General features: G+C 39.5%; 1 protein-coding gene across 2 annotated transcripts; it reads left to right on the top strand.

Moving 5' to 3' along the window:
- Nucleotides 1-10,689: 10,689 nt before the first annotated feature.
- On the top strand, nucleotides 10,690-43,203 carry Postn (periostin). 2 transcript variants are annotated; one of them, XM_052731838.1, is made up of 23 exons: nucleotides 10,690-10,857; nucleotides 12,223-12,321; nucleotides 15,643-15,707; nucleotides 17,305-17,462; nucleotides 19,809-19,973; nucleotides 20,803-20,949; nucleotides 21,446-21,587; nucleotides 22,856-23,068; nucleotides 23,630-23,764; nucleotides 24,621-24,769; nucleotides 25,975-26,111; nucleotides 27,238-27,368; nucleotides 28,009-28,139; nucleotides 28,230-28,332; nucleotides 28,436-28,503; nucleotides 28,834-28,879; nucleotides 31,511-31,591; nucleotides 34,536-34,625; nucleotides 35,405-35,494; nucleotides 36,160-36,237; nucleotides 36,582-36,665; nucleotides 40,528-40,569; nucleotides 42,453-43,203. In XM_052731838.1, exons 1-23 carry the CDS (start codon nucleotides 10,736-10,738, stop codon nucleotides 42,488-42,490), a joined length of 2,514 nt encoding a protein of 837 aa, XP_052587798.1. In that variant the 5' UTR covers nucleotides 10,690-10,735; the 3' UTR covers nucleotides 42,491-43,203. The 2 variants fall into 2 exon arrangements, with proteins under 2 accessions (XP_052587798.1, XP_052587799.1); XM_052731839.1 differs by lacking the exon at nucleotides 31,511-31,591.
- Nucleotides 43,204-72,089: the final 28,886 nt, after the last annotated feature.

The raw sequence follows: 72,089 nt of genomic DNA on the forward strand, positions 1-72,089 counted from the left end.
TTTTAAGTGGGGAGCACATACATAAGTCTCGTGTTAGCTAAACATACAACATTGAAAAATAAACAAATAAAAATAAACAATAAAATATCAATATCTAACACCTTGTAGAGAAAAATACTAGAAAGGTTTTAAAAATTGTATGATTAACTTTTTGTACGTGTGTGTGTGTGTGTGTGTGTGTGTGTGTGTGTGTGTGTGTGTGTGTATGCCCACAGAGACTAGAAAGGGTGTTGGATGCCCTGGAGGCAGTTGTGACCCACCTAATATGGGAGCTGGGAACCAAATTCAGATCCTCTGCAAGAGCAGTCAGTGCTATTAACCACTGAGCCATCTCTCCAGCCCCTAAAATTTTAATTTTCATGTATTTATAAATACACTAGGTACATTACTGCCTAGTATCTTGATACATTTGTGCACTATTCGCATCAGCATATAGGTCTTTTTCTCTTAAATAAGATGCAATAAAATAATCTAGCAGACAATCCTTTGAGCAAAATTATTTAGCAAGTATTTTGTCTCTTCTCCCATGCAACCTGCCTTTTCTCCTCTACAACTTTGAGTTTTCGGAACCATTCTAGGACAATGTTCTGGGATGTTTTTGGCAGTACCTCTCTATTTCTTTCCCTTCCATGCAGCTGCTCCAACCCAATAGTTCAACCATTATCTCTCTGTTTTCCAGTTTAAGACATGCATTTATACACATCTCACTCCATCTTTAACAAGAAATCACTTGAGATACTTCTATTGTTATTTTTGGTACTTTCAAGTGTTGGCTGCTTTGGGTCGACCACCATGCCTGACAAAGCTGAAAAACAGACATTATCCAGTCATCATTGGGGTTTCACCTGATGGGAGTTCATGGCTGACAGTTTTGAGAATGATGGCATCTTCTGTAAAACTCAACAGTACACAAGAATTATTTGGAAATTTACTTAAAACCTGTCTCCTGCTTTGGAAATAACTCAAAGAACCTCTAAGGAGTTGAAGGGGAAGATATTATTAGCTGATTATTTAGCTTAAGAAATTGAGGCAGAGGGATGAGTTATTGTCCTGATGAACACTCAGCTAATGGCTGGAAAATTTAGGGGTCAGCCCAGGTCACTGACTTCCAAAACCACAGCCTCTTTCAAGTATATAGTGCTGTCTTTTCAATGGCCTCAGGTTCTTGGTTTTAATTTGTTTGTTCGAAAGCTTTTAGCTTCTATTAGTATTCAGATACCTCCTTCAGTCTTAAATTAATGTGTATGCTTTTGAGAAAGAAAAAGAGGTAGAGAAAATGATCTTTGTTTGGGGAGACATGGTGCTAATCTTTTTGTGATAAGATTTACATAGGATTTACCCTGAGCTACACTAGCGGACTCTAAGCTCAAATAGAAAAGAACGCCTTGAAATTCTGCACAGTCCTGGATTTAATCTTCAGCACGTAAGGAAAAAGAAAAATCTAGCTGAAAAGATTCAACTGTTACCCATGGTATTCCAGAAAGGTGTGTGTGCTAAGCCAGTTCCCCATCCCTATAACAAAACCCTGAGATAAATGTCGGTTTGCTTTTGGCTCGATCTTAAGAGACTTCAGCCTGTGGTGAGACAAGCTCAATATTTAAGGATTCTCTGGCAGGTGTGCCAGATGGTAACAGTGCAAAACATGTGAGTTCACAGACAGCTCATCTGATGGCCGGGAGCCAAAGAGTGGAGGATGACCCCAGAGGCTAAATGCCTCCCATTAGGCTCCATTCTCAAAGATTCTACCATCTCTCACTAGCGTTACAGTAGGGTCAAGCCTTTCATCAGCTGGTAGGGGACATTCCATATTCAATTATAGAAGTGGACTTTTGGTGAAATTCTTTAAAAAGGCAACTTCTCTGTATAATAGAATTCCAGTCATCAAAAACGTTGATAACCAAAGTTTCCTCATGTGACCCTAGTAAGCAGAGACTGACAGTCCTTTCCACAGAATAGAATAAGCTCACAGTTTCAGAAGGCTCAAATCCAATGGGGTTATGAATAAGACAGTAATTTCAGTTGTTGTGAAAGGACATCCTGACCAAAGGCAACTTAGGGCAGGAGAGGGTTTCCTTGGCTTACAATCCCAGGTTACACTACATCATTTCAGGAAACTCAAGGTGGGAACTCAAAACAGCTTAGTCACATAAGATCCACCGTCAAGAGCAGAGAGAAACAGATGCACACGTGCTGCTTGCCTGCAAGGTTGCATAAACTTGGCTAGCTTTCTTTACTTATAGAGTCCAGGACTACCTGCCCAGGGAATGGTGCCTCCCACAGTGGATTTGGTCTTGCCCCATCAATCAACAGTCAAGACCATCCCACCCAGAAATGCTTACAGGCCAAGCAGATGTAGACAGTTCCTCAATTGAGATTCCCCTTCTAGTTGATCCTAAGCCATTAACAACTGACACTTTGGGGACATTCTGTTATCCTCCCTGTGTCGGGGAGCAAGGACTGTGGTTAGAGACCTTTCTGATAAAGAGCCTATTATTTAAGACTGAGCCATCTTTGAAGCCTGAAACACAGAATAACCACAAGCCAGAGAATATGTGTGACTTGCCACAACTTTGAAACCTGGACTGTAGCATGAATCTTAAAAGATCTTATTAATGAAAACAAACTTGGGAACCAGGTATTGGGGGAATGCTGGAAGATCAGAGAAGCAGAACAAGCCACAGTCACCTCACCTTGCCGATTCCTCAGCTGATCTTGTTTCCTCAGACTGGAAGCCTCTAAGTCCTCATCCAGAATGAATCTCAGCTGAACTGCTACTCAAAAACCTAAAAGCTTAACCAGGCTAGTTCCTGGCTTTCACGCCTTATATACTTTTCTGCTTTCTGCCATTACTTCCTGTGATTAAAGGCGTGAGTCTCCATGCCTGGCTGTTTCCAGTGTGGCTTTGATCTCACAGAGATCTGCATGGATCTCTGCCTCCAGAAGGCTAGGATTAAAGGTGTGAGTGCCACCGTTTTCTGGCCTCTATGTCTATCTAGTGGCTGTTCTGTTCTCTGACCCCAGATAAATTTATTAGGGTGCACAATATATTGGGGAACACAATATCACCACACTGGACTGCATGGAGTCAGTCAAGAAGGGGTGGCAGAAGAGACATGGGTACCCTGTGGTGTTCAGGTGGTGGGAGGCTTGATGGGGACAGTTACAAGTAGGTAGTTGGTTTCCTTATCTTCTATGACCCATAACTGAGCCTATCACGTAAGAATAACTGTGGTGTGGGCTAACCCAAGCCTGATCTCAATAGGAAGATCAACCCCTGGAGACATACTGACCTAAAGTTCCCTGCCAAAGGGACTGGGAACTCTGGCACTGCAGCAGAGACCGTGACTTCCTGTCTCTCCAGCGTGGTGTTTAATGCTGAGTGCGTTTTAAAACACAGAGACTGTTCCTCCTGTTTGGACTGTGTCTTTATTTAACTCTATCTTTTTCTACTCCTCCACCCCTTTCCTTTATTTAACTTACTATTTGCAATTTTATCCTAAATAATGTTAACTTCAGAGCATTCTCCATTTGCTTACCTCACTTACTACGACACCCTGGAGACTGCTTTTGGCTAGAACAGTTGCCTTACCAAGCTGTACAAAATGGAAAGTCTATAAGCAAGGAGCTGGAGGATCCAACTTTAGCCCATAGACTGAAGAGCTGAGTGTGGCCAGCAGAGGGTGCTGGCATGAAAGAAAAGAAAATTCCAGAACCACTGGTTCTGGAAGACCTCTGATGCTCCACTGTTCTGTTTTCAACAGCAACCTAAAAGATAAGAGAGACAAGAGATTCCAGCTTCAACTGAATGAACGTCCCTTCTCAATCTTAAAAATACTGAACATTGGACACCCAGCTTCACAAAGGAAATGATACTGGACATAAAGGGGCAAAAAGGTCAATGACAATAATTATATATGACTTTAGTATCCACTCTCATCAGTATAGAAATCACCCCAACAGAAACCAAGGAAGAAATTTCAGAGTCAAACTGGACCATAGACATCCAAAGTGTAACCCATCCAACACCCAAGGAACAGATGGTCTTCTCAGAAACCTACAGAACTTTCTCTAAAATACTTTATGCCATTAATAAGTCTTTAAAAATGCAAAATATTAAAACAATTTCTTAGAGCTAGTTTATCAGATCATAGTGGGATAAAAATTAGAAAATAGCCAAAGTAATGGCTAGAGATGCTGTATAAATGCAAGGATATTGAACAACATGCTCTTGAGGGTCACTGAAGGAATTAGGAGGGGAAAAAAAGGTTCTTGGAGTCAAATGAAAACATAAAGGGGACTTCTCAGAGCCCTTAGGATGCAGCAAAGGCAATGCTAAGATTGCTTGCACTATACCTATTAGTGCTTGTGTTAAAAAGTCTAAGAGTTGTCAAATGATTTCATTAATAATCCTCTTCAGTTCTTAGAAAGAAAAGAGCAAGCCAGCCTCGGACACAGCTGACAAAATCAAATTCTAAGGATCAAGGTAGAACTGGAGACTAACTAATTATGAACACAAGAGTAAATAAAACAAAGATAAGTCTGTGAAAGACAAAACAGGATGGGCAAGCCCTTAGTCTAACTAACCACAAAAAGAGAGATACTTAGAACAATAAATGCGGACTATCAAAATTAAATCATTAGGATCTGAGACCGCAGATAGATCTCTATCAAGATCTATATGCATCACAGTATTATTCAATACAATGAGACACTGGGAAAAAAGGAAGAAGTGGTAAAATTGCCCCTAAATCTAGGTGACATCACCTTGTATTTAAATAACTCTAAAGAGGTAGATCAACAAGTCACAGGACATGGGTGTATACACAGTGGGGTTTTATTTAGTCATAAAAAAGGTGAAATTACACAATTCATAGGAAAATCAATGTAACTGGAGGTTTTTCCATACAATACATATTGTCCCACACAATAATCTACACAACATGCATATTGTTCCACACAACTATCTACACAACATATATATTGTTCCCAATAATCTATACAATTTACGTATTGCTCCACACAATAATCTACACAACATACGTATTGTTCCCAATAATGTATATGATTTATACTATAATATTCCTATAATAATCCAAATTCAGGCAGCTTAAAATCATGTTTTCTTTCACATCTGGGAGGTATGGGTCACATATACATGATTGGCAGGTATCACAAGAACATGACTGGCATTAATTTTTGAACAGATGACTACAGAAGAAGTATGTGTACAGAGGTAGACGTGTGGGATGGGACTCTAGAACATTCCTGTGTGAGGGAGAAAGTTCCCAAGGAATGGGGAAAGATAACCCACACTATGGGTTTACCTTAATTCTGACCAAGATTTGAGTAGACCAAATGCGCCAAAACAGAGGTTGGTGTTCTAGTAAGTTCTTTTTATTGTAGCAAACATTCTTCCTTTATCTTAGAGTCTGGCTGAAGGAACACTGGAAGTCATTTGTGGAGTGGAGCAGATGATTAGGACGCTTAGTGTCATGTCTTTGAAGACAGAAGGTTTGATGTGGGCCCTGTCAAGAGTGCCAAAGAGGACCAGGGTTGTGAATGTGGGAGTCAAGCAATGTGTCAATCAAGTTTGTTTGATGAAAACCGAGTCATTCAGTGGATCAAGCACTTGCTGTGTAAGTGTGAGAACCTGAGTTTGAACTCCAAAATAACATCAGGGACCTGGCATGGCAATGCACATCTATAACCCTAGTGGGCAGTTCACAGAACCCACTGGCAGCCAGAATAGCTAACCAGTGTGCTCTGAGCTCAGGGAGAACTCTTATCCCCGAGAATAAGGTGGGTGAAACTAGAAATAGTTTTGCTGAACAAAGTAACCCAGAGCCAGAAAGACAAACATCGCAGGACCCTCTCTTGTGTGGGCCCCAGCTTTAACTCTTTGGATCTGTGTGTTTAACTGTAAATGCCTGCAGATGGCAGAAAACTAGAAAGGGGCCATGGTGGGGGAATTCTGGGAGGGAAATAGGAAATATTAAAAGGGAGGGAAGAGAATAATAAGCAGGTAGGTTCAAATGGGTGGGGGATTGAAGGATAATGTAGAGAAGGGACTGGGGAGGGATAAATAACACCAAGGATGTCTTAAAAAGCCATATAGAAACATGCTACTGTATAAGTATTTGTATCATGTGTGTACACAAACACACACACACACACACACACACACACATATATGTGTGTGTGTATATATATATATATATATATATACATATATACTATTGTGTAAGTGTCCTAAAAATTACATGTGTGTGTATGTGTATACTCACTCCTCTCTCTCTCTCTCTCTCTCTCTCTCTCTCTCTCTCTCTCTCTCTCTATCTCTCTCTCTTCAGAGAGACCCATTGACAGGTGTGGAATACATCCCTTTGAGTTGTTAGGTCAGGGGTCACCCCACCCCAAACAATACGGGCTTTTCCCTTTCCTCTTGTTCCAACCAGAACTTGATAGTAGGAGCCTATTGATGAAGACAACACATACTTCAGTCATGGGACATGAAGAAAACAAGCTGGTATCTGTGTAGAAGCATCCTCACTGCCTTCATAGTACAGGAAGGTGCTCTGCAGGCTGCTGGGGGAGAAAAGACACCAACAGGCTTATCCAACTATCAACCCTATGAGCTATAGTAATGATTGGCCTGGCAAGAAATGCCTATGGAAGCAATAGCTGTCCATGTTCCTATGGATAGATTCACACACATGCACAGTTAGGTAGCACTAATTTGGGACTCAGTGGTTTAAAATAAACAAACAAACAAACAAGTGGATGGATGAATGAATGGAAGGACATGAAGATGAGAAGGGGAATGGGAAAGTCTGGGAAGAGATAAGGGATAGTTGGGATATGATCAAAATGCATTGTATGTGTATGTGAATTCTCAAAGAATAAAATAAGGTGGAGAGTGCTAGAAGAAGACACTCATTGTCAACCCTTGGCTTCCACAGGCAGGCACACACATGTGTATCAGCATGTATGTGTGCACACATATAGATATGCTTTCTTTTTCACGTGTCAGTCGGTGTAGAAAAAACAACCCCAAAAGTGAAGCAATTTATTTTCAACCATTAACTACATTTCTGCTCTTCATCCAGACTTGATGTCACTTACTGGTCCCTTCTTGCATCAGCCTTAGCTTGCATCAGCCTTAAAAGATTTCTTGGAAGGAGTTATTAATTTCTCCTTGGTTGGCATTTTGGAATTAGGTTGTTTTCTATAAATTTCAATTTATCAGTTTAATCAAAACTGAATAGAAATTACCAGTGTTTCTAGACACATTTGTGTGGTGTACTTTCTCCACTAGATGTCTCCAGAGAAATACAAAGTAGATAGTGCTGATACAAACTACATTCAGTGTTAAATGCACAAATGCATCCAGCTCAGGAAGGGTGAAGCTGACATGGCTGACGACCTCATAGGGGAGTAGATCCACCATGTGAAGGGCTTTCAAGAGTCTACAGATGTGGGCAAGAAGACAGCACCCCATCTCCCATTATCCCCAAAGACTTCTGCCCCAAATAGTCAACAGTTAAGAACCCGTGGTTCTTTCTTTGGTGTGCAGTGAGTCCCAAGGCTGAATATTGTTCCATTGTCTTCCCTGTGTTACAACAGACTGTGTTTGGGCGCTTTGTGGAAATCTATGGAAATGCCACACTGCAAAGAAGACTTTAGAAGGCTTATTTCTTGTAGGTAGACTCTACAACATGTCAATGTGAATATCCAAGCCTAAAGCTAGTCTTCTTGACCTCTTTCGGCTGGCAGCTGATGCTCAATTTTATTTCATTTATATACATATTTTAAAGATGGGAAATCAATACAAGGGTCTAGCTTAATTTAAATTCTTTCAACCTAATGATTTCAAGAAAAATTTTTGGTCTTCCTCAAAGAAGCCAAAGACCACAGAGTCTTGCCAAGAATTTCCATTTGCAAGGCTATAGCCCAGGCACTAGATAAGGCTAGTAGTCCCCATAGCCTAGGTGCCTAAGTGCTCAGAAGAGCTTTCCCTGACAAGGTGCAGGTTAACTGCAAGGCTTGGCTGGGCTTTAAGAGTGGGTTGTGCTATGTAATATACATGCAAGACACTTGGGGCTCATGTTATGACAAGCCATGAGCCATATATTGAAGAGGAAGTGTTTAAAAATGCACATGATACAAGCAAGACCACTGCCATTCTGCTCTCGGTTTGAATACACAGGTTTGCTGAGTGCATAGTCCGTGAGGAGTCCCGGGGAGTGCAGGAGTTTGAGGTTGGTTACACACTGGTGAGTAAGCATGGCAGTGTGATGACCTCATGGTCTCCGGAGGCTAGATAACAGAGAACTGCCTATAAAGCTGCATCTCGTGCTAGAGACAAATGGCCCTGTCTCTCAGACACACTATCTCTCTTCAGTTACATAATAAACCATTCTTCCTCACTAATGACTTACATCTCTAGGTCAGACTTTGCATCCCTGGAAAGTCAGACATCATTTTTATGATTTCCGTCATTTTCCCAACTGCTAGGAAAATTGCAAGGTCCACTAGGGTCAGGGTCCTTTCATGAAGCAGAAGAGAAAGGGCCCTGTGTGGAGAGAGTTTGATGAGGACCCTGGAGGAGAATGTGCCCTTCCACGGAGATTTTCCCAGTCTTTTCCACAATGTCCCCGGACAACCATCCTTAAACTGTCAGCAGTGACTCAGTCCAGTCTTTAGCCTTGGACTTTCTCCCACTAGTTAAATACAGCATCACTTTTCTGGCCTGGCCTCAGTTTCGCTCTCCTTGTTCTCTGGATTTGCCGGTGGTTTGTGTCCTCTGGATCTCGTTTGCAAGACCCTTCCTGTGTCATTACTGATCCAAATTGTAAATATTTGTGGAGGGCTGGCATTTGTTGACTTTCATGGGAGTTTTGAAAGTTTCAAACATGATGCTCTGGGTGGAAAGATTTCAGATTCCTATTGTTGGAAACTATAAAACGGACTTTAGAAAGGCTTTTTGTTATATGAGAATATGCTTTGCCTTGTGTAAGACAGAAAATGTGTACTACTTATGTACAGCACAGTAATCTCTTAAATGTTAACAAAAACTTTCTAATAGCCAGTTGGTTTATATTAGGTATATCGTATACGTATGATATAGGTCTGTCTATTCATTGACATGAGTAGTTTTCAACAGCCCACTGCTTGTACAATCTAAGAGTAACAAAAAGCTATCTTAAAAGCAAACAAGAAAGAAAGCAGATAAAGTTAGAATCATTTCATTTAGATAAAGATAAATAAAAGATTAGTATTATTTATCGCACAAGTATCCTGGAAGGAACAAAGTTTAATTTTCATGATATCTTCTCTCCCAGCTCTCCAGGGATTGTTTGTACATTTTCAATCTCTTAATACCAAGATTCCAGAAGTGACAGAGGCTTCTGACTCATATTCAAACTGTGATGTTTGGTCATGCACTTACTTAATAAATCTGCTGCTTGTCACAGAATTATTTTAACACTCAAAGGCGATTCCCACAGAAAGCTTACACCTATCTCTCCAGATGAGGAATTCTCTCTGGCCTAATGTGCACTCACTCCCCTTAAACTGATCCAACCGTAAAACATAAAGAGTCCAGGCATGGTGTCTCTCTCTGCCTTGCCAGTGGGAAAACAATACCGATAGATATCTGTAACAGAGGGGGAATGTCACAGCCCAAAAAACACCGCCATCTTCTCTCGAGGTGGCTTTAAAATGCATGCATTCACAGAGACTAGCTGCAGGTATCCTTCCCAGTCTAATGTCCCTTCTGATCTTCACAGCTTCTCCATCAAAAGGATTCTCCACATCTGACAGGACCTGTGTGAAGAGGTAAAAAAGTGTACCTTCCCTCAGCTGGGGATGCTGAAGTCCCACACCAAGAGAGTGTAGCTGTTCTTTTAAAAATCAGGAAATTCTCGGCGGCAGCCCTGTTTCTTAATATGCATTTAATTACCACATTATTTCTGGATTAGTAATACTTGTTTCCAGGACTCATCAGGATATGCAGCCTGTGTGTAATGAAAAAGCAGCATTTTATTATGTGCATACATAAATACATACGTGGGGGGGTGGGGGATGGGTGTGGTTGGGTGTGGATGTGTATTTCAAAAGTTAGGGAAACTCTCCCAAAGCAGATCTTTGTTCATTAACCCTCTATGATCCTTAAGAACTGAAATGACATAGCTCAAGTTTCACAGGACTGCAAGGAATGTGTGCCTCTTCCATATTAGTAGTGGAAATCATACTTTATATGTATGTAAATCTATCCGGGATTTGTGTGAAATCCCCTTTGTGATTTCTTTTCTGGTGAAAAATAACCTCAGTGTTCTGCTGTGGACTGATTAAGTGTGATAAAATCACACCGGTAAAGTAACTGAGCTCAGAGACATAGGGTGGCAGAGGCAGATGGCAGAGTCCCCCCATCCCACCCACTCCGGCCCCCAAACTCAAATACAGCTGTTTTCATAAACAAAAACCTATACAAGCAAAAGTCAGGCGTTCTATGATTGAAAACAAGTAGGAGAAGTTCAGTCTGCTCAGAACCCAGTAGACTTTCACTGGCAGCCAGCCGGAGCTGTTGGTGCTTCTGGACAGCATCTGGAAGTCTCAGGTTGCTCCAGCGCCCCCTCCTACAGCCCTGCGCTCCCTCCCACCGCCCAGAGCTATATAAATTCAGCTCTTCAGAGCACAGGCCAGTTCTCTTCCTGGACGGAGCCCAGGGCTGAAGATGGTTCCTCTCCTGTCCTTACTGGCTCTGCTGCTGCTGCTGTGCGATCTTAACCCTGCAAACGCCAACAATTACTATGACAAGGTCCTGGCTCACAGCCGCATCAGGGGTCGGGATCAGGGGTGAGTCCTTGGCTGGTTTTGTTTTACTTTTTCCACTTAGCTTGTTCTAAAATATGTATGAAGTTCCTTATAAGTGCACCTCAGGGTAGTTGTTGGGTTTTTGTTGCTATTTTACTTATTGCAAGTTGACAGGAAAACAAAAAATAAGTCTTCTGTAAATATATATGTGTGCATATGTATATATCTATGGTTATATATCTATGGTTACTATGACATATATGTCTTAAATGCATAAGACTTAATATCAACATAAATTATTATTACTTTATGTGGATTATTAATTTTAATGTAATTAACAAAATACAATAGGGTAATCCTTTATAATTCAGTTAACTTGAGTTTTTAACTTCCTTCCAAACCTGCAGAATATGACTTTCAAAATCAAAGAATCCGCTGTTACATGGTATCATGTTACAGGCTTTGAAATGCCTCATGGGATCTCAGTGAAAATTTTATTTGATTTATATATGAAAATTAAACTCTGGTCTGAATAACTGGTCTTCTGAATTCTTTGAAGTATTTTTATCTTTTAGGATAAATGTAGGATTTTAAAAAGCTATTAGAAACAACTTAGTAATTTGAGCAAACTTCTGTACTTTTTACATGTGACTCTTGGCATCATTCCAAAGCGTTGGAGGGTCCTCTTCATTTTCAGAGCTCTCTTCCCCAGAGTGGAGCAGAATTCCCATCCCTTTAAGAGAAAGCAAACTTGAAATTGCAGTCGAGGACATGTTTATTTGTCCTCGTAAAAGAAACAAGTTTCCTTTATGTGAAGGCATTGTTTAAAAGCTACTTTTAACACTAATCTGCTTCCCCAAGTACCGAGGGAACCACAGAGCAGAGTGGGTAATAAGATGGGAGTCCTTTGCCGTTAGTCTCCCACTGTTCAGGGGAATCCTGAAGTCTCCCATCTAGTGAGTGCATGCTTAGTTTTAAAACAAGTGGAGGTGAGGGGCTCACTATTAACAGCAGTGTGTACATTAAATCCAAGCTGTGCTAAATCTAATTCTGTTCAAATGGTCCTATCAGGTTAACTTTTTGAAATACTGGGATTAGTCTCAAATATACAAAGTGTCTTCCCTCCTTTAACCCCTCCCTTCCCCTTCACCTTTTTTCCTTCTCCCCCCTCCTCTTCCCTCTCCCCCCTCCATTCCTCTTCTCCTCCCTCACTCCCTGTCTCCCTTAGTCTTCTGCTTTTCCAGGAACTCAGTGGGACTGAATCAGGAGTTAGATTTGCACAAAGTTAAAATCCCATCTTGGAATGTCAAATCTGCACCCTAACCTCTCTTTTCAGCCACCTGACCTGAAACAGCAGAGATGCTAGCCATATGGATTAACTCTTTTCGTCTTTCCTTTACTCTCCAGCCCAAACGTCTGTGCCCTCCAGCAGATTCTGGGCACCAAAAAGAAATACTTCAGCTCGTGTAAGAACTGGTACCAAGGTGCTATCTGTGGAAAGAAAACGTGAGTCACACCCTTTTCTTCATTGGCAGTCTCATAACCCACAGAGATGTCACTAGCCTCTTGGGTACATGGTCCAGTCTGAAAATACTGTCCAAACTCATGAGTTTTTAGAGAGAGGCTCCTCCGCACAGGCAGAGAAACCCCTCTTGTCTCCGCAGTCACAAGGGAGGATTTCTCTCTGAGTCTATCAGCTGGAGGGGCCAAAGCCAGCCGTGACAGTGTGATATGGTCTGAGTCAGTGTGAACAAACATGGTTTCTACTCCTTTTACATTCTTTGTTGTTTGGTCTTCCTTTGTCCTGAGAGAGTCAGTTAAACTCTGTGTTTCATTTGCCCTTCTTACATCTACACACACACACACACACACACACACACACAAGGATTAAGGACAACAAATTGATCTGAAATGTAAGGATTAAAAGCCCAAATTAATGTTTCTCCAGTCATTTAGAAGTTATGGGAAAGATTCCACGTCACCCCTGGGATTTCACTGAAGCATAAATTGCATTTTCCATTTCTTCTTAACCCTTGATGCATTTTACAAACTGCCTGATCCCCAGGAACCATGGAGGTGACAGCAGAAGCCCGTCACTCTGTCAAATATCCCAATGGCTAAAAGGACGATTTCTTCTAGCTTTGTGACACAACATGGCTTGGTTGTGTCTTTGACTGATCAACCTAAAGCTGCTAGACATTATTGCCTATGTGTTAGACAAGCTTATTGGCTTATTTTTCCATAACTACTGGTAGGAAAAAATAAAACCCTGGATCTATGAAGGGTAAGAATCACTTGTGCCAATTCATCATTTTACAAGAAGGAAGCTGTCTCAAAGGCAGGGTAGCTTAGGAAATAAAAAAAAAAGGGGTGGGTTCCATGCCTTTCCCGGTGATGAAGACAATGGGTAGGGCTCTTCACCGCCATCAATCTGAGCTGCATCCTCTAAGGGGTAGCCTTGATGACTAAAGGATCTGAAGATCTGCTTGTACACCATGATGAACTTCAGGTACCCTCCAAAGAGTGGAAATACTGGTTGAAAACTTATTTCAGCCAAGCATAGTGGCTCATGCCTATAATCTCATCACCCAGAAGGCTGAGGCAGGAAGATTACCCCAAATTCTAGGATAGTTTGAGCTCCAAAGTGAGACACTCTCAAAACCATAAATAAATAAATAAATAAATAAATAAATAAATAAATAAATAAATAAATAAATAAATAAATAGCTTATTTCTATCCTTGTGCTACTGGTACAAACACTCAACACAGAACTATTTAACCTGGGGAAGTCAGTGATCTTCCCAAGCTGAGTGTACAGGGGAAATTTTGTTAATGGTCTTCCTGGAAATTAAGGGAGTCTCATTTCCACTATGTAATTGTATTAGAGATGCCAAAGTTGTCACACAACAGAAGACTCTTGTTTTCTGTTAAACAAAAGTCCTCCTTGTAGCCAGACTTTTTACCAAAACTGTAACAATGTCCCCTTAGCAAATTTTCCTCCAACAGCTTCCGTTTCAAATCACATTTGCATCTCCTCACTGAAATAAATGCAAATGCTGAGCTCGAATAACGAAAGAAACCAGCACTACTGATAGGGAGGAAGCCTGGCCTGCCCTCCCCTCCCTTCTGCTCAAGTTGCCAGTGCCTTCTGGGTAATGTCAGTTTTCAACTTGGCTTCTGGTTCAACAGCTACTTTGGGAATTTACTGGAAGGAAACAGGCCAGGTCTAAAGAAAAGCACAAGTACCCCTGGGCCTTAAAGTTAAGGTATTGTCTTGAATAATGTAGAAGCCCTTTCACAAAGCATTCTGAGGCTCCCTGTATGATGCCAGTGATGTTTTCAGCTGGCTTCTGATGACATTTTTGTTACTACTCAGATAATGCAGATAAATTCTCCATGTTCCAAGCTGTGCAGAGCAAGGATTGTGCCTTCTTCTTGCTTTATTCAACTTCTTGGCCATATAGGAAAATGGATTTTTGTGTAGAATACATGCTCTCTGAGAACAAAACACTTCAGTTGTATTTGAAGCAACAACTCAGTTAAACACATTGTCCACTTATCAGTTGTGATCACAGATCACTGTTCTGTAAACTCACCCCTGCTGCTGCATGCCTTTTCCACTTTAGAGTTGAGCCTCAGATTATATTAGTGTGTGTGATAGACATTTGTCTCATAATGACAATGTCCTGTTCTCATTACTATTTATCTTCTAGCCTCTAGATTAACTATCACTAGACAGACCTCATTTTGCTGTTTATAATGTACATAAATCAAATTCATGAGGACATTTATTTAATTGCTATATTGTCTATTTATTTCTGTGGAGATCTGTGTAAGTAAAATTGTCATCAAGGGGAAAATTAAGATTTGCACTGGGGTCAAATGCAAGTTCCCTTGTTTCAGGTGCAGTCAACTCTTGAAACTGCAGAGAAAGTTAAACTGAAAAAGGAAAATTCAAGTTTGTATAGCACAGTTAAATTAATAATGATAACAATAAATGAATTAGTGAATAATAACTACTACTGACAATTTAAAACAAAAGTAACTGTGTCTTAGTTAGAAAGGCAGTTCACTTGATTGGCTGCTTGCCTTGAATGCACAAAGCCCTGAATTCGATCCCCAACACTACATAAAACTGCCGTGATGGGATGAACACAAGAGGATCAGTTTGGAGACATCCTCAACTTCAGAGGCAGTTCAAGGTCAACCTGGGTGCCTGAGATATTATCTCATGGGGGGGGGGTGAAATGATAAGACAAGAGAGGGTAAAAATGAGCAAAAATTGATCAAAGTATGTCATGTATGTGTATGAAAACATCAAAGAAATCTTTTATTGTGTATAATTAATTCATGCTAAGAATTGTATGGGAGATAGAATTTTATAAATTAAAAGAGGTCAATGTATTTCTATTGTTTCAAGGTAGCATATTTTAATGAGTATATTTTTTTGCTACTTTTTTTGCTACAAAATTATTCTAAAAAACACTCTTTTGAGATTTACAACTATTTGTATTTTGGTATTATCACTACTCTTTTCATGTTAAACTATTGAGCAGACTGAATTCTGACATATCAAGTGACTTATTTAAGGGCATCTGTCTACTGCACAGTGAACCTGCTTAAAAAAACTCTATTCTTCAGGATCAAGACCCAGGAACCTTTCCAAACTTACATAAATATCTGGATCTGAAGGGCAGAAATAATAGCTGGCTTCTACAATCTTAGCAAATCATGAGAATGAGTGATGCATTCCGTTAAGTTGATGTAGAGGTGCATCTTTTGCGGTTCTCTGTTTTAATACTGAGATTTTTTTTCCCTCTGTGCAGCACTGTGATATATGAATGCTGCCCTGGCTATATGAGAATGGAAGGGATGAAAGGCTGTCCAGCAGGTAAAATCTACATTTCCACACTAAATGGGGAGCACTTCCTTTGTGAGGAATGAGTTAGACAACCTGTGGGGAAGCCAACAGTGTGTGCGTGCATGCGTAGGTGTACAGGTGTGCGCGTGAGCATACTTAGCACAATCACAAGCAACTTCTCCACGTTTCTGTGTTAATCACATGCTTGCCCTAATTCTGAAATAGTCGGCCTCCCTTCTCATGCACTGGAAGCTGAATGAGAAGCCTAATCAGAAGTAGCTCAGCTCCCACTCTGCAAAAAAAAAAAAAAAAGTCCCCATCTTTGAACTTGGCTAGAAGCATGGTACCTACGTTAAGAAGGCAACATTTATAGCTGACCAGCTCTGAGTTTGTAATGACCCTTGCTTTGAAATGTGCTCACTTTGAAATGTGGTCGCCCATAATTCTGCCAGCAAAAAAAAAAAAAAAAAAAAAAAAAGTTGCTTTTCATTTCCTCTGGATATGCAATACCAATCATCACCTTTCCCCAGGCTCCCATTCCTCAATAAAACAGTCCCTTCCTGGGGCACAGGTCCTCCTGGCCTCCAATCAGGTGTAGACTCCAGAGCACTGACTCTCATGGTCACCAACCCATAGACAGTCCTTGGCGTAATACTGTGTTCAGAATGAGGTGCTAGGCTGGAGTCTCCAAAGCACCCAGTTCTGAGCAGCTGAGAGACTGTCAGGAACCTCACTTGCTGAGACTCTGGGTTTGGTTAATGCTGTTGGTGACAATGTCATGTGACTAACTCATGTCACATCTGTAAGCAATTATGTTACAGGTTTTCTCACATGGAAACTGTTGAGCTGGGTTTGGTGTAGGATGTGTTTTGCTCAATCTAGGCATGAAACCCTGTTAAATGGAACTCTTTTCACTTTTACCCAATTTTGTCATATTGAGAGTTCTTTTGCAGAATTTATGATTTAATTTAATATTTGTCTTGGGGAATTCACTAAAGTAGTCATTTATTTCATGACTATGTTCAAATGACACCAATTTTCAAGTCAACAGGGTCAGGAAAACAAGTGGTCTGCAGAAGGCTAGACATACCTTTTCAGGTTGCCATTCAGACCAAGAAAACCTTCTGAAAGTATTAGATATGTTTTCCTTAAATTAAAATGGAAAGAACTGAATCCATACATTGCTTTAGGGGCCACTAATCCCAAAAACTATAGATGTAAACATAATACAATGCTTAGGGACTCAGCCCAGCATTGTAGCACATGTTTCCTTGCTAGTCTCAATGAGCAGCAAGGAGCAGCCTGTCTTTAGATAAAATAATCAGATATATTTTTTGGAAATTCTGATTGAACTATTATTGATGCCACAGGATTTACTAAATGTTACTTCAGTAACATTTTAAAACTCACTTCCTTAACACCAAGAATATAAGAAATAATAGCTTGAGTGGTACTTTATTAATACTGCTCAAAATGCAACTTTTGTGTAAAGTAGGTGATTCATGAGATGTTATTGCTTAAATCAATTAGTGCGATATATTGGGGAATAGTGAAAAGTTGAAATGATTGTAGAAGAATATTCTGGAAATCAAGTACTAATCATTTGCTCATTTCTTGACTATTTCAGTGATGCCTATTGACCATGTTTATGGCACGCTGGGCATTGTGGGAGCCACTACCACTCAGCACTATTCCGATGTCTCAAAACTGAGAGAAGAGATTGAAGGAAAGGGGTCATACACCTACTTTGCACCGAGTAACGAGGCTTGGGAGAACCTGGATTCTGTAATTAATCCTTTCATTATCTGAAACATTTATTGTGGGATACTACCATTTTCATTTTAATTGGTCAACTTACGTATAACCCAAGAACATTTTATATCTTTCTATCATATACATGTGAGAATATGCAGAAAACATGCTATTGGGACTATGGTATATGTTCACACTTCCTAGTGGAACTCCCCAGGAGACAGTCCCTTTAAAGGGACACAGAAGAGGCTGAAAGAATGCTTATTATTATTACATTTTATTTCTCTCCTCTTACTTTCTTGGTTGTGGGAAAATACATGCGATTTCAGATAACATATCTATTAGAAAGGTAAGTTAAAATGCCTAGCTATATTTAAAAATCTATTATAAGCTATATTACATTACACAGCTATATTTTATTATAGTTTATAAATAGCAGAGCTATAGTTGAGTGAAAAGCTATATAAATAGTTTGCACTTGTTTATGTATGCATAACTACATGCTGTATAGATGGCTATTCCAAGACTATCAGGTTAGTAAATATGTATGGATATTTAAACCAAGTGTTATAAACAATATTCAATCTTGAAAACAGACTAAGTCATGACAGATTAATTCATAAAATATTCCTCAATTTTCAATTTTATACAACTAGTAGAGAACCATGTTCCTACTTCCCATTTCTGGGAAGGTGAATTGAAATTTATAGAGTAACTTCGTGCAGCTTCAGGCAGAGCATCTTGTGGCTCTGATATGTTAATGTTAGGTTATGGGCTCTTGTCTTTCCCTACGCCTCAGCCTCCTCCTGGCTCCTTCAGATCACACCTTGGCATCCTCTCCTAGGTAGAAAAAGTTGGAGATCTTCTCCGGGAACAGCATCTTAGTGACATTGCCTCTCACTCTAGTGTGTGCAGCCATGAAATCCGTGGGGTTTGTACCGATTTCCCTTGGAACCCCAGGGATTCTATCTCCACATTAATATTTCTTCTCCAAATATAATGTGTTTACATTAAAAGGATAGAGAAAATGTAAGTCATTTCTTATCTCCATAAATAATTGCTTTTCTCTAACCCTTTCCCCCATAATAGGCAGAATCAGTGTCCACATTCAGACTTAAAAACTGTAAGTGACCCTGGCTCCCCCATCTCAATTCCTTAAACATTAGCTAATCAGCATACTATCATGGTTAGCTGTGGTAATCCTCCCTGTGCTCTCGTTTCTGAATAATCTTACCCCTTGATTGGCTTTCCAGGAGCCAAGCCTGATCACGGCGTCCCGGCCCCTCACGCCCTTCAGTTTTATTGCTGGTTTATGTCACTCCTTACTCAGTTTTCACAGCATTGTGCCTTTCAGAACATGTTTTGAACACTATGCCATAATGGAGTGGTTGTGAGTTGCTTGCCCAACAGTTACTCTGCCGACATGCAGAATGCTGTCACACTGTCCCCACCCATGTCAGTCTTACCTGCTTCTGCACACATGCCTCCAAACCACTGTAATAAAACAGCTGCATCCATCATTGGACCCCTTAAAGCCTGTTGTCCTTCTGTCCTCTTCATATCTGTCCATTATCTACTGTGACATGACAAGTACCCGGAAGTTCTCCTTTTCATCATTGCACGGCAGCATTAGTACGAGATGTGAGGCACAGCACTGGGAAGGTACAGGATGATGGATGCTTAGACTGGTTTAGGAACAAGTATAAAATCCTAGCTAAATCTCAAGTGATAGCCAAGGGTGGTGGTACAGACCTGTAATTAACTCTAGCATTCAGGAAGCTCAGTCAGGAGCGTTGCCGTGAGTTTGAGGCTAAGCTGGGCGGGTGATGAGACACTGTCTCCAAAAGACAAGCATGAAGAACACAAAATCCCTCAAGTGTTGTATGCAAATGAAATAGCATGTTGAGTAGCTGACATCACAACCTACTTGTTGTATTGTAAGTGTCTGATGATATCACGTTCCTGGTTATTAACCTATACAAAGATTGTCTCTTCATCAATATGTTTTTAAAATTTTGTTCCCAAAAGTATATAACCCTCCACTGACTACTTTAAATTCCCAAATTCCTCAATCAGTTGGAGTAATATAATTCTGTTATGCATGTCAATTTTGTACGATGAATTGACAATTCAATAAGGCCACAAAAGAGAAGAAATGGGGCTTGAAAAATGACTCAACAGCTAAGAATGCTGCAGAAGACCCAAGTTTGGTTCCCAGCACCCACATCAGGCCAGTCACAACCACCTGTAACTCAAGTTCCAAACACATTCAGGCACTCTCACACACATGGAACACACAAATAATCATTTTTAAATGGGTGGGGGAGAGAACTTCAATAGCAAATCAAAACCAATGAACTTTTGTTGAATTCTTCGTAGGAGATTCGCAGAGGACTAGAGAACAATGTCAATGTTGAGTTACTGAATGCTTTACATAGCCACATGGTTAATAAGAGAATGTTAACTAAGGACCTGAAGCATGGCATGGTGATTCCTTCAATGTACAACAATCTGGGGCTTTTTATTAACCACTATCCCAATGGGGTAAGTTTCATTTATAAAATTTACATTTCTAAGTCATATTTTCCTGAATTTTGTTTCCTTGTTAGGATGTTCACAGAAATGATAAAATGTTTGTCAGTGTAATGCCAATGCTTGTATTATGATTTAAAACAAACTTGGCCTTGTAAAATTTCAATCCAATTGGTTCCTCCTAAGGAATGCATGATTGGCAGTTAGGAGTCACTGTGTATTAAAGGGTTTCTTACAAATAGTGAAATGCACACTAAAGAGTGTGGTGACTACCCTGTGGTCACTCTCTGGACACTATGCTGACTATGGTAAGCTGACAATAGGGTCTCAGGGTTTTTTCCAACATTCAAATTTCCAGAAGAGAAAAAACATTCCAATGATGAGGCAATACTATTTATTATTCAGTAGACTTCATGACAGGCAATGGTGATTTTTCATCCCTCTCTCAGAATTCATTTCAGAGCTAATCAGAATTCTTTACACAATTCTTTGACCAATATTAGAAACAGTTTATAGCTATTAATATTAAAGGATAAAAATAAAATCAGTAACTCAAATGAAGGAAATTCTTTGTCTTGAATCTCCAGAGATGCTCCTGATTGATTGGGGTTCTAAATGGTACTGCTTTCTCTTTGACAATACTCTGGTCTTAATCCACAGATAGCATCAGCACTCAGTGTGTAGGCCTGTAGGCTCTTTATGCTACACCTACTAGATCCCCAGCATCAGCACTCAGCATGTAGGCTCTTTCCATCATACCTACTAGTACAATGGGAATGTGGAAATTGCCTTACTGTCCTAGCAATTAATACTGGCTCTGATTTTTTTCTAATGATTGCAGGTTGTCACTGTAAACTGCGCTCGAGTCATCCATGGGAACCAGATTGCCACAAATGGTGTTGTCCATGTCATTGATCGAGTCCTGACGCAAATAGGTACCTCCATCCAAGACTTCCTCGAAGCAGAAGACGACCTGTCATCATTCAGAGTAAGAACCAGGGCAGATTCCCCTGAGTCGCTGAAAACTTTCCTTCCCTGGCCAGATCTGCAGAACGCGAAAGTGCTATTCAACAAATCTGGCAAACTGCTATAACACATTCCATAAAATAACCATTTCTACTTCACAAAGGAGATGCCACCCCGTATAAAGTAATAATACATATTTGGACATGGTGATAAAGGAAGGCTGGGTGTGTAATGACAGTGTGTTTGGTGTCTTTAGAACGTGTCAATTCAGTGGCTGTAAATGTTGCTGGTTTTGCTGTAGTCAGAAAAACACTGGCAGACTTTCCTGTCTAGCCAACAGTTTGAGAAAAACTGGGAAAGACTTCATTGGTTGGGACAAAAAGTAATAGTTTAACAGCCTAATGTGAGCCAATGTCTCTGGTGAAGCTGTCAACTCCCTCCTGATACCTAGGCCAAGTGTGTGACAAGTTTCCTTAGGCTTTGCGATGCAGATCCTCTGAAAGCCATTTGTGTTTCAGGCTGCTGCCATCACCTCCGACCTATTGGAGTCCCTTGGAAGAGACGGTCACTTCACACTCTTTGCTCCTACCAATGAAGCATTTGAGAAACTCCCACGGGGAGTCCTAGAAAGGATCATGGGAGACAAAGTGGCTTCTGAAGGTAGGAAAATGTCTTCCTCTCCCAGAGACCTAGGATGAAGGCAATGAAACAAGACCAGTTACTGCCAATAACGGTAGTTGTGAAAGAAAAGACCAGAAGTGTTGAATGTGAGGTGCTCTAGAAAACATTATTTAAAAGATTTAAAGAACTAGGTATTATTCTCAATAGAAACAGCTGTAAGGTTGTAGCCTTTGGTGTTGTTTCCAAGCAAATAAGCTCTAGAGGCTATGAAAGGTTAATAAGAGGCTGGAGAGATGGATCAGCAGTTAAGAGCACTGGCTACTCTTGAGGAGGACCTGCGGTCGACTCCCAGTACCCACACGAATCCAGAGGAAATGACTCCCTCTTCTGGCCTCTGTAGGCACCAGGCATGCATGTGGTGCATGAATATACATGCAGGAAGCACTCATACTAATACAACAAAATAAATAATCTTTTTTAAAATTAAAAAGAAAGATTAATCAAGTGTGGGAGAGTAATATTAGGTTTGATTTTAATATGCAATTCATATTATACAATACTTTTGACTCTAAATGTATGCTACAAGGTATAACTGAACAGAGAAAGTTATATGGTTTTCCTTGGCTACCACACATTGACTCACAAATGTATTTGGGTCTTTTCCAGCCTCCCTTTCTACAGCCAAATAGGTTTTGCATTATAATAACAAATTTTATATACTCAATATCTAAATATGTTTATCCAAATAAAACTGACAAACTTTGAGGATGTAAGTCTCGATATAACAGAGTCAAGGGGCAGATCCCTCTAGATGTATTTTTTAGATGTTGTCTTGAGGGAATAGTGGCTAAGTGTCTGTATTTTCTAGGTGTTGTCTTAAGGGAATGGCTTACCTTGCCCTTATGTTTTAGAACTAGTTTGCAAATCATAAATGGTCTTTTGGAAATGGCTAATGTAGCATTCTGTTTGAGTGTTTTAAAACAGACTTGGCTAACAAATAACTTCATAAAAGCAGCTAAAAGACTTGGTCTCTTTTTTCTTTTATTTTCCTGCTGCTGCATAAATAATTTTGGAAGCTCAAATTATCTCTCCTTCCTTTCTAATCATCTAATCTGTTTGTTTTGCAGCAATGATTTAAAACACCCACCTTCCTAGAACATGTATAGTTAAGATTTTAATATCTCAAGTCTTACATTTCTGTCATATTTCTTCGGTGAATTTAGTTCCATGATAAAATGCATAATTTAAGGGTCAAATGTTATTTCCCTTGACCAGAAGTTGACTCCCCTCCCCTCTTCTCTCCCCAGCTCTCTTGAAGTACCACATCCTAAATACCCTCCAGTGTTCTGAGGCTATTACAGGAGGAGCCGTGTTCGAGACCATGGAAGGAAACACAATTGAGATAGGATGCGAAGGGGACAGCATCTCCATTAATGGAATTAAGATGGTGAACAAGAAAGACATTGTGACTAAGAATGGTGTCATCCACCTGATTGACGAAGTCCTCATCCCTGATTCTGGTGAGCAGGGCCCCATTCCCACCACTTGACTTGCCAGTTGAGGTATTTGGAGAGTAAGTCCATGAAGACCTAATGAGCAATCTGAAAGAGCACAAACAGCAGACTGGCTGTGTGCTTGCCAAATGCTGACTCCAAGGCCTGTGCAGTCATGGGCAGCCCGTGCAGGACCTTGGCCCGGAATCTAGACTTTATACAAGGTTTCCTCACTGCTAGTGTGTTTCTTGGCAACAAAGAGAGAGAGAGTGATGGTAGACTCTGGGTAAAAGAAAGAGTATGTCACCCACAGTGCAGAAAGAGCTGAAAGGTGAGTAATAGAGGATTAAAGAAAACTACACTAGGAAGAGAGACAGAAAAATTCCTTCGAAAATTATTTGTGCTGGTCAAGCCCCTCCCATGGAAACTCGAACCTTCATACTAAGGCAGGGTAGGACGTTTGACTAGATTGACACTCAAGTAAATAGCTTACAAGAGTAGAAAAGAGCCAGGCACTGACTTACGAACGCTGGGATGAGGATCATAACAATGACGACATTGTTGAGATGGCAATGGTTTATTTTACAGCCAAACAAGTCATTGAGCTGGCTGGGAAACAGCAAACCACTTTCACGGACCTGGTGGCCCAGTTGGGCTTGGCGTCCTCTCTGAAGCCAGATGGGGAGTACACTTTGTTAGCACCTGTGAACAACGCGTTCTCTGGTATGTGCCGGGTTCTGATCCTGCTTCCTCCCCGGGGGACCGACTTTCTTCACAGTGTTTGTACTCAGTAAGAAAGAACAGATATTTTAGAAAATGTTGGTTAGATTTCACAGTCTGGAAGACACAGGTGTCAAATTATAAATGTATAAAAACCAGAGACGATTACTTCCGGATCATGATGGGAAGTGCGTTTTTCATGCAGTTATTGCTACCCACTGACAATATTTAGAACACATGCTGAGATCTGTTCTAAAGACTTATTTCACAGGGAAATATATAAGTTGTAAGAAAAAGTTTAATGAACAAAAATCAAACGTTAATGTTTTTTTAAAATACCAAGTTGGAATATATGAAATCATTAATTAGAGATATTAGAGTTTCTAGAAATAGTGAATCTCCCTTAGATTAATAATGTACCTATGCTCTGGCACTAAGCCACATTTTGGAGTCTGTGTGTTTTGATCCCTTGACCAGCAATAAGCATGAACTTATAAATGACTCATCAACAGTCACTCATGCGACTGATGGACACCTAATTGTCAGGAAAAAAGAAAGAAAAACAAACAAACAAACAAAAACTTTGGCCACTATAAAGATTTAGATTTTGCCGATGACCATCATGGAAGTAAATAGTCCCTATGTAGATGGGGCCATTGTTTGCCCAATAAAAACTTCATGGAGATCGTTTGGGGTGATAGATCAGTTTGTACTGGCAGACGGCCTTGCTAGCATTGGGTACACAGCTGTGAATGAGGGGTATGCATGAACAGCATTAGAGACTGCCCACTCTCCGGTTTCTCTTCCAGCCATGTTATCCATACACAATAAAGTTTCCTTCTAATGAATTAATTCACAGATGACACTCTGAGCATGGATCAGCGCCTCCTTAAGCTAATTCTACAAAATCACATATTGAAAGTTAAAGTCGGCCTTAGCGACCTCTACAATGGACAGATACTGGAGACCATTGGAGGCAAACAACTCCGAGTCTTTGTGTATCGCACGGTAAGTGGGTCGGGTCAGGATCGAACGTGTATCTACACTGGCCTGAATGTCACACGGCATGTACTGGTCAAAGAGCCATATGAATGTTCCTCAGACTTTTATAAATGTGATTATAAAATTTAATGTTCATATGATCAGAGATGAGGACAGCTCGGAGAAAGATGGTTAGGAGAGCGTACCTATGTGCTGTGTATGAGCTAATTAGTCTTTGTTTCAGTTAACAAGTACCTATGTTCTGAAATACTCATTTAAATTCTCAAAGATTCCTGACAAGGCATTTGCCTTGTAGAATACTTTGTAGTTTGTAAGACAGATTTCATGTTGAACCAAAGGTGTAGTGTATCCCCTATTGTGGTATCTCCATTTAATAATGGAATTTCATTTGAATGATTTTTCAAGATGAATTTGTAAAAGGACCATACAGATTTCTGGATCTTATTAAATGAACTGAAAGTACTATATCCTGCAGGGAATTTCCTGGAAACATTGACTGTCAGAATTATAGTGTAGCCAAAAAGCTTCATGGGTAGGCAAGCATTACCTAGAGACCGAAGTGGCCCGTGGTGGCCCTTCACTAAGGTTTCATGATGGCAAGGCACACATTTTCAATAACTCAGTAAATTAACTTCACTGTCAATTATACATGTACATATATTAAATTACACAGATACACACATTGAAGCATACATATGCATACAGCAAATTATACATATACACACATTAAATTATAGTTCTGCATACAGTAAATTATACATGCACATATATTAAATTAAGCACATACATTTATTAATTTTTTTTAGAAAACTGGAAATAAATTAAGGACTAGACAAATAACTGATTGGTCTGACTGTCAAGAAAATGTAGTAAATGTGAGGATTACAAGAAGCACTGAATTTTGAAATATTTATAGCTAATATGAACATAAAGAGTGTGCAGAGCAGCTAACCACGAAACAGGAAGACAGAAAGAAAACAGGAGTAGAATTGTGTGCAAAGTCTTCAGCCTGCTGACAGAGTGCACAGGCCTGATGCATAAGGTGGCTTGACTTGTGGTAGGACTGGATGAGAAGTACACAGTGAAGTCACAAGACATCACACACAAGAGAGAAGCTGTTTTCTCTGGCCTCATCATCCGCTGACCTCTTGGAAGGGCTAGCTCAGATCAAGCACACAAAAGGGCATCATGGGTCTTTCTTCCCCCACTAGGCCATCTGCATTGAGAACTCATGCATGGTGAGAGGAAGCAAGCAGGGGAGGAATGGCGCCATTCACATATTCCGAGAGATCATCCAACCAGCAGAGAAATCCCTGCATGAAAAACTGAGGCAGGATAAGCGCTTTAGGTAAGTCTACTGACTGCCCCTGTGCAAAAGAATGAGCCGTGTTGGTGCTATCCTGAGAAGCCTCCAGCTTATAGTATTGCTAACTCCAATGATACGTCGGCAAAACAACCCTGACAGCCAAGGCTGGGGGAAGATGATGGAAGAAGAAAGGATTGTAGGAACCAGAGGACCAGGATGTCTGCTGTGAGACAGTGCCTTCTGTGTATGACAGAGATGCTCACTCATAACAACAATGTGCTCACTTAAATAAGACCTTCACAATGACAGTCCCAGGTGACACATCAGCATGAAGGACAGAACTTTCACAAGGCTGCACCCCTAAGATTAGGAAGTACAGACAACTAATGGCTGGGGAGAGAGGGAGAATCAACCTTCTGTACTGAGGAGCCCCATAACAGGTTATCTAACCCCATTCCAGGCCTAAACACGTGCACATATCAGCCACACTAACCGGACTCACCGGGCTGTGTTTATATGTTTATATATACGTGTGTGTGTGTGTGTGTGTGTGTGTGTGTGTGTGTGTGTGTGTGTATAATTAAGGAACATGAGTTTGTAGAGCCAGTGGAGGCGGTAACACAGGAGGTGTTAGAGGGGGAGATGGACAGGTAAAAATGATGTAAATACAGTTCTCGGGATGAAATTCCAAAAGGAATCTAAAAAATTAAAGTGAAAAAATACATACAAATGTTTTAAAACCAATACATGTTTTCAGAGCTATTTGGTCTGTTCCTGGGGAATCATAGTACGATTTGGTGGTTGGAAAAAGTTTAATAGTCTGATTTAGTCCAGAGATTTTTCTTATAATTGTTTCTTTAAAAACGATGACATAAAAAAAAAACCTCTTCATTAAAATATCAAAAAACAAAAATTTTGTGTCACATAAAATGTGACTTCAATAATTTTGTAAGAAAAACAGAGATAGAGAAACTTATAAATTATTCCAATCATTTCCCCCGTTAGAAATTTTACTTTACAGGGAGATTACATTTAAACACATGAAAATGTGTGAGGTGGTCTCTCAGTTTCCACAACACGTGGATTCTACCCTACTCTGTACAGTGTGGTTGAGTGAACCTACATCTAACACACAGTAAATTCAATGCCCGTTGTTCTCTGTGCTCAGCATCTTCCTCAGCCTCCTGGAAGCTGCAGATTTGAAAGATCTCCTATCACAGCCCGGAGACTGGACACTGTTTGCACCAACCAATGAGGCCTTCAAGGGGATGACAAATGAAGAAAGGGAGATTCTTATTGGTGAGTAGTGGCAAGTGGCAGACATTGACACCTCAAATTAAGAACCTTGGCTTTTTCCAACTTTTCTACCCGTATTTAAGAAAAGAAAAGAAAGCCCCACCCCTACACCCCGGTTCACTTAACCAGCTTTGATTTCCTTTAACCTACTTGGGATATGAGGAGAGTCATTCATTAATGTTTATTCATAAACTGCTTACTGTCATAACATAATTTATTGAAAGACACACAATTGTATGGTATAAAATGGAACTGTCGCCGGGCGGTGGTGGCGCACGCCTTTAATCCCAGCACTCGGGAGGCAAAGCCAGGCGGATCTCTGTGAGTTCGAGGCCAGCCTGGGCTACCAAGTGAGTCCCAGGAAAGGCGCAAAGCTACACAGAGAAACCCTGTCTCGAAAAACCAAAAAAAAAAAAAAAAAAAAAATGGAACTGTCATAATTTCAAGACTAGTTGGTATAGTTTGAGTTGATTGAAATGACTGATGTTTTGATAAAGCATTGGCATCACCTGGAGAAAACTTTGACATCACGAGAAGACAGAGAACTGGAAAAACAGAAAACAAAATGTTTTATTCCTCAGTCTTGTATCGAAATGTCAGAAAAGCAACATATTATTAAATAAACATCTGTCTTTTCCTGCAGGAAATAAAAATGCTCTCCAAAACATCATTCTTTATCACCTGACGCCAGGGGTTTATATTGGAAAGGGCTTTGAACCTGGAGTCACTAACATCCTGAAGACCACACAGGGAAGCAAAATCTACGTGAAAGGAGTAAGTTACCATGAAGGGTTTATAAAGTGCTTATCGTTATTAAGTGGTTTCCATATAGTTTCTCCTTAACATCACCCCTTATTTTGAAAGGTAAATGAGACGCTTCTAGTGAATGAGTTGAAGTCCAAAGAATCTGACATCATGACAACAAACGGTGTCATTCACGTCGTGGACAAACTCCTCTATCCAGCAGGTCTGTACTGATTGAATGCGTTGATGGACGAGGGCTGCTCCACATAGACTTAGTTTTTATCACCCATTTTCTTACCACATCCATTGAATATTTATCTCCACAGACATTCCAGTTGGAAATGATCAGCTCTTGGAAATACTGAACAAACTGATAAAATACATCCAAATCAAGGTACAGAATGCTGTTGGGTTTTACTTCTAGTATGTTGAGCAGGTGTTGTAGGGTTAATATAAATAACTAGAAATTAGTACAGCAGAGTATTAGCATAGCTTTAGTATAATGTAAAAAAAACAGGAAAAATACAGCATAATACATATACTTAGCAGTGGATTAATTATTTTATAATCTTAAAATAATTAGTAACAAGCCTGATGGTTTTGTAGCACCTGACCAGACTTCATCTCTATTGAGTCACCGTAGCTGTTCTTACTTTAGCTAGAATTACAGTGTCTTTGGCGTGCAATACATTTTACGTTACTAAACACAAACATTTATTTTCAGTTTGTTCGTGGCAGCACCTTCAAAGAAATCCCCATGACTGTCTATAGTAAGTATACAAACAGTTTGGGCTACAAATGGGGCTGGTGAGCAAACAAAAAAGGAAAGTGTCTCTTTGTGGATACAAAGACTGCTGATAATCTGGTATTTAGAATTCCAAATCCTGTGAAACCCATTGTCCTTCAAACAGGGCTTGAGATCTGGACGAGGCCTCACAGGCTTGGTCACACCCTCCAATTCTGTAGAACCACTTCTCTTCTAATTGGAAACAGGAGTGTCGTGCACTACTGTTGAATGAGGAAAATAAATGAAAAGGGCATACGAAAGGACAGGTTGCTAGAAGACACTCCAGAGCTATCTGGGGATTTTAATGAGTGGGCACAAGGATAGCATTCGCAAAGGACTGTCAATCATCCTGCCCTGGGCCTAAGCTATGCATGGGAAGATGTGCAGACAAGTCCTCACTCTTATGAAATGCTGGTTCAAAAACAACCACATCCCAAACTGGACAAAGGAACCCCAAGCCTACTAAGTGATTGTTTTTAATCCCCTACACTACCAGATTATCAAGATCAAAGTTTAACTACTTAACAATGGCAAAAGGCATTTCGCGCTCATCATAAATGCTGCTGTCAATCATCAAATAACTTCTTCATTATGGTACCCCGCGGGCCCTCCCCAACCCCCCTCCCATCACCTCTGCCTTTCTTTCCCTGTAGCTTTTAAAGCTGAAGTTCTTTTCATTTTGTTTTGGCTCTTCCACCAAGCAGTCAAGTATGCTAAAACATTACTCATCGTTATTCTGACTAGAAATTTATTCTACTTTATATCATGGACATTCAGCTAATTATGAACACTTTCCTTACAATTAATGCTAGACATGAAAAAGGAAGAAAGTCAATACCTGGAGCAAAACAAAATGTCTGCTTTTCTCCCTGATGTTACTTCTGCAATCCCAGGGCCAGGCCCCAGAGATTGTCTCAGGGTTTCCATCCCACTGGAATCATGATGATTTATCATGCTCTAAATTCCAGCCACGGAAAAACATACCTTATAACAAAGAGAGGAGTCTCCATGGCCTCCATCCATTAGATATGTGACTCCCCATGCTATAAATCTTTATGAAAATATTGTTTTTCTTTCCCACTTTATCCATATCAGTTCCACTATTGGCAACAGTATTTTGCTTATAATGAACCAGAATACAGTTATAGTATTACGTGAATTATGTTTGCAAAATTATGTGAATCTAGTAACTTGCCAGCCCACTCAGCAGCCATAAGTAGCTCTGGGGTTTACATTCCTGTGTGGGCTGTTGCAATAGAGGTGCAGGCCAATTAGAGCAAAGATTCCACTATCAGGCTTATTTGTTGTCTTGTCTCTAATATTTCTTCAGTTTTCTTGGTGCTTATTTTTTTTGTTCCCCCAAGATACCACACATTTTAAATTTTTATCTGGGAGCACACTTTGTTGTAAGTTGTTAAACACAAAATATTTTATGTAGAGAAGAACAAAAATCAAGAAATCTTTAGACCAGTGGTCCAAGTGATTTAAGCCGTCGCAAAAGCAAAACTAGCAACCAACTCAAGATCCTAACATTCAAATTGCTCAGCACCGTACTACACTTTTAAAATTGATTAATTATTCCATGTGAACAATAGCAACAGAGATCTCTGTGTGCTCCAGGGGAAGAGTCCTGTGCCAACAGAACCACTTGTGGAATCAAGAATTGAAAACACAGATTTGATACATTTTAGAGTTTTATAATTTGAGTTTTCAAGAGATGACCTATGGTTGGAAAATAGTTCCCATAGAGGCCTAGCACACAATTCAAAGGGTCCCACACAGCTTAGCATGTGTGAGCAAGGGCTGAGACCAGCAGAAGCGCATGCTGTGCTGCTGACTTTTTGTTACACTTGTGTTGGCATTGAAGTTGACACTAGGGTTGAAATCTTCTACCAGGGTCATCTTTCATGGCTTCTACTTAGGAATGACAAGAGGCCTGTAGCTCTGATGACCTTCCTCATCCAGTAAAACTGCACAACTGAAGTCCATGGTAATCTCACTCAGGAGGTGATGTACATTCACCTTTACGTGGAACACTACCTTAAATTTATCATAATGAGGCTAGAAATTAAATGGCGACCACATCATATTTGTTGCAGAAAGCTCATGACTTCCTGGCTGAAATTTATTCTCTTCTAGACTTGTGAATTATTTTCCATATTTTCTTTTCTATACCCAATGCATGGGAGTATTCCAAGGGTCTTTTTCCTTCCATATCTGTCTTTTAACTGAGAAAGAATCCAACAATGCAATTTGAGAGATTGTGAATTGCATGGAATTAATCATGTTTATTTGTCTTCTGTTGCCACACAGCCAGTCTTTTCAAGAAGCACAAAGGGAAGTCAGAGCGTTAGTGATGCTGTTCAGAGTGGTAGAGTTCTAGGTAGGATGCGTCATTCAGTTAGTGCTTCCCCCCTCTGCAACATAGTCAAGTCACTGGCCTGCAGGATTCAGCATCTGGACACGAGAAGACATTAATGTGCTGTGAATATTTCCTGTGATTGCCTGAACCTAGCACCATAGCTGATAACACCATAGAAAGACCAAAAGGGACAACTTCATTTGAGTTGTTTCTATGTAAACTCCGTTCATGCTCCACTTTCTATATTTTCAGCCACTAAAATTATAACCAAACTCGTGGAACCAAAAATTAAAGTCATTCAAGGCAGTCTTCAGCCTATTACCAAAACTGAAGGTAAAAACCAATATTCTCCATGGTTCCTTCCACTCTGAAAAAAAAAAAAAGTACCATGTAATCAACTCATTTCTCTGAATATACCTACATTCTTTTTGAAACTAACATGCTAAATATTTCTTTACAATGGCATGCTTGTGTCCTTGCAGATTGTGGAGTGCAACATTTTTTTAAATCAAAGTAGATGGTGCATTCCTAATATTTTCAGTACATTTGCTTGTATTTATTTTCATTTAATTGAAGTTGTATCAACACTAGTACCCAGACAATCACATAACAAATTAATCTTAATCAGTTTTGCTATAGATTCCTTCAGGAAATATACTCTTTGTGTAGCTTTATTTCCAACTACCATCACACAATCTCTTTAATGCCATTAAAAAATTTTCAAAAATATACAGGCATTTTTTTCCAGTGAGCAACCTAAGAGGGTATAGAAAGTGTACATTAATGAAAACCTTAAAAATTACAAACAGACATGATATACATTAAAATTTAGATTGCCAAAACAGAAAAAGAAACAGTGTTGTTTAGTGAGCCAAACCCTGGACCTACATTTCAACTCGGAATATATTTTATATACATACATATTAAATAGATACCTCTCATATTTCCAATGTTACTTTTCTCTCTCTACTTCATATGTTAGCTGACGTCAACCCCTTGGATATTACCTTGACTTTACACGTTTTTATTATCACTTAGACCAAACTTAAGGACCAGTGTCCACATTTACGCATGTTGCGGCTGTAATTTGCCACAAAAAACACGCCTGTGTTGTCTTTCTTCCATGAGAAAGATGAAAACAGTCTTTCAAAAGAGGGGCAGTTTATGCCTTTCATTGAATCTTCGGAACACTGTTGTTCTGATTACTCTTGGGTTTGGGTTTGTTTTTCATTCTGTGGCATGAGATGGTAACTTCAATTACATGTGTTTCTTCCCTTTAAAGTAACCCTAACTTAAACTCATTGAAAACACAAGGTTAATTCTCAGCCTGGCTAGCTATGGATATCATTCATTCTTGAGCCTACAGTTGAGTCATCCTTAAAAAAAATCTGTGCTTAGCTTTTTTTAAAAAAAAAATTAATTTCAATCATTTCATTGTTTTCTACCCATTGATGAGGAGAAATTGGGGTTTTAAGTAGAAATTAAATTTAAAGTGTTTGGCTGATCATATATTGATCATGCCAGTGATCAACTGATTTTAGCCAAAGACATTTTAAAAAAAAAAATAGTCAATTAAAATGTTACTATAACTGATACACAGCTTCCCAAACTGAAGTCATTCACATGTGCCATGTTCCTGTTTTCGAGGACTCTTCTCCTTTCGTGCTTCTTCATTTAACTCATGCATCCTCCCAGCGTTTGTCAGCAGGGTTCTATACGTCATTCTGTCTTCAGTTGGGAGCAGCCTTGAGCACCAGTCTCCCTGGGTTCTTCCTCATTATGATCTGGGTGGAGCTGGGGGTCATCTCATCTGTAAATATTCTTCAATGTAAAATGGGACAGTGATACTCCAGTGTAGCACAACAGAAAAAACAAAAGCCCTCCCAGCAAACATCTGCAGTTCCCATTCACTACTTCATTCCCTTTTCAGTGTTTGTGAATTCATTGATGCTTTTTGAGTTTTTACTAAATGCGTTAGAGTCCAAGACATAATTTTAGAATTTTTTTGTCAAAAAGACACTAAACCAAACTTTGGAATTCAGAGTAAGTCAGTTAAAATTGAACAAATAGTCACTGTGCTAGATGTTTTTCCAAGTTATCATCTTAAATGTACAGAAAAGAAATGTTTACTAAAATTCCTTCCTTTGTAGTAATATCTAATGACAAAAGGTGCTTCCAGAATTTCAATTTGGCTTTTCTAAAGAAAAAAGATCCTTAGACATAGTGCTAACTCCTTTCCTTGTCTTGAATCATTGTGCAAACTCCCTTTTGAGGATTACTGCATGTTAGAAACTATTCCTACCCTTTATGTTAGCCATCGTATTGGGCTCACATATAAAATATTATGGCTTGAAATACTTACGGTTTGAAAGAACGGTTTTCTCTCTCTCATTCTTTATTACTTGTTACTTAGTTCTGGGTAATGGTGTACTTAGATGATTTCTCCACAAACAAATCAATCCTCTCAAAGATAATCAATTATAACTCCATTCAGCTATTGAAAAGTGCAAGTTAAATGTACTGAACTGATCATTCTCACTCCTCTATAAAACATCCCTGATCAACTAATGTAGCAGTAAGCTTTCTAACATTCAAACTGATTTTCTCTGGGAACAAAATCATTTTGCAAGGCAAATGCAACCCACTGTGCATTTGAAGGGCTGCGTAACTGTTAGTGAGCTGGTGCTCCTGTTTGCATGCCTTTCTTAGTCAAGGTAAGTGCTCAAGTCAGCTTTTCTATAAAGCCTAAAAGGCAGCATCTTCAAGGTAAGTATATTAGATTTTTTAATGTTCAGTCATATGTTCTCATGTAAAAATATAAGGTCATGAGTGATAAAAAAATTAAAGGAAATCTTTTAGTAAGGATTGGCAGATGCTATCTTACTGCAAAGTGTGATTTAAACCAGTTGTCACTTGAGCAACTCCAATCCGTAATGCTGTTTTGTTTCCCAGAGAAAGCCACATAAAATACTTTGTACGATCATACCTTACACCCACTAACAGGGATGCCGGTGTGTGCAGCTTGCTCGTGCATCACCGTAAATGCTAAAGCGGGTGGGTGGGTGGGTGGAGCGGCAGCATAAACAAATGCAGCCGAATCATTTGTTTTCTTAAATCGGGTCTAGCCTAAAGATAACAGGAAATGTTTAAAACTGGTTTCATAAAACCAGAAAGACTGAAATCTGAACAACAAGAAATGTGGAAATAAAGTTCTTATTTGGGCAAATGTAAGGGGCTGCGGTAAAGCACTAATCTGTCTCCTAAACTAATGTCTCAGGACCTGCCATGACCAAGATCCACATTGAAGGTGAACCTGACTTCAGACTGATTAAGGAAGGCGAAACAGTGACAGAAGTGATCCATGGAGGTATGCCTTGTGCCTTTCTTTATGCCTACATGGCGTCCCCGTGACATTTTAAAGTAGAGTTGGTTTAGAGTGGTCAACCAGCTGATTTTCTCTTGATTTTCATTTTACCCAGGCATTTTACTAGGTCTGAGTTCTTGCTAACTAGTCAGGGATAGAGTGTAGCCTATTTTTAAGTGGGCTCAGCCATAGTTTAATAATTAAGCCCCCTGGCCACTTCTTATGAATATGCAAATGGTAACCATGAAGTATAATGATTACAATAATGTATACACAAAAAGACACATTGTTTTCCGAACAGAAAGGGGTTGGTGGTTGTGTGAGACTCTGGTAATACCGGCTGGTGAGATGGGTCAGTAGGGAAAGACAGCTTCCCCCGACTTTGACATCTGAGCTAGATCCCTGAGTCCCACATGGTGAAAGGATCCAACTGTCTTCTGACCTACATGGACACACCATAGCTTACACATGCACATGCTAAAACAAAAATGTAGTAAACTTTTTAGGGCCTGCACTAACAAGTCAGCACTAAATTTTATTGTAAGGTTTCCTTTCCAATGGCAGACTTAGCTTGCCAGCCAACCCTCCCACTCACCTGAGACCCAAGAGTTGCCCAGACTGGTCAGAATATATTTACAGTCTGTTCCAACAATGGCTACAATTGATTCTTAAACAAGAGTGTTGTGAGAAACACATCCTTGATTAAAATCTCCAGCTCTGGGTGGTAGAAACATTGTGAGAGGGTAGGTAAATCACAAGTTGTTTTCTTTCTCTGCCTTCAGAGCCAGTCATTAAAAAGTACACCAAAATCATAGATGGGGTTCCTGTTGAAATAACTGAAAAACAGACCCGGGAAGAACGAATCATTACAGGTAATTGTTAATTCCATACATGAGCAGTACTCACATTATAAACACAGGTTATGCTAACCCTAAAATATTGCATTACATAAACTTAGTCTTTGTCATGGAGACTATTAAAGTTACTCTGTTTCCCACTTTCTTTTTGCAAAAAAAAAAATAGAATATTCTAATTGTGTTACCTATTACTCAAAGACTTTTTTGTAGAAATGTCCATAAACATGCATTGTTACTCTGTGTATACATATGTGCTTTATGATATTCTGCCTTTAGTTTATAGCTTGTTACTGAGTTATTGAATACTGAGAGGAATTTCCTTTGGGGTTCCATTAATGTTAAAATCTATACATCTACATACCAAGATGTTTGAGTCTATCTAAAGCAGTTGACAAATTCAGTAAATTTTGTACGAGACTCACATCTATGAATTAAGCTAAAATTTTAAATTTAGTCTCTTATATATTTTACTTAAACATTCTGCAAACACAGTCCGTGCCTCATATTTTCCAATGAGCTTCGCTGGGGCACAGCCATGCCCATCACCGACATAGCACCTCTGGCTATGCTTGCTCTAGGTTGCTGAGCAGCTGCAGCACAGACCACGTGGCCCACACGGTCTAAAACCCTTTCTTTTCTGCCTTTGCAAGAAGAGTTTGAGCACCCTTGTTTTTCCCTAGGTCCTGAGATAAAATACACCAGGATTTCTACAGGAGGTGGAGGAACAGGGGAGACGCTGCAGAAATTTCTACAAAAAGGTTAGTACGTCTGGAAAAGCAAGAGTGTGGCATTGAGCCACCTGTCCCCTTGAAGGCCTAGAACATGCTATCTGTGCCACCTTGTTCCAGTGTTCAGATTCCACACCAGCATATGGGGTCCTTCCAAAACCGGGGACAAGGCCAATAGTGGTAGCCCCGCATGTTGTTTCCTGGTCTACTGCTTAACGGCTGATGGAAACACTGTACCAAAAGCCAACAACCAAAACTCAGACGGAGCTGAGAGGTGGTCCGGAGCTCTTTACTGAGCAGATGGCAGCATGTGTCACGTCAAATTCCTTTCTATTGAGTGAACCAATTTCTGCTGTGAACATGTGTCCTCTCAGAGGTCTCCAAGGTCACAAAGTTCATTGAAGGTGGCGATGGTCACTTATTTGAAGATGAGGAGATTAAAAGACTGCTCCAGGGAGGTTAGTAAAAGACTGACAACTAACCCCTTAACAGGCGGTGGAGAAGGGCTTCAGCTTTTTAAAGACTGGGCATGCGGGCTGTTCCTTTAATTAGATTAAAAAGACAGCGTGGCGAGCTGTCTTCAGCAAATTGACTGGCGTGTGTAAGTGGTTGCTCCCCGAAGGGATCACTGGTTAAACAGTCTTTAAAAAGTTTCATGGTATAAAGTGGGGAGCAATGAATACTTTTTTGCCTTGACACAGAAAATTGGGCAGATATTTTGACTATGTGAAAAAGAGGAATGATTTTGCTAGCTGGTAGAGAAGCCTAAAATTTGAAAAAGTTTTTCATATTTCCAAAAATCGTATTCACTGTCCCCATGACAAAGACAGGCATGTTTGGGGGGTTCATAGGTGCATAGTTAAGCGTAAATAGCTTTTAGCAACTTGCATTTCCAAAACTGCATTCTTACAAATGAATATGCATTCCTGCTTACTGTTTGAGTGATAATCTGTACTCAGGATTATATATTCTTCAGCATATAAATTAATCTTTGATGTATGGAATGTTCTTGGTCTGTGGCATTAGATGGACTTACTTTCAAAAGAAAAAGAAAGGATTCAAAATATGCAAACTCTCAGTGATCATTATTCAAACAAACAAAAATAGGAAATGTTTTAAAAATCATTTGGCTCATTGACAGCTAAATAAATGCATTTTTAGTTCAATTTACTAACAATAAAACATCAGACTAAAATTATTCAGAGTACAAGTAAATAGAAGTTTAAAACAAATATGCTTTTTACAGTATATTACAAATCAAGAAAGACACCTGAAATTTGATGTTAATTTAAAATCCAGCTCAGATGGCTTTCTGCTTATAATTTTTTTAAATTATATCACTATGTCTAAGAAAATATAACTCCTCTTAAGATCTCGTATATTTCTGGAAGTCACTTTTCCTTATTTTAATATAGATAACATCTCTTATATCATGTCTCTGGATTTGTAATAGTAATTTTTTATTCAACCAACACTGTATTTTTTTTCAGTATGTATTCACACATATCTGAAAACCACATGATTTTCTTCCAGAAGGCAGGGAGCCTATGGCATATTCTTAAGCCAAAATGAACCCAATGAGTCCTCAACAATACAGTATAGGGCTCACTAAATAACTCTCCACCATAAAAACATAGAGGACCCTGAAACAAGAGTGAACACAGTGTGAAGTGTAAATTGAATTCTTTGTTTTTCTTCTTAACCCTTGGCATAGTCAGCAGCTTTGTGGAATGGCAGTGCTTTTAGAGAATTACTTAAAACCTTCCCCGATTTATGTTGTTTCATTCCCATAGGCTGAAACTGTGGGTAAGTATGTTCCTCCTCCTTTAATTAATAAGACTCTGAAAGTTTTCTTTGAGATGGCACTTGAGTAGTAAAGAATTGGTTCCTCCTCCCAGAATATATGTGCTACATTTCAAGAAAATGTTCTTTTGTCTTTAATTGATAGAGTTATTTCTATTTCTGTTTCTCCCAGAGATCCTTTTACTTCTCTGGATGTGAACTGCCCATAGATCTATAAGGCATGAGTTTCAAGAGTGCCACTTTAGAAGGTTTAGCAAAACATTTCTGGGGATTTCTCTTTTCTTAAAAAGGAGGGCGTGGACCCGGGGAGGTGACTCCAAAGTAAAGAACATATACTGCTCCCTCAAAGTACTGGGATTTGGTTCTCAGCACCCACAGAGCAGCCTTCAACTGCCTGTAACTCCAGTTCCAGGGGCTCTGATGCCCTCTTCTGGTCTCCACTGTCACTGCACACACGTGATGCATATAAACTCACACACATGAACACACACATAAATAATAAATACATTAATCTTTTTAAAGATTCACAACATGCAATATCATTATTAGTATATGGACCTTAACTGGAAACATTAGTATTCTTTTTCCAGCTCTCTAAACATCAAGTTGCCACTGAGTCACAAACATCCCCTTGATGTCAGGTGTCTGTTTCTTCTCTCACATCCACCTCTCCAAGAGTCACTTCCTAAAGCTCTTTCATTTTTAGAACCTGGAAAGCAAACCCAGGCTCTGCATTTTATTATAATTTCCTTCTGAGATATTTCTGAGCCTCATTGAACATTTCTAATTTGGATAACTGACAAATGTCATCATCAGATGCTACCAAATGTGGGTAAGGGAACCTGAAAGCAGTTGTTCACTTGAAGAGAGGAAACTAGACGATTCTTCTTGATCCTGAAATCAATTTTGCAACTAGGTAGAACTTAATAAGCTCACTACAAACCATATCTTTATTCAATTTTTAAGGTTGCATCCATCTCATTGTGATGATACTTTATGAATCATTATTTCATTATCAAATAAAGCTGTAGTTAAAGAAAATGTCTATTTGACATGTAATTACTTAGACTTTATAATTCAAGAACATTTCTCACTTACTATCCAATCTCAAAAGGTTTTCTATGGTTCTATGTTTAACTACAGTGCTAGTATGATATAGCAAATGGTTGCATGCCTTATGGACAACTGATGTGTTGGAAATGTGCTAAGATTGCAACAAAGCTCATAAATTCTTTAAAATGTAGGTTTTTTTCATTTGCTTGCTGTTGTACATCTTACATGATACTTATAAAAAAAATTGAAAAAAATTCCAATAAAGAAAATCAGCTTTATTGCTGAATATTGCTGATACATAGAAAATGAATAAGATTTTTTAAAGAAAAAAAATGAAGCCAATCAGAAAAATGAAACCACCACAGGAACCAGTCTTTAATCCCAAATAACCTCAAAATGAAGATAAAATGTGACCTTGGGCTTACTAGATAGTCACACCAGGATTAACATATTAAAATGATTAGAGAATCATTTTTCAACTATAAAACACAAATCATAAGAACACTTGTAACTCTTAAATATGAAAAATGTCAGGACTAGAGAGATGGCTCAGTGGCTAAGAGCACTGGCTGCTTTCCCAGAGGACCTGGTCTTGAGTTTAAGCACCCACATGGCAGCTCACAACAATCTGTAACTCTAGTTCAACGGGTTCTGCACCCTCTGCTGTGCTCAGCAGACACTAGGCATACATGTAGTGCATAGATATCCATGCAGGTAAAATACCCCCATACATAAAGTAAAAGAAAAATTAAAGAAAAAAATGAAAAGTTTTCTTACTAATAGCATTTTTAATTTGTCAGTCAATGATTTCAAAGGATGGGCAGTGGAATTAGGGGAAATGAACATTAGCACTCTTTCTTCCTTTCTTTCTTTCTTCCTTCCTTCCTTCCTTTCTTCCTTTGTTTGTTTGTTTTGTTCTGTTTTTTTGAGACTGGGTTTCTTTGTGTAGCCCTGGCTGTCCTGGAACTCACCTTGTAGATCAGTCTGGCCTTGAACTCATAGATATGCCTACCTCTGCCTCCTGAGTGCTGGGATTAAAGGCGTGCACCACCATGTCCAGCTTGGCACACTTCTAAATTGCTTATTGGTCTCTAGTGAGAATTTTACAGAGTCATACATAGGACACACAGTAACTGAAATAGTAACTTTCTTGGAAGGTAGTGTTATATATTTTTTTTAAAATCAGCAATATGAAAGCCATTTATTCCATGCAAAAATGGCACAAATTAAGAGAGTCCAAAAGACACAACAAAACATTGTTTTTTGGTATACACTCACTGTGATGTGGGGGAAGCAGGTAACTTCTCCATCAGCGTGAAGTCCTAAGGACCAGTAAGCTTACTACTACAATAACTACACATGTAAGCAATGGTTCCTTACACTTTATACTTTTGTCCTTGGTGATGGCCTCCTGATTTTACCTGAAATCACAAAGCATTTCTAACTACAAATCTTTCATTTTAGACACACCTGCAAAGAAGATACAAAGCAACAAAAGGGTTCAAGGTAAGTATATCAAATATGCTAACACATGTGTGACAGATTTTGCTACAATGTAAGTTACAGAGGAAAGTGTTTAATGTAGCTCATTGAATTTTGGTTTTGGACAAACAGAAAATTTAGTGAGTTTTGATGAGTTTGTCATGATAACTGTCTATGTTCTTTATTACTTGAAAGTAAAACAGATCTTAAAAGAATGGCAAATAGACTTGTATAAATAGTTAAATGTATTGAACAGCTGAGTTAAATCAGAAAGAAATGCTGGGACTAGAGTGATGTCATCTCAGCAGGTAACAGCACTGGCTGCTCTTGCAGATGACAGAGGTTTGATTCCCATCACCCATATGATGACTCACAACCATCTGTTAACTCTAATTCAAGGGGATCTGGTGCCCTCTTCTGGCCTTTATGGGCACTGCACACAAATAGTGCATAGACATATATACAAACACTCATACACATAAAATTTAAACAAAGAATATTTAAAAAAAAAAAAAAGAAACAAAATCCTTTCACATTAGAGCTGAGAGCAGGTAGACCCAAATTCTTGTAAATATTACTTGTGTGAGTGGGTGTAGTTGAGATATAAGTGCTCATATAAGTACTTATATAATTTAATCTTCTATTATATATATATCACATTTACAATATGATTTCTTCCATTTATATCTATTTTCTAATATCTTCTCCTATGTTAGTAAACATTTCAATTTTTAAAACAGCAAAGATTTCCTTTGTAGGGCTTACAAACGTAGAATTGAAAGTTTCTAATGATTTTGATAATCACACACTAATAATGAAATGAATTCACAGGATTCATAAATACAGTATATGAAAATATGACCTTAAGCTGACTCAGTATATAGAATGTGACACTAAGTAATTAATTGCAAAATAATTTCATGTTTTTGTTTTCCATTTTTTCTCAACTTTTATTGATTCTCTGTGGATTTCACATCATGCCTCCCAATCCCACTTACCTCCCCTTCCCCTGGCTTCTGCCCTCTGCCCATGCAACCTCCTTCCCAAAACAAAACAAAATTTAAAAGAAAAACCAAAAACCAAACAAACACACACTAGCAACAACAACAAAAAAGAGTCTGGTTCGAGGCCTCTGGCTTCGGCTACACTATTGTTAATGAGTGCTCCCTGGGGCTCCTCTTGGGTATGCTGTTGTTGTCCAGTGTCAAGGAGATCCTGCAGGTTTGGATCTGCAGGTCCAGTCCTTTCACATGCTGCCACAGTTCATAGATGTGGTGGATGTTGGCATGGGCCAACTCATAGCCCTGGTTCTGGGTCTGAGTGGTAGCTGGGTTGGTCAGCCCACCAGATTTCCCTCATCATCACTGCCTAAGTGAGCTCTCCAGAACAGCCTCAGCTAGCTCACCCAATGCAGCCTGCAGGAAGGAGTGGGGCCAGTTCTCCTATTCTCAGGTCCCTAGATCAGATCCACACACACTCATACTACCAGGGCCAGTTCTACTGTTTTGCTCAGGCGAGGTGCAGTGCCCTCTCTTCTGACCGCTGCAGGGAGTATGGGGGAGAGGGGTCAGCTCTCCTGCTCTCACACCCTCAGGGCTGGCTCACCTGCACCTCTGAATTGCATATGTTTTTAATTATAAATTTATCATGAATTCTTATGGGCACACTTCAATTTTCCAGAGACTTCAAATCATCAAGTTTTATGTTTTCATACACCTTTGATTAAGGCATAATGTTTTTCTCACCATAAAGTGAAGATAGTACTCAGACCAACATGATCTAAATAAATCTTATTGCAAGGAGCAATGGTCGCTTTTGACAGATAGGTTTGTACACAAGGTACCCTGTTCTTACCCATGAGGTTTTGTCATATTCACATCTAACCACTGTCATTTCCTTCTACTCAGGATCTAGAAGACGATCAAGGGAAGGCCGTTCTCAGTGAAAATCCAAAGCAGAGTTTTTTTTATAATCCTAAATCAACAATCTGATTTTGAGGGGAAATTGTAAGAGCCACATTGACTTCAGAATCTGAAATGCCAACAAGCAGAAACTAATCTTCAAGCAAGTCTGAACATAGATTTCTTTGTTTCTGAATGAGAAACATAAGGGAAACAGTAGTTAGTCTCCTGTGGGGTAGGAACTGAAAGAAATATAGGACCATGCAGGGCTTTTATTATCTCAATGAGGAAAGTTCTGATTGGCTTAGGAATCCACCAAAGATCATCCTGGTGGCCGGATCCATTACAGCTATGTCTCTGCTCAGTGAGCTTTACCTCCTTGAGAAGAGGAGGGCTGAACGTAGTCCATGGACAAACCCAAAGCATACAGTTACCTCTCCATGGGAGGCTAGGCTCTCAAAGGGTGTTCAGTGAACAACAAGCAAACCAACCATGTTACAACCAGTGGCTTTACGTATTTCTCACGCAATGTGGACTTCCCGCTAAATTTTGGTATTTTTACACTTGATTTGTACTCTTGAGACATTTGTCATATGCTTCTTGTGATACCCATGTTTTCTCTCAAACATTTTAATAAAACCATTCTTCAGGTATAAAGAGAATTACTTCAGACTGGGTAATTTAGGAAACTCAAGGTTTAAGTTAAAAATTGAGTTTAGAATTTGGAATAGGACTCTATATCTTTTTATTGTTAACAAGTACTCAATAAAGGAAACTGAATAAAATTAGTGTTGCTCAAAGTTCTCAAACTACTGTGTGATATGAAAGATCATTACACAATGGGATAACCATGAATTTTCAGTAGTGAGACTATTATGACCCTGGACCTGTGTTAAGTTGTTAAAATTTAGAAAGTTACTCTCCTCAAAAGGCACAAAGCCAACCGTTACTCATAATGTACAATAGGCTGAGTTGAAAGAAATGGGCCATGGTACACATGGCATCAATTAACTGTTCCTGAGCTTGAGTCACAGATGCCCTTCAGTAAAATGTAAAGTAGCTAGGACATCAACTGTGTGTCAAAGAAGAGGTGGTGTGAAGTCTAGTGCAGTAGAAACTTCCTGGGATCTATTAGGGAGGATATGGAGACTGACCTGGCCATCTTTTATAGCCAGGCAAGGCTTCCAGTGCTGGGAGTGGGTTACATTCGGTTGAGTTTTTGGCTGAGGAGGTCCCATGGAGACTATCGAACAACACAGGCTGATGCTAGGACAGAAGGTCACTCTCCAAAAATTGACAGTGGGGCCCCATTGCTGAGGGCAACATCTACACAGCTCATTGAACATAGAGAAGTCAGGCTGGTGTGGGCATGGATTCCCTATGTTCTAGTCTCTTTAGGGTGAGAAGGTACTCTGCAGGCTATGGAAATAGAAACCTGGACAACAACCCAGCCACAAAACCCTCCACTTACAATCTGTCCTGCCTGCAAGATATACTGGGGCAATGGTGGGGCAGAACCTGTGGGAGTGGCCAGCCAATGTTTGATTTAACTTTGAGACCCACATCATGAGTGGAACCCAATGCCCTACACTGCCTGAATGACCAGGAACTGGAGACGTAGGGTAGAACCAAACACAACTGACAAAAATAAATCAATGAAATGATTCCTGATCTATTCATAGGTTCATAGATTGGTGCCTTGTCCAGTCATCATCTGAGAGGCTACCTCTGGCAGCAGACGATCCACAGCCAGACATTATGCAGAGATAATAGACAAAGACTGGAGATAGAGGATGTGGGGAGAAGGCAGATGGAACAAAAGAGTGGAAGAAGGGGACAAGAGAGAGGGGCAAGGGCTATCTGTCCCAGAGGGATAGAGAGGAGACAGATGTGGCACATAGGAAAATGCTTTGTGAAGGTAAATTGAGAAACCCTGTGTTAGGATGAGAACTTTAATCTTAATTGGGCATGTTAATTAGGTGAGCCAAAGGGGGCTTTTGATGGCTGGACTTCAACACTTTGATAGCTGGACCTTGGTAGTCAGCCTCAGGAGAAGGAAGTAGCCAAGTATGGGAACAGACCTTGGTAGCTAGCTTTAGGAATGTAATCTAACAGTTTTTAGCAAGGCAGAGGGAATGGGGGAGAAGGGCAAGGCCTGCCAGAGCCATACTCCCGTAGGCTAGTGTCCCTTCAGAGTGGATCTAGGGGAGAAAAGAGGTGGTGGGGGAAGCTGGGAAGAGTGGAGGGAGGGAAGACTGCCATCAGATTGTATTATATGAGAAAAGAATCTATTTCAATGTTTGTTTGTTTGTTTTCCAAAAAGGCTAACATGCCTTTGCTCACTGTGAGTTCAGAAAGGTACATCTTCAATTCTGTGCCTAGTTATTGGATTTTTTTTTTTTTACAAAGTCCCTACATCATTTGTTCTAGAAAAAACCCATTTCATTTCCTCTGACTTCTCTGGATATTCACTCGCTGTGGTCTTCATTTTCTGCCACCCAGCATTTACAGCCTCCTGACATACCACTTGAAGGTTTGGGTCTGGTTGTTGCTTTTGCTTTTTTAGGGTGAGTGAGCCCTAAAACCTAGATTTGGTGTGACCCTTCTCCCCACACAATCCATCCATCTTCTCTCAGCCCATCTCACATTTGCACTGAAACTCAGACATCACAACACTGAGAAGATGATGTCTATTGGGCATTTATTGTGCAGGACTTGCCAAGCACCTTGCATAAGGCCCCCTGAAGATTCTTCAAGTTAAGTGCAATTTTTATCTACATTTGGGAGAAGAGGAAATTGTCAGAGACATTTTTACAGACTGGCAAAGAAACGAAACAAAATTTGAATACACATAGTATGGCTATATGTGAATACACGTAGTTTGAGCTCTTTAGTCACATGGTGACACTGAAAAGTGATGCTTTGAGCACAGGGGACCAGACTATGACAACAGAAGTCATCCAGTGGGTGGAAGAGGTATCCTCATAGCTCAGGACAGGCCACTGCTGTGTTAAAAGGGCAGAATCTGAACAGGAAAAACTCTCTACTGGGTTATCCATTTATTCTTGTGCTACTTTGAAAACCATTACACACTATGAAGTGTTCCATATTTATATGACTTTGTTTCAGAAGCATGGAGGACTTTGCTCCAGCATTGATGTGTCCCACAAGCATCACAGACTTGTATCATGCAAATGTGAGGTTATGAACCAGTGTAGAATTGCCGATGAGAAGCAGTCTTGAGGTATCAAGATTGAAGGAGGAAGCAGTTTTGTAAGATGCAAACTCATCTCTTTTTTGAGCCAATAAGGTCAGCTGCTGAGGATGTAGAGGTTAGTCAACTTCTGTGGGCAAGTTAAGCAAAACCAAAAGCTTCAATCAGCTACAGTCTCCAAGAATTGCATCACACTGAGAACAGCTGTTTGGTTTGATCTTACACAAATAACATTTTAAAGTGAATGGCTTGATTGGTGATTTTTTAAATTTTATTTATTTTTATTTCATATGCATTGGTGTTTTTGCCTGCATGTATATCTGTATGAGGGCGTCGGAACCCCTGGAATGTGACAGTTGTGAGCTGCCCTGGGGATGCTGGAAGTTGAACTCTAGTCCTCTGGAGGAGCAGCCAGTGCTCTGAACCACTGAGCCATCTCCCCAGTCCCGACTGGTGATTTTTATGACACCCTATGCATCTGTTTTCATGAATCTTCGGGGTCCACGTGACACATGTGGACAATGTGGACACACTGAAGCAAAGTTGTTTCAGTGAAACAACTGACCTGATGATATAAAAGAAAAAAGTACATTTCTCATTTGTCTTATTCTGGTAGATAAATGTTGGTTTTTACTACTTAATGTGTTTTGTCTAATTCTACTTCTTCCTAGTAGAAAAGTCTGGGATAGTAATGTACACTTATGTACCATTAACATCAAAGGCTTTTTATCTCTGTGACCTGGACCAGCAGGTCATTCTTCAGTGACAAGTCCTGAGAGAGAGGACCAGATCAAAAGGTAAGAAGATAGAAATGCTTGAGATCAGGAGGCCTTGCACAAGCTGTCTTATGCCAAGCATATTCATTAAGAAGTACAGCGTCTTAGGTACTCTTTCCAGGGGAGAGGCGGGACAGAGTCAGCAGCAGCTACCATACAACGAGACAGTCCACAGTTGGCTTGTCCAACTGTGTTGAACTAAGACAACACGCGTTATCTCAAGAGCATTATAGATCAAGTACACAGCAGCCTTGGGAACGTTGACTCCAGCCTCTTCACAGGGAAAGGCCAAGTTCCCAGGAACTGAAAGCTTAATTCCTTTGAAGCTCTGGCTCCAGCCCCAAAGTCTGCTCCTGGGCAAGGACACAGCACTAGGCTCCTTCTGTCCTTTCATCAGGGCCCCTGGGAGAGCCACTGATCTGTCAGGTTCTCAACACCTCCAGCTTGTCTAATCTCCTTCCTTGGTTCTCTGTGAGGCTGCCCTTTGCCCTCATTAATCACAGTGCTTTGCATCTTTGTGATTTTTAAACTAACTCCATGTTAAGTCTCCAGAGATGTGTTCTGCACAGACCTAAGTCATTCTTGATCTCTTGAATGTGTCTCCAGGCAAGTGACCGTGTTTCTTTCCCACTCATATGCTCTGTTTCTATTGCACACTCTTCTTACTGGACAAAGGGGGTGGAGGTAGTCCTCTTCCACGTATTGCAGTCAGCCATGCAGAGCTCCTGAATTTGCTCCTTGAGTAAACACAAAACTACACATTTCTGCCACTTATTCTATGCAGTTAAAGGTTTTCAAAATGCTGCGTTTTTCATCTCTGTCTGTCTCTGTGGTTCCCAATGAAATATATTTCAGCTAGATCGAATTTAACAAAAGGTGGTTGAAACAAGTTCATTTGCTTCTCCAAAAAGTTTATTAAATGCTTTGAACTATTTTCCTGAATCAAATTAGCAGTGTCCAGTTGCTCAGGCAGTAATGTTTCTCACCATCTTCAATGGTCATTCCTGAACAATGGGGCTGTAAACAACACATTTGGAGGGAAAGACGGCTTGAGAAACCTCCCAGGCGGCTGTTCATCTGCACACATCTGTTGGTGGTTATTAGTCACAAGAAAATGCCTAAGAGTTCACAAGTTTCCCTGAAGCTCTCCTTCAAAGTTGCTCCATGTTGGCTAGCCATCATTAGATGCAGACTACAGGAGGTCAGCTGTGGTCTGTTAGCAAATGTCTTCCATAGACTGAAGTTTAAAAATCCCTACCCCAGGTTTGCTGCTATTTTAAAGGCCATGAAGCCTTTAGGAGGTGACCCAACTGGTGACAGATTCCTAAAGACGGGACTTCTGAGGCTATGCCTGACTCTAATTCCACCAAGATGTGACAGCAACAGCCATGAATGCTGCCATTTTGGATGGAGCCACTCTGCCCTGCCTTGATGCTATGACCAGCCACAAATCTCTCAAATGAGTAGCCAGACTCAGTCCTTCCTCCCATCGGTTGCGTTGGTCAGCTATTTTGTAAAAATTGATCAGAAAGGTAAAGAATGCAGACTTTGCTTTCTGCCATAATGACACCATTGGACTAAGTGTGGTTCTGAGTATTCTCATGGCCTTCTCTCCTACAAGAATGTTGACTAGAAATCTGCAGGGTTTCCCTCCACTTCATCAATTCTAATGGGTTATTTAGCTCTTTGGGGCATGTTGCTAATGCACAATTGTGCTTGGCAAAAGGATTGTCCCGTTGTGTAGCTAACTTCACTAAAGCAACCCCACTTATAAAGACAGGCCAGGGATAACTCGTAAACCTGCTGGGTTTTATTATCCAAATGTGGCAATTACCATTTATCCTCAAGCAGGCTTGCCAAATCCGTGCTGAGTACTGACAGATGAATAGACATAGAGTGTAGAATGCTACAACTTAACTCAGTAGGGCATTTCTCTCAGTGTAATGAATACATGGGAATAGGACAGGGGAAACATTTAAAGTGTTATATGCTCACATCAAATAATTGGCTATGACTCACTATTTTTAGCCACATTTTCCTGTTTTTCTAGTCATGTGTTTATTAGCCAGAATCTATTAGTCTGCAAACAACACAAAACTAAACCTCATTAAGCTTGGGAAGAGAATAATTTAATTTTTTGTTTAGATACTAGCAAATGAATCAAGTAACTTGTACATTTCAAGAATTAACCACAAACCAAAATTTAGGGGTGTGGCTCATCACTAAATAAAAAGCTCTATTCTGCTGTAACAGTTTTGCAATTGTTGTTTTGGGACTTTGGTGGAAGGTTGTTATTCTTGTTTTGGATGTTTACGTAGTATGGATGATGGCTTTTGATTATCTATAAACCCAGGCAGAAGGGAAGCTGAATGCTAAGAAGGAAAGTGATTGGTTGTCCATGAGTCACATGTTTGCCCTTTGAACCAGTTACTGCAGGCAGGACAGTGGTGGTGAGATCATTCAGAGTCAGATCGCTTCTGAAGCAGCTTTCTTCAATAGCCTGGAACCTGTTGAAGGCTTTTATATGGATTAAGCACGACAATATGAAAGCTTAACCAGGACCAACCAAGCTTCAGTAGACAGAAGGCTTGGATGAGCCATAGCAGGCTTAATACTATCATGATGTTATGTCAATATAGATTGTGATTGTGGAGGCCCACAAAGATTTCCTGGTAAGATCTGAGCTTGCTTTACCCAGCAGAGCTGCATTAGAGGACTGCTTGACCATGTGCATGGTTTCTAGGTGACTGAAAGGGTCTACATTTGGCTGAGCTAGGGGGCGGTCTTTTGCTCCACCCCTTGGCATTCCTATAAATAGCCCTTTAGAAGAGACAGGAGGGGCTGGTGGATAAGGATCCAGACCCTCCCAAGGCTATCCTGTGTTTCTATCTGTTTCTCTCCCCTCTATCCTTCTATCTAAATCTCTCATCCCTCACTCTCCAAGAGTACCCTGGGGTAAAATGTGGAAGCCAGTCTCTCAGGTGGTCTCCCACAAGTGATGTAAGGTCACTTGCTCTTCACTTGGTTAAAAGTTCAGACATTTTCTCAAACCAGGAGATGAAATCGGCTGGAACTTCTGTGGCCCCTGAGTTCTATTGCTGTTGCTCCTGGTCTGTGCAATGATCATCCTTTCTTTGGTATGTCTCTCTCTTCCTCCCATTCCTTTATTTCCTTAACAGATATCTCTGATCCAGGTGGAGTCTCATCTTTTTCTAAGTCATGATACTGTTAATTCTAATAACTTAATCTCTTAGAACTCAAGTCTCATAAATATTCAACTATATGAAGATATACATAAAATATGAAAAATAACCAAAGTCTTACATAGATTGATTTTTCACTTCTAGGTGTCTTTTATCTATTCCCACGTGATATAAAATCACTCTTGCCAACTTTATTTTTTTCAAATATAAGTCACTGATGGAATATCTATACAGAACACAAGGAAGGAAACTGCCTCTTTCAGTTAAAAAGAACCCATATCTATTTTTATAATGTATCACCAACAACAGGAAATTCAAAGTCACAACCAAATGTACATTTCAAACTGCTAAATCTATATTGTCATAAGCTGGAATGTACACAAGCATGTGCCTACCTAGGACACTATTGTTTTTTATGACATTTTGAATGTTTTTGTCCCAGATTCACAAATAATCCTAATCTCTGGTGAGGTGACAATAAGGACCCTGGGAAGGAAATTAGCTTGTGTGAATAATGTCCTCATGAGTAGGACTTATGCCACTACGAACTCATGGAATATTTATAATTGTGTGGATGGATCCATCAGACAAACCTTTGAACACTGGAAGGTAGATGTATAGAAGGTATTTCAACTAGAATAGAAAATTTATTTTATGTGCATATTGCCACATGAATACCTTATAAAATGATAACATGAGTCAACTTAGCAGGTCAATTAGACAAATGAAGGGAGAATATGCACCCTAATGAACTTTAGAGGCTGGGGATTGGCAGCTAAAAGAGGATGAAATGGGATGGAGATAGAGTGACTGTAGCTACAGAGATGGCAGTTGCGAGGTGTGCACATGCTCAAGAGGAGCAGAGAGGTGGAATGTGCCAACCAACGATTGGACAAGAAGAATAACAATGGTGGAAGAATACTTACTACTCCAGCACAGATGTCATGGTGAGTTCTAGTGTGGACCTTAAGAACAGAAGCCAAGAACGGCTGCCTGGGTTACATGAAGAGTACAAGGATTAAGTTTGTTTACTGGGATGTTTGGGTGAACAGGAATCTAATTATGTGCTACATAAAACAATGTGTTTCGCGTTGCCAACTATCAGTGAAAGTTTTCTGGGAGGCCAACAGCTTAACTGTACATGTAAACCGACTTACTAAGTCTTCCAGGTAACTAGTTGGGGTGAACATGTATTTCTTTATTGATCTTCATTACCTCATGATATTTTTCTACCATAGTTTCTTACATGAATTACTACATGTATCCCATGTCTCTGCCTTTTGTTCCCTGCTATCAGTATCTTTAAAAAGTATCCATAGATTCTTAAAAATCACTTAAAGTCACCCCATGATTTCAAGATTAAAGCCAAACTCCTTATTTTAGCTTTTCCTCATCAGCCTGACCTCTTCAATATTTTCCTATTCCATTTATTTAGCTCTCCCAAAACTACAATGACAAGCTTAAAATAGTCTTTGCCTTATGTCTTTCTATATTATGCTTAGAATGAACATTCCCTTAGAAAATCGTGTTCAACAATTTCCAACCTCACACCCCTACCCCTGTCAGTACACCTCACAGAGACCTCCCTTTCTACTTCTGACTGACATCTCTTTAAAACGTCAGTCAAGGTTGTCGCCTTCCCTGGCCTTTTTTTCTATCAGCCATCGATTTGTTTGATCTTCTTTTTTTTTTTTTTTTTTTTTTTTTTTTTTTGGTTTTTCGAGACAGGGTTTCTCTGTGTAGCTTTGCGCCTTTCCTGGAACTCGCTTTGGAGACCAGGCTGGCCTCGAACTCACAGAGATCCGCCTGGCTCTGCCTCCCGAGTGCTGGGATTAAAGGCGTGCGCCACCACCGCCCGGCTTGTTTGATCTTCTTATTCCAAAAGTACATTTTGAGCATGATCTCACCTATTAATTGATTTTCATTTAATCACTAGAATATTTTTCAGGGGATGGATAATGCTTCATGACTCTTACAGATCTGAATATAGGGTCATGCCTTCTTATGATGCTTAACTTGGGCAGATGAAAACATCTGGAATGGAGTGAGACAGAGTACTAGGGGAGGAAAAAGAGATTTGTAAATTTTGGAAAGTACCCAGTAAATCCCAGTTGTCACATACTCACTCATGGACTACTGGCTTGAGTGATCATCCGTTCCTGGGAAGCAAGGAGAAAACTGACTTCACTGTTGTGTTTATAGGTCTGAAATCACCCTTAATTAAAAGAACACTTTGTTTTTCTTAGCTTAGCATATACTTAGAACTGCAGATGTCAGGTTTTGGCACAACTGAAGTAAACTTACCACACAAAAAATGTGTATTCACTACTTGAACCAGATAGAACATTGGAGGGGAAAAATTAACATTAATGGCAACCACATTTTCTCCAAAATGAGCCGCACATTTTCTGATGAAAACTGTTACCTCCATATGGCTTGCTAATCCAAGTGATTTGATTTCCTCACTCAAACTAAAGGGAACAGGGGGATGAGAGGCTTTACCCACTAAATAGTACATAAAAATGAAAACTAGAGCTTCTTTGGCATGATCTTGCATGCGTATTTTTAGGTTGATTGAGCATTGATAGAACTTGCAATCTGCTCACCTCTGTTTACCAAAGTGTTTCATCTGTAGATCGTCTGTGTTTCTTGTCAAACAAATATCAGGTCACAGAAGCACCTGCCTGCTGCAGATGCACCCAAATGCTATGTAAGGAAAGGAGAAAGCCTTAAAAAAAAGAAAGAAAAGAAAAGTAGAACTTGCCTCTCATTCTACTGTTTCTGGTTGTTGACAACTTTGCAAGTCATTGTTAGAATTACGCATCACGACAGTATATTCATTAAATGGTTAGTTCTTGAAAGAATGTGCCCCTCTCACTCCAGGACACATGGCCTTTAATCCCAGCCCTCTGGGGGCAGAAATGGGCGGATCTCTGTGAGTTTGAGGTCAGCCTGGTCTACACAGCCAGCTCCCAGCCAGCCAAGGCTACATAGTAATTCTGCATCTACTATTTTTCCAGGCTTCTCATTCTGAAAATGTCTTGATGAGTTTGAAACTAATTCTCATCTCCCCTTGAGACCACCAAACTCATGTGTTCAAACCTCTTTTTCACCCCCTCTCTCTCAATGATATAGAAGTCTTCTTGCACCTCACCCCAATCTCAGGTTGCACACCCCACCCCACTGCCTATGCTTAAGCCAGACTCAAATTACTGAGAAGAAAGCAGGAGATAGAGCAGATGGTGCTGAAAGCACTGAGTGTCATTTGTCACACCCAAGACATAGACTCAATTGTCACCACTGGGAGATGCGTATGTCTTAAACAGCACTGAAGAATGTAATTTGCATCTATAGAGGTAAATTATATATATATGGGAAATGGTTTTCTTATGACTGGAATAGAATGAAAAATAAAAATATTTTAATTATTAAAATGATTTTTCTAAAATCATTTCCTCTGGTCATATAGTAATTAGTTTTGTAATTCTAGTTTATAACATTAAAATCATTTTATTTTTGTTTATGGTCAGAATCATCTGAGACAAACAAGATCTTCACTTGACAATCCAAACAAATTTTTTTTTTCTTTATTTAGTTGGGACAGGATCTCACTTCATAAACCAAACTGACCCAGAACCCTAAATCCCTGTGGGATTGCAGGCATACACCACCATGCCTTGCTCAAACACAGAATTTTTAAACTATGCTATCCAAACATCCTGATTCCTCATAAATACTGTTTTTCTAATCAAAATTAAAGTACATCACTATCTAATAAAGTGAAGCAAACCTGATTCTCGGAATGATTACATTACAAAATAAAACCAAGCCAGTTCCTGGTTCAGTGCTATAGACTGTACAAGAACTTCCCTGTCTTGTATTGAAGATGCAGTTTCATCCAAACAGTATGGCCACCTACACATGACCTGAGTAATAACAACACCAGTCAACATGCCAAAGTAGATGGGGAAATTTCATGAGGCCCCACCCATATATGACAATTTACAGAAAATCAGTGACTACTGAGAGAAAGAGAATCAGTCTTCTCCAGGGATGAGCCCTCAGACGGGTTATGTAATTCCAAAATGCATGTACATCTAAAGAATGTTAAATGGACTCAGGAGGGTATATATATATATATATATATATATATATATATATATATATATATATATATATAGTCAATAATTTGAGAGGGAGCAGAGGGAAGAGTTGAAAGGGGCAAGGGAGGAAGGGAAATGATGATATCAATATAGTACTCATGTATAAAATTCTGAAAAAATGTCTAAATTTTTTAAAGAGGAGGACCAGTGAGATAGCTCAGCGGGTGGAGATGGTGGCCACCAAGCCTGGTGGCCTAGGTTAGAACTCACAGAAGGAAAACCAACTCCTCCTCTGACCACCAGCTATGCCCATGACATGTGCACACACACACACACACCCCACACACAAACACACACATGCACACAGACACATACACAATGAAACAATGATGAACATTAAAAAAAATAAGTGCAAGAGGGATGACCAGAAGTGAAATCAGGAGAGAACTCTTGATGGTAAGTGGCCTCATATGACTGATGGCTGGGTGGGACAGGCTCTGTAGCATGTCCACACACTGTGATTTGTTTTTCAGTATTCATGGGCAATATCTAGACCCTTAAGTTTCAGTTAGATGGAAAAAGAAAAACATATGAACATCCACAAAGTTACATGAACCATCACCAGATAATTTGGCATGTTCCCTTTGGGATGAAAACAACCTAAACATTGTTGAGGTCATGTGTTCGGGGTCACATATTAATCATTCCCAGGTTGGAGCAGCCCACTCGAGCCAGACCCTGAGAACATATGACAGCTGACATCAACAACTGTCGATGTTGTGGTAACATGCAGATAAGAAAAACAAAGAACTAAAGAATCTGGCATCGGGAATGCCAGCATCAATTGTGGACAGGTCTGCATCCAGCACTGGAGTTCCTCCGAGCAGACACTTCATCAATGTCTTCAGTGTAGAGGGCAATTCTTTTCCTGTTCCACATCGGAGGAATAACAGGCACTCCTGTCTGGTGTTTTAGAGTAACTACAAGATGAAAACAACCACAGAACTTTTTAGTACAAACCAAACTCTTCTCTTTGAATAGGTTAAGTGATGGAAAATAACTGTAGAGATTTTGAAGGACCACAGAAATAGTTATAAAAGAAGTCACTGATTTTCTAATGCTTAGAAGATTGACAAATCTTCTAACCTTCAAACTCTATTTCTCCATATTTTATTTTCACATTATAGTTGTTGTGAGTTTCAATTCTACGTCTAATTTAGATTTAATCATTTAATTCTAAATAAAGGAGTGAGTGTTCCTATCAATATTTATTTATACTTTACAGCATATTCTCACCTTATTCTCTATCTTCTCCTTCTTTTTCTTCTTAACCTTTTTCTCTATAGCCCACATAAAACAAGCTAAAGCCTTTAGTTATTTTCTTTAGTTCAGCCTTGATCCCAAAATGTTCTCTTCATTTACTGGATTGCATTTGTGTTTTTCCAAAACTGACTTATTTCACTTTAACTTGGAAGACATCTTGACAGCATATGAAATAATTGGAACGTCTCTCCTCGGCAACTGCAGTTTTCATTATATTGTCCTCTCATTCCCGGCAGTCCTGTTGAGAAGTTAGCCAGTTTTGTTCCTTTGGTTTTACTGTGTATTTCACTTTGCTCTGATGGCTTCAAGCTTTTCTCAGTCCCATGTTCAGCAATTAAGTTCCCTGATATGCATCTGTAACTATCTTTGTATTCTGCCTACTTAGAGGGTTTGAGAGTTTGGACATTTAATTCATCAGCATTACTTGCAGCCTATCATTTCTCTTTGTATGGAACTTTTATTAAATCCATCATTCATTTTTTTTTCTCCCATTCCAGTCTTATCAATTGAGCCTGGCTCTGGACTCCTTTAGATGTAGTTTGGATAGGTCATCTTCTAGCTGTTCTTGACACACTAATTTGCTTTAGATAGGAAACTCAGCAGGTTTCTAGTTCATAAGTCTCCCAAATCACAGTAGATGGAGCTTGGAGCATCAGTCATTCCCAGCTCAGCTCCCCAGCTAACTGCCAGCATGGCTATACAGGCTGACAAATGTCTTGATGTGGAGAACATCAGCAAAGTTCAGACTCTTGTCCTACCACTGGTAGAGTTGGCTTCTTAAACTGTGTGGAATTGTCAGAGTTTTTACTCTGCCTTTTTAGAGGGGAAATTCCAACTCTCTGGTCTTCTACAGAAGCCCAGAGTCAGCAAATACTCCCGAATAACAGACTCAGGTTTCCAATCTGTCGCTCTAGGCCAATACAACCACTAAAATTGCTACTTTAGCTTCCTCTGCCCCCATACCAAAACCTTGTCAATGCTAAGCCCAATCATTAGTTTGCCCGCACAGTCAGCAAATGTCTCTGAGAGCTGGGGCAGAGGGTGCCAGGAGGGAAACCATTGGACCATGTACAGTTTCTACTCTGTACCATTAGTTCATGTGTTTCTTATCCCTTCTACAACTCTGCACGAGTTGATGGATGCAACAGAATGCAAGGTTTTCTTGTGCCCACCCCACATGAGGGTCCCCAGAGCCTTGTGGTTCAGTGACACTTTGTAGATGAGATCCCATATTTATGCTAGCAGCAATCTGAAAGCTGGTGTGGTTGTTCTTTTCATCAGCTCATTAAAACCCGAGAGGAAGGAAAAAACCTAATGTGTACATGTCAGTGACTGAGACAGCAGGAAGAAGAGATGATGTGGGAATCTGAAAATTAATCATGATAGACAAGTGAAATCATGGACTCTAGAGCTGTAAGAAGCCAGATCAAAGAGCCCTCAATGACAGCAAACTGAGATTCATGGGGCAGGCATGTGGGAAGATGGGAACATAAACTATAATGTTATCATTTTTGATTAGTGAATTATCTTTCTTAAGACTTATTTATTTTGATTTTATATGTATGAGTGTCTTGCTGTTATGTATGTGTACTACTTGCGTCACTAGTGTCCAAGGAGGCCAGGAAAGGGCATCAGGTCCCCTGGACTAGAGTTACAGATTGTTGTGAGCTGCAACATGGCACTGGGAACCAAACCCAGTTCCTCTGTAAGAGCACCTAGTGCTCTTCACCATTGGACCAACTCTTCAGGTAAACTAGCTCTCTCTGAAATATTTTATCACTTATAAACAAGTCAGAACTGTTAAGCAAAATGTTTGCTAAAAGTAAGTTTGTTTCTTACAAAAAAAAAAGAATTCAACCATCCAAAATAATAGTAAAGATTTCACCACAGAAAAAAATCTAGAACAAAGCACATGGGATGTGGAAATACTGTCTATTCCATTGTACAATATGATATCCATGGAGAAAAAGAAAGTATGTGATTGATACACTGACTATTGTGTGTGGATTCTGACATCATTTGTGATGAAATGAAGACCTGTCATGAGTTCAAACACCCCCATCTCCGCTGCATCCCTAACATCTTCATTTCTTCAGCCCTACAGCAAGAATGGTGTCACTAGACATTAAATAAGTTGCATTCAGAACAATTGCGGGGGGACAATGATTGGAAACGATGTCACTTGGATCAAGTGGCAAGAAGACCATCTCAGTAGGAAACAGGATATTTCACACAGGGCATTTAGGTTTGGTTTTGTTCTCAGAGTTCCAAGTCACACAGTACAGAGTGTTTTGTCTTCTTCATCCAAAACATTAATAGTGACAATGACTACACCTGCCATAAAATACAAAGAACAGATGACCATATGGGAAAAAAAAAGAATCTACATCCTCTCCATTGCAATTCCTTTCTAATTCCTACATTATCTTAAAAAGTATAGCAAAGTTGGGGTTACCACACTCTAATACAGTTTATGGTATCTTTCAAAGCAACTGAAAAAGCAGAGTCTGAAAGGTTCCCAACACCGAACAATGAAACGTGTTTAAGGTTGTGGGAATGCCAGCAGTTCTTCTTGGATCATCCAATGCAGTTCACAGGGATCAAATTATTGTGCTATACATAGTAGATGTAAATAATGTGTGTCAATGAAAATAGAGTAATTAAATATGTATTGTGTATGCATAAACCTAACAATCCATTCTTTACATCAAGAATAACATATGTGAGGGGCTCATTGGTTAAAAGTAAGTACTTTTAACCAATGCTCTTGCAGAGGACCAGGATTCAGTTCCCAGCAATAAGCTGGTAGCTCACAACTGCTTGTAACTTCAGTTCCAGGGAATCTAAAGTCCTCTTCTGGCCTTTGGAGGCACTGCACACATACAGTACATATGCACACACACAGGCAAATACTCATATACATAAAATAGAAAATTAAATATAACATATTAAGTGTGTTTCCCATAATGGGGTTTTTTAAAAATATTTTTAAAAACAGTGACATTTGAAGATCTTTCCTTTCAGTATGTGCAGGGTGACTGCGTTCTTTCAAAGGTTCCTCAGTCATGCACACATAAGCTGTCTTCCTCCACACAACCCCACAGACCAGAAGTTGCCAAGTGAAACAAATTGTTATTTGAGAGAAAAATTTAGCTGTTTGTAACTATCAATCTCATATCTGTCTTTATTTCAATTCACTAAATATAACAATTAAATACATTTTCAAAATTAGAATAATTACACCAGTTGTCCCTCATCAATTTGGAGTTTGTGAATCATGACTTCAAATAATGTATGGCTGTCTTCCAGTTTTGAAAATGCTTGGCTCTCAGAGGGATGGGGAGAAATCCAGAGAAGCAATAACTGGGTTAAAAATTGACATCCGTGGCAGAGAACAGTTCCCAAGCTGAGAGGCTGTTGTGGTTTTCACATCCATTAGCTGTGAGAGCCTTTGCAAATATCATCCACATGTGCACAGTCTCACGAGGATTTGCTCTCCGTCTTGACCAGCTTGGGAAGCTGACAAACATGGACTCTGCAGTGAAAGAGCATCCAAGCCAAACTATAAACCTCCCAAGCTAGTCAACCACTTGGGACAAAATAAAATGATGAAACGCAGTCACTGTGCTGGACAGGGATGGCCATCATACAAAGGACTCTGAGTTACGGTCTGTGAGAGTCAGTGGGCTGGAAGAACAAGGCTATGTGGGCCTGTGGGCAGACAGGGCTTGTTAGTTTTGTGGCAAGGAAGAGGAACAAAGGAAATAAAGAGAGTACAGAGGGGATGCAGAGTGGACTTGCACTAAGTCAGAGATTTCAAAATAATTGCTAACATGTACATTCCACAATGTAGTTTTTATTTGCAAAGGACAGTTATAAGCACCTATTCAGTTAAATATTTGGAAATTCCTGTACTTCATCTTTGAGAGTACTTTGAGAGGAGAATGCTCAATGATTGGTACCTAAATGTGACGCCATATTGTTCACCTATGACCTCTACACACCACCAGCATTAAAACCTCTAAGAAATTATCATCAAGTAGTGAGGGGCAGGGTGCTCGGGTTGCTTTGGGGATGTTGGAAACATCTGTTTTTAGATTCAAATAGTGTTCAGTGCTGTATTTAGTTCATAAATAGCCACTAACTTATGGACAAGTGTTTTTTATATAGTCACCATGCTTCAGTTACAAGGTTTAGTACAAAACAATTATAAAGGCAACACATGACCCAAAATTTAGAAGAAAAAAACGTTAATTTCTTAATTTTTAAAATACATATACACTATTTCCACTGTACTCTTTCACTAATTACAAATCCTCCCATTCCCTCTACTCTCTCTCTCTCAAATTCAGGACCTTTTTTTCTTTAATTGTTTTACCCACATACACACACAGTCACATACACAGAGTTACACACACACACAGAGTCACATATTCTACTGAGTCTATTTAATGGTGCTTGTATGTACATGTGCTTAGGGTTGAGTCCTTGGGGTCTGATAACCTATAGGGGTGCCCATCGCTGGAGAAGCCTGATTCTCCCTCTCTTAACAGCCATGAATCACCATAGCTGTTCTCTAGGGATGGTCCACTGAGACTTTCCCATTGGGTTGATATGTCAACTGATCTATGCCAAACAAACAGCTGCTTTCACCTTCTCTGGAAGCCTGTTTTGGTCTAACATACTCTAAACCATTTAACTGGTTTTTTTAAAAACATTGAAAAATCATTGGAATTTATTACAGAGATCTGAAGGTATGAATTCTCTGACAATTATTGCTATTTTTAAAAAAATTGCAAAGAACAAAAACCTTAAGGTCCTAAAAGATGAAAATTATAGATATAAAAGAAACAGACATTGCTGTGTCTATCTCAAAGCACAGAGATTAGCCTAGACCATTGCATCTTGGCATGTCCAACCCCAATGGCACATCTATAACATAACTCACATGTCTAAGGCTCAGGGAACATCAAGGAGAAGGAGGACAAAAACCATTAAGAACCAGAGAACCAGGATGCTGGCTGGGACCACTGTCTTCTTGACATGAGAGGAAAGCAGGCACCCATGAGCTCTCACTAATAAGGCCACTTAAACAAGATCTGTGAAAGTGTGTAGGTGAGATTTTCACAAGGCCCTATGTTATTGGTTGTTTTTATTCCTTTGAGGGGCCCACCACCCAGCTCCCAAGTAAATACACGAAGTCTTATTATTACTTATGAATGCCCGGCCTTAGCTTGACTTGTTGCTAGCCAGATTTTCTTAACTTAAATTATCCCTGCTGTCTTTGGCCTCAGGGCTTTTACCTCTCTCTATTCCTATATACCTTTTCTTTCCTTCTTACTCTGTGTCTGGCTGTGTAGCTGGGTGGCTGGGTGGCTGGCCCCTGAAGTCTGCCTCCTTTCTCTCTCATTTCTTCTCCCAGATTTCTCCTTATCTTTATTCTTTCCACCTGCCAGCCCCACCTATCCTTTCTTCTGCCTCGCCCCCAGGTGAATGCCTTGTCCTCCAAGGAACTCCTTGAGTGCTCAGTTGGGTTTGAATGGCTCTCAGCACATCAGAAACACTCTGTGGTAGTTTGAATAGGATTGGCCCCATAGACTCATGTGTCTGCATGCTTCACCTATAGAGAGTGGCACTATTAGGAGGTGTGGCCTTGTTGGAGAAAGTGTGTCACTGTGGAGGTGAGCTTTAAGGTCTCAAAATATGCCCAAGCTATGCTCAGTATAAGACATAGTTCACTTACTGTTGCCTGAAGATCAAGATGTAGAATTCTCAGCTACCTCTCCAGCACCATGTCTGCCTGCATGCTGCCTTGCTTCCTGCCATGGCAATAATAGACTAAACTTCTCAGACTGTGAGCCAACCCCAATTAAATGTTTTCCTTTATAAGAGTTGCTGTGGTCATGGTGTCTCTTCACAGCAAGAAAAACCCTAACTAAGACACTCTCTAATTGTCCTACCTGGACATGATGAACCATAGTACACAGCCTTTCACCAGCACCACAAGTGGCATCGTTCAGTCAAGCTTTGCCAGTTTTGAACCTGAGTTTCCAGCCGAATCTGACGTCACATCTCAACTTGTTGAGAGCCTAAGAAGAGGGTTATTGCTCATGAGTCTTCTCCAGCCCCAACTCCCACAACACAGGGTAACAAACAATGATGGCAGAAATGTACCATCACAGAGCATGTTCCTAAATGATGTGGAAACACTGGACTTATGCAGAAATGATTCTGAGACTTACAAAAAACAACTTAAAAAATTAAAGAGAAATCTTGTAATTCAGAAATGCCATGTCTGCAGTCAAAAAATGTCAGATGAGATTTCAAAAGACTAGATATTACAGAAGAAATGATTAGTAATTATGAAGACAGAGTGATTGAAATGCAAGAGAAAAATGATTGGAGAGATAGAACAAAGCTTTAGTGCTTGGAGATTTTGAAAGGAAAGGAAAAATTGGAGGAAAATACTAGAAGAAATGTTGACTGAAAATCCCAATTTAATCAAAGATCTTGGAATTTCAGTTGAACTTTGCAAAATACTGAAAAGAAAATCACACTTAGAGGTAGAATACAATGCAAAAACAAAAAACATAAAAGTAATCTTAAAGGAAGATTACAAACCAGCACATATTTCATACAGGGAAAAAATACCACCTATTTTTCATTAGGAAGTCAGGCCAGCAGGAGACAATTACAAAATTTCTGTTAAGGTTAAACAAAATAAAAGCTTTGACACTGTCTTAGACAGGGTTTCTGTTGCTGTGAAGAGACACCATGGCCACAGCAACTCTCATAAGGAAACATTTAATTGGGGCTCACTTACAGTTCAGAGGTTCAGTCCACTATTATCATGATGGGGAGCATGGAGGTGTGCAGGCAGATGTGGTGCTGGAGCTGAGAGTGCTACTACATCTTACAGGCCACAGGAAGTCGACTGACAGTCACACTGAGGGAATCTTGAGCAAAAGAAACCCCAAAACCCGCCCCCACAATGACACACTTCCTCCAACAAGGCCACACCCACTTTGACAAATCACTATAAACCTTCAGTAGAGATGTAGGAGCGTTTACATGCCACCTGCACAGACTCTTCCAAGCTTTGAGTCCTCTGTGGGACTTAAGGTACCTAACACGGTGTGAAAGTGATGTAAACACCTGATGATCTACATAGTTCAGAGAAGGATGATGAGGAAAGCTGGAAGTGTGCCCAACACAGACATTTTCTCTTAACTTTCTTTTATTCAAAGGTTGGTTGAATCTGTGGATGGGGAGAATTGGCTCTCTAAGCGAAAACAGCTTTCAGGAAGACAGATTCAGATAAACAAACCTGAAAAAATCATTAATATATTTATTGCTCTATAAATAATATTATGATAAATTCTTTGTATTAAAACATACATAACATTATTTTTATAAGCAAAAGTAAGGTGAATTGCCTGTCCTACATGCATGGGTAAATACAAAAGAATATTTTAATTTATTTCCTTAAGATTTTAAAATTATGGGGGAGGGGCTGGTAGGAGAGGAAGGAGAGAGAAGAAACTGATTGGGCTAGGAAAGCGTTAATTCATTAATTAACTAATAAAAAAAACAAGTCACTGGGGAAAAATCAAGTGATAATTTGAATGATAAAGTCACAGAGAAAGACATATATGCTAATCCCAGAGCTGATAAATACAACCCAAGCAGTTACAATAGTAATATATCTTGTCCTGTTCTCCTATTTTATCACAATCCAAAAATGTAGTGAAGATCGTAGCTATCTGCTAGAATAGAGAGAAATGGGAGACAGTGAAAGTGAAGCAAGCTCCCAAGGCAATGTCTCACCTTCCCAACTCAGACACATGCTAACACGGAAGGACGTAGTTGTCTCAACTTCTACTAGCAGTCACTTACATCACAATGTATACAAGACCTGGACTATTAACATTACAAATACTTCATTGATAAAAAAAAAATTCCAAAATTAAAATTATTTACATTCATGGATCTGTGTGATTTTGAAAAGAAAAATACATGATAAAATAGAATGAAAATATGTCAGTCACCTCAATTTACCTATTGCCTGATGCATGCATGTTTTAAAATACCATGTTGTACACAATAAAGATACATAATTTTAATTTATAAATAAAAGTAAACGTAATTCTGTAACAGTTGTAAATTTATAAGCAGAACTGGCCAGGTTATGAAGGGAGACAGAGTTCAGAAAGAAAAGACACAGAAACCAAGCTGCAGGGGTAGCAGAGTCTCTGTGAGCCTCATGAATACTAGCCAGGAATGGGCAGCCTAAACTCTGTAAGATGAGGGAAACTAAACCAAAGGCTACAAAGTAAAACTGTCCCAAGGAAGTAGAGCTTAAAGGTTCCTTTGGACCAAGTAATGGGCTGGGCTTCTCACTGATCTCCTGGGACATGCTGACCAAGCTCTACACCATTAGCATGAGGAGGTGACGGGCCTGCCTTTCAGAGCTTAAGATCTGGGCTCAGAAGAATAACATTTCTATAAGTGACTCACCTCTGCACTGGATCAATGTCTAGCATTATATGTGCATAAATTATAAGGCTCTCAACTGAATAGCATTGGCCATGAAAAAAACATGGTATCATGTCAAAATCTGCCAGATATGGCAAGAGGCAGGCAATTCATCAGTAGGAAAATAACCAATAGAATCAGAAACAAAGATTCGGAATCTAAGGGAAAACACAAATATTATGAGGAAACATAAGTTATCTTAGAATGAAAGAATGCAAAATAAATATCAACTGTGCAAGATCCTGGGTGGGATAAACAGGGAAAAGCAGAAAAGACGGGTGGATTTGAAGTTACAACAAATTAAAAACACACAAATAAAACAAGGAGAGAAGCAGTGGGAAAATGGGCAGGTTCATAGGACCAGTGGGAAGAGAGCATTAGAATTCATAGGCATGGAATTACAGTCTCAGAAACCTGAGCGACCCAATGCCCACAGTTTAGTTACTGGATGGACAGAACACCGCACATCTGTACAAGGAACACAACACAATACAAAGGAATGATTGATGGATTCATGCAACTCCACAAATAAGTCTTAAGATGGTATGTTGTGAGAAAGAACCTGGTGTTTTCTAAATGCTATGTAGACTAAGTCTATTTACAGAAAATGTAAATGATGGTGACAAAGGCAGGTTGTTCCTTGCCTGTGAGTGACAACAGGAAGAACATACCACACAGAAGTAAAAAAAAATTGTTCCTTGATTTCTGCATATACATTCATTAAGAATAGTAAAATTCTGTTATGAAATTATGCATTCTATATAAATATTTATAAATACATTTATATATTTACATATGAAATATATAGAGGATTAAATTTAAAAATAATATGTTTTTCAATCTGGGCAAAAGACAACTGTGAAAGTCTGATGAAGTAGATGAAAATTAATAATAATAATAATTGTTACTCTTATTATTATTGGAGGCAGGGTCTCATTGTGTAGCCCTGACTGACCTGGAACTTGATATGTAACAATAAATAATGAAATTCATGAATATTCATTAATGACACAATTAGAATAGGCAAGGAGAATGGTGTCATCCTTGGGACAGAATACATGAAAAACCTAGGCTCTCTGTGAGCCCTGGGCTAGCCTCTAGCCTACAGTCCTGCCTCAGCTTCTTGAGTGTTGGGATTACATATGGGCAGGTTCGCTTCTTCTTAATGAAGTACACTGAATATTAAAAACCTCATTACCTTTTATTTATTCTCTCTGTGTATATGCTTGTGTGTGTGTGCATGCATGTGTGTGCATGTGGGTGTGTGCTTGTATGTGTGTGTGTGTGAACCCATGTGTGATGGTGCCCACAGAGTCCTGAATAAGGTTGGATGGCCTGGAACTGGAGTTACAGAGGTTGTGATCCACCATATAGATTCTGGGAATGGAACCCAAGTCCTCTTCAAGAGCAGCAAGTGCTTTTAACCATGAGCCATCTCTTGAGCCCCTATCCTCAATCTGTTGATTTTTATAAACTGATTATCTTCTGTGGGCATAGACTCTTTTTTAAATCTTAAATCAATTTAAGACATTGTTGGAGCATGGCCCAAAAATGGAGCTGTGTGAGATTTATGAGTGCTGGTGAGAACTCCAAGAAACCAAGACAAGAGTCCTGTGACCTCAGTTTCTTTAAAAAAAAAAAATGGAGTTATTCTTAAATTATACTTTTTTGCCCCCCTCAGGTAGAAAAGATAGAAGTGAGTTTACTTCAGATTATTCATTACAACTGGCTGTTGTTATTTGTTTATATGCCTCTATGGAGAACATGTTTTGCCACATGTGGTTTGCCTAGCATGTATGGCCTGTCTTTGTGGTAATACAGTTTACTCATGGGACTCTTGACCCCTCAAAGTCCAATGCTCTGTTTTTTTTTTTGTTTTTTTGAGACAGGGTTTCTCTGTGTAGCTTTGTGCCTTTCCTGGATCTCACTCTGTAGACCAGGCTGGCCTCAAACTCACAGAGATCCGCCTGGCTCTGCCTCCCGAGTGCTGGGATTAAAGGCGTGCGCCACCACCGCCCGGCTCCAATGCTCTGAATAGAGATAGCTATTGCATGAGACTTTGGTCTGCCTCATGTGTCTGTTTCATTCTCCCAGATTCCACTGCCAACTAAAGCAGTCAACATACATGTACACAACAGGTGAGATAAATGAAATCAAAGATGTTAAGACTCACAGACCTGTAGCCAGAAGTTTCTCTGGTCCCACCCAGTCCCACAGTCCCACAGCCACTTATAAAACAATCACTCAGAGGCTTATATTAATTACAAACTGTATAGTCAATGTCTTAAGTTTCTTGTAGCTAGCTCTATCATCTTAAATTAACCCATTTCTATTCATCTATGTTTTGCCACATGGCTGTGGTGTCACCATCTGCTGGCATGTTGCTCCTTGGGATGCTGGCTGGCGTCTCTTCCGCCTCTGCCTTTCTTCTTCCTGTCTCTCTCTTGGATTTCCTGCCTGGCTATAACCTGACTTGCGATAGGCCAGAGCAGCTTCTTTATTAAGCAACTATTAATCATAGCAACACATATTCACAGCATACAGAAAGACCATCCCACAGCACTTCTCCTTTTCTGTCTAATCAAAAAGGAAGGTTTTAACTTTAACATAGTAAAATTACATAGAATAAAACAGTTATCAAAGCAAGAATTACAGTTACAATATCTAGTCTATTTGCATTTGGCAAAATTAAAGAAAATACACTATCATCTATCTTATTTCTGTGAGTCTAAATTTTCATATCTAATTTACCTTTCATCATAACCAAGGAAAACTATAATTATAACGATCTAGTCTTCAACTCCATCAAAGACCCCAGAAGGATATAATATTACCTAAGTAAACAGGAAGTGTTTTGTAAGCAACTTCCAAAATTCTGGAAATGACAGAGACAGCTAGCTGCCTGGATAGTCACCCAAAGTTCCTCTGTAACTTTGGGGCATCCATCTTCAGCCTATAGGCCTAGAGTCTCTCAGTAGCTTCTCCCTGTGTCCTGCAGAATGTCTGGTAGTCTCCTCTGCGAAGCAGGAACCTGGAGGACCGTCTCGCCTTATTTTGGCAAAATTCAGTGGTCATTTTCCTATGGGACCTGTATGGCCAGTTTATACAACATATTGTCAAGCAGTCCAGGCAAGACTAATTTCTTGCCCAAATGGATAACTTTTGCCATAAAGAAAGTAAACTCCATGTGGAGTTTCTTCAATGCCCATTGTCTTCTTTGAAGTAATTGGTGCTGTCAGGAGCAAACATGTCTTACTGTCCAGAAAAGTCTAAGTTTTTAAAACATTGTAAATGCCATATTCTGTAGGTTTTTGAAGGGTTTGAAGATTACCTATCTGATTGAAATATATCTATGTATACCTAGAAAACTTAACTAATATGACTATAAGTTTTATTATCATAGATGACTAATTATTAATCTGTATTTCTTAATTATACATTATAATTTCAAGTGAGCTGTACAAATATAATACCTTAAACAAGAGTAGAAATACACATACAGTATAACAAAATTAACTTTAAATTTGTATCAATAAACTAAAATCCATAGCAATGTAAAACATTTTAAATAAGTTGTTGCTCTATAAAAGTAGATTCAATAATTTACCCTTTTTCCTATCATGTCTATAATATCCCCTTTTATTTTTTATAAAGAGGTTGCATTTATAATCAATCCCCTTTAAATAAAGCTAAACATTTATAAATAATGTTTTGGGAATTGGGAGTAGCTTCTCCTACTACTTCCTGCTGATTGGGGGCACTGGTAATCTTATGGGGAACCTGAGACAATTAAGAATAATAGTTAAATCTTGGCTGTAGTAGTCTGTGAAAGCTGGATCATCTCAGCCAGTTGCTCTGAAGCTGATTTTGGATGTTGGATCATCTAGTCCACAGTGTCATCAGAGACCTTTTAGTGGGTTTTGGTTGATCAAACCATATTAGCCTGGAAGCAATCCACAGGTTCTTATCTTCTGTGGAGACAAAAACAGAACCTCTTTTCCAAAGCAGTGTATCCTTAGACACAAGTTTTGAAGTCAAGATATCTTTAAAATATACATATTGGTTTAACATAGTAGCTTTCACAATCAAATGTCTTTCTGCAGTTAGAAATCCCAAAGATAATATAACCAAGATTCTCTGTGTAATTTCCATCTTTTTGTGGCTTATTTTTTATATTAATTTTATTGTCTTTTTAAAGACTTTATTTTTTAAAATTATCTAATTCTTTATATAACTGTCCATCCTCCTTTTCCTCTCTCTTCCAAGCCTACGTATATTTTTACATACATTGTAAACCATTTGGAGGTTTATTCCACCTGAATCTGTCTTTTGTGTATCTATAACCCTTCTTTGACCAGGAGAGTTGTTAAATAGTCAAACTGCATGGCTAGGACAAAAAGTGGCAGCCTTGGCTGCTGACTCCACCCCACTTGGTTTTTCAACATGGCGCAGGTATCAAGTCCTGCTTATCTCCCCAATTCAGAAAAGCATTATTAAATAGTATGACTGTTTTTAAGTCCATGGCTGTGCTCCCAAGCCCACAGGTATCATCTGGGAGAAGCCTCTTCGTAACACAGCCCAGTTCATCAGAGACTACGGGAGTCTGCCATGTTGGCGTTGAAGCCCGCTGAGAGCCAGTGGACATGTGTCTCCGTACCATGGTCCTGCATGAGACCTGAAGTAGGAAGCTGGTTTCTGCTCAATTTTAGAATCTCTTTTTAAGTTCTCTCAGGTTTTAGGTGGAAACTCTTGTCCCACATTAGGCAGCCAAGTGTAGCCAGAAGTTTCTCTGGTCCCACCCAGTCCCACAGTCCCTTATAAGTCCATAGCTGCTTATAAAATAATCACTTAGAGGCTTATATTAATTACAAACTCTATGGTTTAAGTTTCTTGCTAGCTAGCTCTATCATCTTAAATTAACCCATTTCTATTCATCTATGTTTTGCCACATGGCTGTGGCGTTACCAATCTGCTGGCATGTTGCTCCTTGGACTGCTGGCTGGCATCTCTCCCACCTCTGCCTTTCTTCTTCCTGTCTTTCTTGGATCTCCTGCCTAGCTATAACCTGACTCACCATAGGCCAGATCAGCTTCTTTATTAACTAATCATAGCAACACATATTCACAGCACACAGAAAAACCATCCCACAGTGCAGACCAACAAGGGCACAGCTGCTATAATCTCTCTCTGGTCTGGGGACTCATTCCTTTCTCTTAACATTTAGTTACATTTCATTCCAACTCTTGCTAGAGGAACATGTTGTCAAGTCTTCTGTACCCATGTCCTTTCAACACAGTGCCTCCTGAATCCCACAGGGACATTCATCCATTTCTTTAAAACCTCAAATTGTGCCTACCACTTCCTACATAAAAGGCTCTACTTTATTATTTTCAACACCCAAAACCTCAAGCTAAAAACTAAACTTCAAAAATAATCAGACATGAGTCTCCAGACACCTAAGCATCACAGCAGAACCAAAACATTCCAGAGGCAAAGACGAGCCTGAAGCACAAAGATTATAGGGCATATTAGAAGCTGGCATATCAAAGCTGGCAGTTTTGATGGTGTTTTAATGACTTGCTGTGAGGGTCCAGACACAGATGACCTACACCTGGGCGCAGGTGTGCACACAGCCAGAAGAACACAGGGAATAATAACACATTAGAGAACATCATTAAAATTAAGTAAAATATGTTAAGACAAGATAAATATTTTCAGGACCAGAAGTGAAATGGGAAGCTAAAGATATAAAGCCCCAGAGTTTAATGCTGTGTGTGAGAGCAGGACAGGCTGCCAGAAAGTCTTCCACCATGGGATCATTGGATCAAGACTGCAGTGAAACTCAGACCAGGAGCTGTAGCTGGGATCTTCATAATTAAATGAATCAAATGACCATATTAGGGCTGAAGCTTGAACCAATCTCCAAAGCAAGGGAAGTGAAGATAGCCTTGTAGCAACATGCAGGCTGCCTACAGGGCCTAGGCCAGCCTGGGTGACAATGTTTACTGCTGACAGATGGGGCTTGAAGCTGGCCACAGTGTATGATGATTAACAGAGAAGCAGAGAACAACCATAGAGAACAGATGTTGACACAAGATAGTCTTGCACACTCCAACCCCCAAGACTGCACTGCTAAGTGAGCCAGCCAACAACTCCAGCAACAAGGAAATCTGTTCCTCCTAAATGCATGCAGAATTTAGAGTCCTTAATAGCTAGTTTAAACGAAGATGTGTACCATAAAACAAAAGTCGAACAAATAAAAAGCAATCAAGTTAAAATGCAAATAAAACAAGCAGGTATTACACTGATGAGCAACAACTGGTAATGATCACAGGGATTTTTTGTGAATCATAAAATGTTCTAAAATTAGACTGTGCTGAGGATTACTTAAGTATTAAAATGTGTTAAATATTAAACCAAACGTTCAAATTAGTAAACATTAGCATATGTAACTTTATAATAAAAAACTTTAATTAAAAAATTAGTAAAACTGCAAACTAAATATAACAAAAATTACCAAATCCCAAGGACTGGAAAGATGAGTCAGTGGTTAAGAACACTGGCTGTTTTTGCAGAGGACCCAGCTTGGATTCTCAGCACATATGTGGTGGCTCACAAAGGGAATGTGATGCCCTCTTCTGGCTTCATTGAGTATTGCACACACATGGTGCACATACATATATGCAGCCAAACAACACATAAAATACAAAGAAACAACAAAATATTTTTTAAAACAATTGCTATATTCCATCAACTCTGAAATATTCCTGTTTTAACTCCCTGGAATCCAGATGCTGCTTACAGCCAATGGTGACATAACTATCCTCACTCAGACAGCCACATAAAGAACATAAAGAATTTGCTGACATCCACTTATTTGAAAGTTAGGCTTCCTTGGTGCCACATTTAAAGCATCTTCAATGCATTAAATTTATTTCATTTTGTTCTTAAGGGAGTAAATTTGATATTAATGGGCAAAATATTTGCAGAAGTAAGAGCAACAGCTCACTAGTTTCTCATAAAGGCCAATAAAACCCTGTAGGGACACTAACTGAAGAAAACGCTGATAATTAGGACCCTTCTTTAATTTTGATTGCTAACAGTAGAAGAGGGAAGTTCCAAGGCCCAGAAAGAGGTGTAATTTCTGCAAGTTTAGTGAGGTTTAAGCTCCAGGGCTCCTTACTTGTGCAGATTTTCTCCCGAGAACCTGCTCTGATTAACTTTTTATAAAGAAGGATCCTAGCACTGGCTAGCTATGGACCTTACAAATTGTATCTTCAGCCCTGTTCTCAGAATAGTACAAAATGTTTCCAAAGGTCAGTTGGCCATTGTGCCAGGTTCACATTAATAGAGGCCATGGCTTGCAATACCCCAGACACTAATGCTACCTTTTCATGCTACATTATTCAGTTAGAGGAAAGATGCAATTGTGGATTTTACTAAGAAATCCACAGTTGTCCAAGGGCTGTGAAGATGGCTCACTGATTGTGCATTTGCAACCCTTGCTGAGGACCCAGGTTCAATTCTTAGCAGCCATATGGCAGCTCAGAACCATATGTAACTTTAGTTCCAGGGGATCTAGTACCTTCTTCTAGTCTGTGAGCACTGCACACACACACACACACACACACACACACACACACGCACGCGTGCGCACACACACACACACACACACACACACACACACACACGTCAGCAAAATAATCCTAAATCTGACATAAATATGTAAATAAACAAATAAATAAATAAATGGGTTTGAAAGTACAGGAGATGTCAGTTCTCCAGGGGGTTTAAAATCATTCCCACTGGGACATGAGACTAGCGGACAGAAGCCATTTAAACTCTATTAAGTCCAGTCAGTTACCCAAGGGAAACTGTTAAATGACTGCTTATTTTTGCAACTGGAATCTATGACATTACTTTTTTGGTAAAAATTTAAATCTTGGTTTCACGTTCACACATTTAAAAAGTGCTGTTCAATATACAGTCTGCTTCCTCCTGTTTTTTTTGACTCAGTCATAAATTTGGAGTATTGTGTTCAACACAGCTAATGCCTTCTTATTTTCAGTTTGGCTGTTTGTTTTTTGTTTGTTTATTACTTTTTAAAAAAAAGTTTTCAACTTTCTTCTTGCCTGCATGAATTAATCATGTTTTATAAATGTTTCAAAAATCATAAAATAATTCCAGTAATTGTTTTAGGGACATATGGTAGGAATTTTTCTTCTTTAATTGGAGTTATAAATATTTTTGCTGTTTAAAACACACACACACACACACACACACACACACACACACACACACACACACAAGATACAGACACATGAAGGACCACTACATCATAAAGAAGCAAAAAGTTGAATCTTACCTGCTGAATCATAATACATATAATTTATATCATATCTTTAGGTCCAGTGGAAATCATATTGTATTTTTCATACTCATGAAAAAGAGCCAAAAAATGAAAGGAAGGAAATAATAATACACTGACC

The sequence above is a fragment of the Peromyscus californicus genome, unplaced genomic scaffold (assembly GCF_007827085.1).
Source record: "Peromyscus californicus insignis strain IS unplaced genomic scaffold, ASM782708v3 Scaffold_9__1_contigs__length_137607984, whole genome shotgun sequence".
Lineage (NCBI taxonomy): Eukaryota > Metazoa > Chordata > Mammalia > Rodentia > Cricetidae > Peromyscus > Peromyscus californicus.

Excerpts from the sequence above, each read along its gene's own strand:
- Postn (XM_052731838.1), top strand. The coding sequence starts at position 10,736 with ATGGTTCCTCTCCTGTCCTTACTGGCTCTGCTGCTGCTGCTGTGCGAT. Across the intron at positions 28,140-28,229 it reads GCAAAATCTACGTGAAAGGA|GTAAATGAGACGCTTCTAGT; the intron begins GTAAGTTACCAT and ends TTATTTTGAAAG. Across the intron at positions 35,495-36,159 it reads GGAAGAACGAATCATTACAG|GTCCTGAGATAAAATACACC; the intron begins GTAATTGTTAAT and ends GTTTTTCCCTAG.